Raw genomic sequence first — 72,089 nt, 5'->3', positions numbered from 1 at the left:
GTACCAAGTAGTTACCGAGTACTCGGTAAGTTTCTATTTCTGTCAAATCTTACTGTTAAACTAAAAAGTTTAAACATTGTTTTAAATTTGAAAAAGTTTTAAATCCACTTTACTGTATTAATGAAAAAAAAATATTATGAGCATGAATATGTTTAGTGTATGAAACTTATTATAATACTATATGCTCTTTCTTTTGATTTTAGTTGCAAAGTCTTAACGGGAGAAAATACTAAAAGAAGAAAGTAAAAACTATCTGAAGGAAAGATGAACTTGGTAAGTTTAATTCTTTGTCTTTATGTGGTGATAGTAGTATTTCACTGTAAAAAGACTAAATCTTAAGAAACCAAATGTTTTAGAATGCAGTTGTGATTACAACACTTTGAAAGGACACTTTTTGTGACAGAAATAATATTGTTACCAGTTCTGTGCAGCTTCAAACTTTCTTTAAATGACGACACAGTTCTTGGGAAAACACAGATTTATTTACAATTATGTACAAGAAATATCGTTAGCAACTGCTAAAATAGCAATTAGGCAAATATCAATTAACACCGTAAACTCAACGGTAAAATACATATTTACATCAAAATACGCAATAACACAGCGCAAAGCCCAACGAGAAACAAAACTCCACAGTTAGAAAGCAAACCAACTAACTCCCCCATTCACGAGACACCCAGCGTTTTATACCAAGCAAAGAAATGTCTAGAAAATCCTACAAAGTTCTACAAATTTATCATATATTCTTTTTATTCCATTCACAAATCTTATCATTCAGAAGTGGGGGACCGTATACTTCAGTCGAACATTAGGGGGTTGTGTGTACATCACAAGAAGCTATTTACAGGTTACGTTACCTAAGATAATTTTAGATAAAAAATAATGGAATAAATGCCTAATTTAGCCAGATTACAACAAATTAATACCAAAAAAAATTACTATTTACAGAATTTAACAATATTGGGGAACATGCTTTTAAATGAAAATTTCCATTCCTTCCAAATTGCTGCTTTTCATTTGACCAGTGCTCGGAGACATTATCCAGGCTAAAAAAAGTTCCTTACTCACAAAAAAGAAGAAAAAAAAAAAAACCTTAAAAATATCACTTACAATTTTTTACAATAAATTCGGATTAATGTTTGTAATTTTTTATGAATTATGACAATCATTACTTATCTTATTCCTGACATTGAAATATTTTTTAAAAACATTTCTTTGATACCAAGTTAATTTTTATATTTTACTTATTTATTCATTTATTGTTACTATTACTTCATAAAAAAAAGCAAAAGAAAATCCTCAGTTGTCATCAGAATTCTTTCCCAGCTTTTTAATAGCAGCCAAGTTGGAAGTGTTTTCTTTTCTTTACAACAAATAAAATAAATAAATAAATAAATTTAAAAAATAAAATAAAAAAACAATGTTTTAACAGTATGCAAACAAGATTTTTACAGGAAAGGATTTTTTTTCTAGGTATAACAGATGAGAATTTCTTTCTTTTTTGAAATGAGTGGGGAGGGGGGGGGGACAACTTTCCGGTGTGTGATTTTTTTTTCATTAGCTGACTTTGGTTCATGGGTCAGCTGAGAAACACTGATATAGAGGATGTTTGGACTTCTGCATACCAGGGTTTGAAAATTATCGTAATTTCGGGTAGATAAGCCGCGGCTTATACGTGTTTTGAAGTTGAAATTTAACATCTGCGGCGTATCTGCCAGGGCGGCGTATCTGAAGAAATTCCCCCCCCCCCCTCCACCCTTCTTTCTTAGTGCTTTTCATGTTCGCCCAATCGAGTGGCAATGTTAAAATTCATTAAAAAAACGCTAGTAGAACTCTCAAATTGCACCATGAAACAGGTTTTTCATTAAATTTAATTTCTCACACCCTTAAACCTGCGTTAGTTTGCGCCGATTTTACCGCTGTTCGCTGTTGTTGTTCTTTCCAGTGTTGCCAGATTCGTAATGATAACATACGTTTCACTAGGCTGAAAAATGGAGGAATCGCTAGCTTGTCTGAGTTAGAGTCCCTATAGTCTGAGTAATGTTTTAAAATGTCTCGATGATAAATTTTAAAAAAAAAAGAATCGATTGATAAAGGGTAAACAATTTTTTGATGAACTGCTAAGTATAACAATGATTTGAAAACTTTTCATCCAACCAATTGTAGATGTCATCTGGCAACACTTTTTTTTTGTGTAACCGTAGCATTTTCTGATTTTTTTTTTTACACGAAGTTTATTCCATTTTTATCTGTTAACAAATGCAGTTGCTTGTTACAGTTTTGTTCTAACTAAAATAAATGATCGCATCCGTACATATGTATATATAGAGGGGGTGGGGTGCCATGTTTTGATACGCTCTTCTGCGGCGTATACGATAGGGCGGCTTATCCGATGAACTTTTGTTTTTAGTTAGTAAATTATTGCATGTGCGGCGTATACGATAGGGCGGCTTATCTACCCGAAATTACGGTATGTTGCTCAACATGCCCAAGACACAAAAATTTCTGTTCGGGCATGAATCATTTACTCTTACACTGACTGGGCCTGTAATTTTTTCATCAAATGTTTCTTCCTAAAGTTTTATTATTTCTTATTTTGTTGAAAATTTACTGTATCTCTTCCGGAGCTCAAAGTTTATTTCAAGCACGCTAAATTCATATTTGCCTCACATATGCACCCTAAAATCATTGGAAATCCTTCGCAAAGTCAGCAAGCAATCTGCCTCAATTTGAATGTAAAAGAGAATGTTTTCGGGGATTAGTTACAGGGATTAGTATTAAATATAATATAATAGTATTAAATGTATCAAATGTCTGGTGTAAAAGTAATCTACTGCATTGCAATGCAAATAGAAAGCTTTGCATTAAGTGGGTTTTTTTTTTTTTTAAGTCTTTTTGTTTTAAAATAAAATCACTTTATGCAGTTTTATTTGAAAGTTTTATTTAAAATTTAGTCTGGTCGCTGATCTGGGACTACAAAAATATGAATTGAACCAGCAGAATATAAATTTTAGCAATCTGTTGAACCAGTGAAGTTTAGTTCATGTTTTCCTTTCAAAAATTGTTCGTATAATAATTTCTTGCATCTGTTGAAAGTTTACAATATGTAGGGGGTTTGTAAGAAAAGATATGTTAAGAAATTTCTACAGCATTATTACAAATAGTTTTTACTTATTGTTTTTTGTCCATTGAAAACTGCTAATTGACTCCATATTATGATGTTACTTAATTTTTTCTTTTTACCTTAATTTTTTCTTTTTTCCTTTACTCAAAAGCAATACTTGACCTTTTTCACTATTGAATGACATATCCTATGTTTATGCCTGATGAGATCTGATCAGAATCATTTGGAAATGGTTTTACTTGCTTCCCAATATCAACAACAATTTAATTTAATATGGAGTGGTGAAAAAAAACAGTGACTCAAAGCATTTTTATGTTATTAATAAAAGTAATGCATAAATAATGGCCCTAAAATAGAACTTTAACAAAACTATTTACAAAAAAATTTCCTCGGCTAACGAGAGACCCTTCAATTTATTTCATACGGAAATCATTTGATTTTTACGAGATCTATCTTTCTTTTCAGGCTGAAGAAGTCGAAGGTACTTTCTTACGGCCTGAACAAGAAATCGTAAGAATTTTTTATCTGCCATTTTTTTTCTTTGTAGGACTTGTGCTGCTTTGTGGGTTTTGTGTCCAGTTTGTATAAAGACCCTAAAATTGGCTTGTGTGGTGATTTCATTGGTAGAAAAGGTGGTATTTCTTATTGAAAACTTAACAAATGCATATAATGTGTGCATGCACGTGCATAGTCATTTGAAAATACACTACCCAAAACTTGCATAGAACATCCGTCCTCTGGTATTTTCTCTTCAGAATTTAAAAAATATCTTATAGCAGAACAAACAAATGTTCTACAGTGTCAGAAGTTTGGCGAGTTTCTGGCAGGGTCACTTCTAAAGTGATCTTTGGGCTATTAACAGCAGAGTTGTATGATTATTTTAAGTTTTAATTTGATTTTCAATGTTATTTGATGGATTTTTTTTAAATTTCTTTGGGGGATTATTTGAAATTTTACTAGAAAGTTTAAGTTTCTTCCTACTTAATTTTTGTTAATTAAGGTAAATGCACCAGTAACGGATATGCTTAAGATCGCTGTCAAGTTATCTCAATTTTCTGAGTCTTTTAATGTATCAAGAATTTTTAAACTATTTTTCTCTCGTGCAACTTCATCTCATCTAACATTTGGCTGCTTCTGGATTCTTTGAAATTAGTTAATTCTATTTTTACTAGAAAGCCGCCCGTCAAGCTACAACAGGTGAAAATTGCTTCTATTCTTCTACGTTTGAACGAAGCAATTGGCTGTTTGGTGATACAGTGAAACCTGTGTAAGTTGACCACTTGTAGTGCGCTACTTAAGTGGTCAACTTAAACAGGTGGTCAACTTATAGAGGGTGAATTATATGATATAGATCTAAGTCTGCCTGAAAATGGCGGTCAACTTAGACAGGTGGTCAACATACCAGGGTGGTCCACTTTACAGGTTTTACTATATTTTAAAAGTTGAAATTTTAACCCTAACACCAGTGGATTAACCCTAAACTCCAGTAGATAGCGTTAATTGTTTTCATTTCATTCCCTTGAAATGACACAGTCTTACCAGTAAAACTGTTACGCGGTCTTGCATAATATAGACGAACGCGCAAACGGCGTTCGCAGAAAATTTTTGGCTCTGCAGAATTTTTCTTTAAATCTGCTAATGTTAATTAATATATATATATATATATATATATATATATATATATATATATATATATATATATATATATATATATTTAAGGAATTTTTAAAAAAAAAATCCCAGTTTATTTCTGCCAATGCCTTTTGATGCACATGCTGTGCGAAAAAAATAATGGTTTTGGAAGTTTTGTGCTAACTGTATGTCATTGTAAAAAAAAATGATTTAAAGCACATTTCTTTTTTGTCCCTTCATATATTTGAATATAAATTTAATTCTTTATTCAAGGGTGAATAGGCAAAATAATTATTTGCAGAAAATTTTCCAGTTAGAATTTGTGTTCGCAGAAAGCTTTTCATTTTATCTAAGTCTGCTGTTACGTTACCGTATCAAGTTCAGCCTTGTCTCAATAAAGCCTTTCCCTGCATATTAAACAATACCAAAACATATTATCAAATGATCATGCCATGGTGCGAGTTTCATTGTTGAAACACGCGGTTTACTCTTTCATCGATAGAATTTCCATTTCCTCTTCAAAATGTGCAAAAGTTCTATATTTTTAGAGCTAAAGCCTTTTTTAATTCAAATGAACATGAAACACCGGCAAACCTTGTGGTGGCTGTTCATAACCATCCACCACTGCCTCCAGGGTTCGTACGCTCCTTCAAAACTCCTCCAATACTCCTTTATTTAGGAAAAATTTTTGAAGGGCCCTTCAAACTCCTTCATTTTGGTTTTAACTCCTTCAAAACTCCTTCTTTTTTTGATCAAGACTACGTAATCGTCCTCTGTGACAGTAATTTAAAATACTTCGATCGACAACTTAACTTCGTCACAGGGGCGAAGGTATAAGAGCGATTTTTATGTAGTAATTTGATTTTTTTTTTCATTAAGATGTGATTTACAAATTGGTTATAGAAGTCGTAAAAGTTGAATGTGAAAATATTATTAGATGGCTAAGACATTTCATAAGTGAATTAAATCATGCTTAAATGGTGCTTGGCTATTTTGTCAAGTATTGTGATTATTGCTTTTAACTCTGCTACACTCTCAGTAGCAAAAGTCAGTTTGTTTAATACTTAAGTATTAAAGAATATATATTAGTAGGTGTACTATATTAAGTGATTTTGTTAAAAAAGCAATTGTTTAGTAAATTGCAGTTTTGACATTGTAAAAAGAGTCATCCACAAGGGATGTCAAGCCTTGAGGGGAGAGGGGCTCATGAAATTGTGACAAGGGAAAGAGAGGGTGTGAAAAAGTGACATCACAGTTATTATAACAATACTAGCTGCGTCGCCCGGCTTTGCACGGTCTACCTCGAAAATAAAAGTTATGTCAAGTGACGCCTGTTCAACCCTCAGGCTTGAACAAAAAGAAAAGAAAAAAAAATCAGTAAAGTTTTGCGGCAGTTTGCGGGAAAACAACCAAAAAGTAAACATTTTAAATCTCACGAATACAGGAAAAGCCTTTAAAACAAAATCAAGAATGTTACTTCTTCATATTGGAGAAAGAAAATGGCAACAGATCTTTTATCTGAATGATTTTCTTCACGCTATACATTTTAATAAAAGCGTTCATCCGGAAAGTTGAGTTGAAGCACTGAATAATCATTTGAATGGAGGAAAGCCTTCGAAAAATATGGATTTTATTTTGAAATCTAAGAGTCATAATTAATAATTTTTAATTGATATCTCCGCTAATTATTATCGGAGAATTATGTTAAATAGCCAAACATGAAGACGGGAAGATGACGAATCCATCGATACCTGGTTCGATGGTCAGTTCACTGTCGTTCGGGAGAAGAAGCTTGGACATAGATAGATAGATACTCAGATTTTATATGTATAAGATGTTTATGAAAAATAAGACATGTGACAAGGAAAGGAGAAAGCTAAAGTGTGACGAAGGGGGAAGGGATTCAAATCTGTTGAAAAAAAAGTGACAAAATTTATAAGGATAGCTCAAAATTACTCCTTCAAAATCTCATTTTACTCCTCCAAAACTCCTTCATTTCATTTCTGAAATTGAGTACGAACCTTGGCCTCGTAAATACCAAACCAACTGACTCATAAAATTCACTCTGATAAGACTAGATGGTTGCTCCGTATTCATGGGCCACAGCAACATCAGTTTTACCCGCCTAAAGGGCTTATCATTTAAATCCAAACTTATGATTGGACCCTTGTCTGTTACTGGTGCCATTACTCTATTTGGTGGTTATATTTTGATGTAACTTTTAGGTTGGCTTCAAGATTTTTTGTAAACAGTTTCCCCAATATCGCCAAAAATCATGGTAAATGAAAGTCTCCACCATCCCTATTTCCAATATAGTATTCTATGATTTCACTCCAATTTTTGCATTAGCATTTCGATAGTTGAGATTCTGTGTTTACTTTCGGTTGCATCATCAAAGTCAACATGTAACGTGTTACCCTGCATTATCTAGCATGCCACGAAATTCGAGGGTCAACAGATTTTCAATAACACTTGCAGGTCCTTTCTGGCATGCTGGAAAAATCAAGGTTGGGGGAAAAAAATAACATTATATAAAAAAAAAAAAAAATATGTGTTCAGCTTTGAAATGAATATAAGTTCCATACATATCTTATTAGTATTATTAAACAGTTTAATTCTCTGTAAAAATATTTACTGACAATGTCATTTGTTATTTTAACAAGAAAGATATTGTTTAATAACAAATAATTTTATAAAAAATAAATTAAAATTAAGATCAATTAGTGATTATATATCAAGTAAAGATCATATTAAGATCAAGTAGTTAGTCAACCCTACATGGATCTAGGACTGCAGTTATTGTATAGAAGGACCAAACTGAAGAACATTGATATTAATATGGGTGTGCAACAGGGTGATGCACTCTCACCTCTATTATTTAATTTGATTTTGGAATATGTAGTGCGTCAGTTTGATTTAAATGGAACGATGTGTTATAAAACAGCACAGATTTGCGCCTTTGCAGATTACTTAGTAATATCAAAGATATTTCACACGCAAAGATGTCCCACTTCGGTAGAAACGTATGTAACATACGTTTCGACCCCAAACGGAATAGTGGTTCGACCAAAAAGCCGACATCCAGGAACAGGTTGGCGAAACAGGTTTGGAAAAAAGCGTGCTTGAATGATCGAAAAGGCACTAAATCGCCAATGCTGATGTTGCTGCATTTGCAATGCGAATCCGGAGGTGAAGATGTTTTCTCTATTCTCTCCCCTCTGCGAAAGGGAGGTAATTAAGCCTCATTTGTCCGATGGGTCATTGCTAAAGGGTAGTAAAAAAGTCATTGTAGAATCGTCAAGCGTAAGTTATTATGTTAGCGACACGTGATTTAAACGAAACAGGGGCAAAATTAGAATGGCGCAAAAGTATGAAACGAGTGAAAATTTTGAATCTAATAAGCAAGAGAATGCTCAAGACTAATAACCTCCAAATGCGATAACCTAATTAAATATATGACTAGAAATGCATGATTGAAAATAGCTGAAGACAACTTAAAATAAAAACCAAATTTATTTGGTAATTTAGTAAAGTTAGTTTAAGATTATTAAAAACATTTGAAAATAACGCGAACTAGAGCTGAGCTATATCAATCTATTAACTATCTATTAAAATTAAACCCGCATCGTTGCTTAAAAGCAAACGAGCACTCAAGTCACCTAGCCAGAGAGAAAAACGCCGAAGAAGTCAATTTCCTACACGAAACCTTTTCCTTATATCCTAAGTGAACTCATTAGCATGCGGACGCCAAATCCCCTTCTGATACACGCCAGCATAGCACCTGGCCAATGAGCATCTGGCATGTTCCGATCAATTACGATGCTTCGTCGATTACGTAAAGACCGTGACGTCATGGATCGGCGACTGCACGTGCGAGATACATCATCAGGCATCCGCATTAGAAGGTGGAAAAACATCGTTGAAAAATTTCTCCCGTACTAGGATTAGGCAGTTGATTGATACTCTCGTGAGATAAGTGGTGAGATAAACTAGTTAAAACTTGTTAATTATAATTTAAGGGGCGCTAAGCCAACAGAATCCTTAAAATGAATCAATTTTGCAGTAAAAAAAAAGCATGTGTTGTTTTTCACTTCGAGATTTTTTTTTCTTTTGTCCTTTTTTTAAATCACGATTTGCTTAACACCACGGCCTGTCATCAGTCAGTGGACCCTGGTATCAGATATTATAAAGAAACCACTTGTGGAACCCCCCCCCCCTTTCACTTATTAATTTTGACGCAACATTTTGACCTTTTACATATCCGGAACCGAATATTTCCCACTGTTACAGATCCCGCTTAATTGAATAATTTCCCCGGTTGATCGAATAATAATGATCAGCTTTCGCATATATTTTAGCTGAGAAAATTTTTGAACACATTAAAAATTAATTAAAAGCAATTATTGACGTAAAAATTAAAAATTGTATTTTTCGGCAAACAACCGGCGAGGGAAAAACATTCATAACCCATCAAAGCATACCACTATTCTATTTAGTTTCTTTTATCGTTGCCATTACCAGCAGACAGATAACCAGACAAATAACCATTTTTCTGCTAAAACCTATTTCCATTGTTACTCACCCTAAGACTACCTCTTTTTAAAATCAGATTTAAAATGTCTTAAACAACGGCTTAATGGAGTTTTTCTCATCAGTCCGGACAACTAGTTAAATTGTCTACTCTATTTTCAACAATTTAACTTTTAATCAATAACGGCCTTGTTACAAGAAAATGCTTTTGATCACTTCATTGAAAATTGGAGGAAACCAAATTCTGCATTCGCCACTGCTAGGATGCAAGAATTTTAAAAGTGCCGAAGTGTATGTTTAACATTATCAAGACTATGTTTTTTTTAATTGCTGCAATTATTGCAGAAATGAAAAAAAAAACGACAAAGCTTAAATAAAATATTTCAAGCCCCTTGAATTGTTATGTAAAATATGCGCAATGTCTGCGCATATGCATACACATACAGATGCTCTCACACACACGCATACAAATATATATATATATATATATGGAACACTTAGGGGGTTGCGGGTTTTTTAGTAAGTGAAAAAGGGATCGCGACATGAAAAAGGTTGGGAACCACTGCTTTAAATTGTAATATTTAACCGTTTTGATATCGAAATTCCCGAAATCTAAAAACCGCCAAAACCGGGGGGTGGGCAGGCTCTCTCCCAGAAATTGTTTTAAATTGAAGAACAAAAACGCAATGGTAGGCCATTTTGGTAAAGTTCAAGAAAAGGATTGGTTCAGGGACTCTTACATCAATCATTTCAAACAGATAGTCCCAAAATCACAATATTGGGCGACCTTAAAAAATATTAGAGAAAGAGGGGGGGGGGGGAGGTGCTCTGGGTTCTCCCCGAAATTGAAGCTTTAAAAACGAAACTCCATCTTTCACAACGTTTATATGCTTTTTGAATGCATTATCGAAGGGATGGAGTTCAGGAACCTTCCTTCTGCAATATTTCAAAACTGAAGTTCCAAAAACGCAATTTTAGAACATGTTGCATAATGTTAGGGGTAAAAGCTTTTGCAGCTCCCCGCCATTAGTTTTTTGCCGATCGCAAACTTTTTATTGCAGAAATAAAATTGCTTGGGACATAAGATTTTCACTTTTGCATCATAAATCAGTTCTGATCGGAAAGTCTACCGAAGGTAGCGACAACAAACCAGAAAAGAAGGAAAGGTAGGGGAAGGGTATGGGCGACTAATGATAATGAACTGGCACCATCGCCCCCCCCCCCACACAGTCTTCATTTGAAAAAGAATTTTTTTATAAGATAGCAGGTGGTGAAATTAACAATAAAAAAACGCTTCAGTGAAGAAGATATATTTTTTAACGAGGTACACTTTCCAAAATTCATTAATTAAAAAAAAGAAATAGGGGAACTGAATCCTTACTCCAGGCAGAGCCCCCGAATCACATCCCTCTTAAGGGACTCAAATATAGCCTAAAGTGGCGTTTTAAATATTTCAGCATCAAAAAATTTTTGGAAGAGAACTCCCGAACCCCTTCTTATGAGTTCACAACAAATGTCCTAAATTCGAATTTTTAGGGCTTCAGTTTCTAAATTTTTTTCTAGAATAGTACGCCCCTTACCTATAAACATGATTTATGACCGCCTAAAAGTTTTAATACTTTAATTGCGGAAACTTTTTGAAAGAAGCTTCCAGCATCCTTACCCCTTAAGTCATCCAAAGATAGCCCAAAACAAAGCTCTTAAAATTTCAGAAACAGAAATATTTTGGGCTGGGCAGCGGAATATCCCCCCCCCCTCATTGTGTTTACTAAAGGCAGTGTAAGTTTGTGTTTAAGATTTATTTTTTCTATTGAAAGAGCAACTCCCCTCCCCACATCACCAAAGACAACCCAAAGTTTTAATACTTCAATTTCGAAAATGTTTCAGAAAGACCCCTGAATTCCCTAACTCTTAACTCACTCAAAAATAGCCAAAACATCATTTTAATACTTCAGCATAGAGAAATTTTCGGGGGAGAGAGTAACCCCTCCCCCTCTTAGATTGTCCTAGATATAAAAGTTTTAAGACCTCAATATCGTGGATCAATTTGCGGACTTACTATCTTTGCAAAAGCAGCGTTTTTTCACAAACTTGTGCTGCCATTATTTTTCTCGTTTCCTTTCTCTCTCTCTCTCTCTCTCTCTCTCTCTCTCTCTCTCCCCCCCCCCCCCATATTTCCATTCTAGCAAGTGTTAGATTGAATGACATTGGAATTTAGTGATTCTCCCTGTCTTGTCAAAAATGCAGGAACGGTTGCCCATCGGTAGTTCAAACCTGCTTGAGATTTCCCCCCGATTCTTTCTAAAAAGTTCCCATTTTCATTAAAATTTTCAAAATCCTTGATAGTTCCGTTTTACCTGGTATGTGGTATGTGGACGCCCTTTGCTGTGGCGTAAACATTTCATCTCGTCAGCAATCATTCTCAATCAGTGATTTAGATTCAACTTAAAGACATATTAAGAGCGCACATAATTTTCATTTATGCGTGTCAAGTTTGCAAAAAAAAAAACGAAAGGATGATCGAAAATAGCAAGAGAAAAGGCTAAATTTTCAATAAGAGACTATTATTTCGAAAATTCAGGAAGAATAGCGAGCAACTCTGCAGTCTGCAATGCAGTGAGTTGGAAATCACAGAGCTATACCTAAAAAAAAGTCAAAAGGCACGAATCTAAAAGCCACTCCTCCAAAAGCACGTTGCAAGCAAAACAAGCCCATGGCGGAAAATCGAGTGAGTGTCGATGTAAATGCGTGGTTATGGAACGGTTTAGTAATATTAAAACATATTTTTCAAACACTCAATTTTTTTTAAAAGTAAAAACTGAAAGAAAGTCATCGAATTTCTCTCCGTCTCGGAAATTTTGTTCAAGACGGAAATCCGTCCTGAGATGGAAGGTCTTGCAACCATGGTTGGAATTTTTAAGAACGAAAAACATTTGATCCAAAGTAATGAAATTGTATAAAGAATGTTTTCGGTTAAAAATCCAATTTAAAACATTTTAAAAAAATTATCTGCTTGCTGTGCTACTACTTTATTTTCTTTCCTTGAGTTGATATCAGTATCATTTCATCCCATAACAATTCTTTTCGCAGCTTTAATTAGTTTATAATCAGTAGTTTTTTTTCTTTTATCTAAGGATTATTGTGTGATCATGAGTAAAGCAAGTGATATTTTTAATAGAAAAAAAGCTTTGATAAAGTGCCTCATCCGAGAAAATCACAATATATACTGCAAGAAATCACAAAGAAACTAAAAAATTTACAAGCATCTGCGTTTAGAATAAAAAAGATCTTTGGAATTCATATGAGAAAATAAAAATTCTTGAGTAGGAAAACACAGTAGGAAAAGTAAATTTACTGCAAGGACAGAAAGGAAATTAACTCAGATTACTAAAGTCAACAGACAAACACCTGATCATGAACTAAAAACATCCCTATAAGCGTATGGAGTAAATGTATGTGTTTTTTCTATCCCTAGAAAGCACATCTCAGTTGAACTCGGTGCTTGTTGCGATCGAAAATAGGGCGAACATCGCAATTTCTATGCAAAAGAGACTTGCTTGGGAAAAAATTGTGCATGAACAATTTGTAAGTAATTTGGAGCAACATGAGAAATATCAGTTTTCTTTTAATTATTCAGTTGAATTCAAGTTGCTCATTCCGTTTCCTGAAATCATGTTTATTGCATACTGACTAAAGATTCAGAACTTTACAAATGCGACTAAAATTTCCTTAGAAGAATATTTCTCAATAAATTACATGCATTAAGGTATTTTTTACCTTTTAGGTGTAGTTTTCTGATGAATCAGTGTATAAAATGTAAAAGAAAGCAGTCGGTATTTCAGGACCAACAAAGAATTTCCTCCGAATTGCATAGCACATACAGTTAAACATCCTACCCATGTTCTGCATTGGAGCGTAATTTCTGCTCATTGTGCTGGATGTTTATACATTATAGAAGGTAGTGTTGCCAGATGGTCATATCCAGATTTCCCCAATTCCCTTCCAACTTTGCTCCAAAAAGCAATGTTTTCTATCAAAATTTTCCAAATTCAAAAACTATTTTCCCACTAATATTTTCATGAAATGAATCGACTTCATCTGATATTTTTGTCTATTAAAATTTTTTTCCCCCCAATTAACCAAATTTTCTTATAAAATTCCCCAACTTTTTTTTCTTCCTATTCTCGCTTTTTTTTTGTCTTCTTTATCTTTACTAATAATAAAGCTGAAAGTCTCTGTCTGGATATCTCTCTGTCCGAATCTCTCTTTGTCTGTCAGGATCGCTTGAACGAACTGTTCCAGACAGCCAACTAATTTTTCTCCAATCGTCCCTATAGAGGTACTAGGCTCCGTTTTGCCCATCCATGCCCATCCATGTGGCGGAATGGAAACTCATTGAAATGGAGGAGTGCACTGGCATAGACCGTATTACCCTGCATGCGACCAAAAAAAAAAAAACTGTCAGGTTTAGTCAATGTTTTCAAGTCGCGCAAAGCCTTAGAAACACTCGTGCGCAGCAGACGCTGGACAGTAACCCAGACAACGTCACTCACCTGGCTGGGGTCCCTTCCACTCCACATCCGCCTTCTTAGGACCACATCAGCTGTCTCCGTATGTTGTTTTTTCAGTCTGCATTTGTCAGTAGTGATCTCAGTGCACTATTATTTAGATCGATCTAGCTGTTCCTAGCACCTGTCCCGATCCGGCATGCCGCAAAATTGGGGGGGGGGGGTTACCAGATTTTCAATAACACTTGCCTGGCCCTTTCCGGCATGCCGGAAAAATCGAGGTTAGGAAAAAAAATTAAAACTATAAAATATACATGTTTAGCTTAAAAAGTAATTTCAGTTCTGTTATCTATACATATCTTATTAATATCTTTACTAATAATAAAGCTGAAAGTCTGTCTGGAGGATGTCAGGATCTTTGTGACGCGCATAGCGCCTAGACTGCTTGGCCGATTTTCATGAAATATGGCAAATAATTAGTTTGTAGCATGGGGGTGTGCACCTTTAAGAAATGTTTCGAAAATTCGATTTTGTTCTTTTTCTATTCCAATTTTAAGAACATTTCACCGAGCAAAATAATCATAAGATGGACGACTAAATTACCAAGTTAAAGTTATCATAGCGTGGAACCGTACATGGGCAAGCCAATTGGCGAGAAATTCATCATGCATTATTTGTAAAGATACGGGGGAACCAAAAGACCTTCAAATTTGCTACTATGGGCAAAGCCATGTGGGTTCCACTTGTCATAAATACAAGCGCCTGATCAAAAGATAAGAAATAGCCAAATATTTTTTTCTACTCGCATTTACTACTCTGCTTCTGTATGTAAATTTAAACTATGATTTTTGTATATATTTATCCAAGAACATTCTTCATCACACTTATTTTTACCTGTTACATGTATAACTAGTTACTCACGCAGAACATTAATGCGAATTCCATAGCATAATATTCCACATAATGCAAATTCCATAAAGTTGAGCAAAGCCAAACCAACGCTGTTTGATACAAACAATGCAACAACCAGATGTCAAGACTCGAATTTAAATGCGAGATTTTTTTTCCCCGGGTTTTCCCCAAGGAAAAATTTTTTCCCCAAAGAAATCCCCTCAACCCATTTCCCCAAAATTATCCCGGAGAGCACCAGATTTCCCCAAAATGGGGAAATTTCCCCCAATCTGGCAACACTGATAGAAAGCATTCTGACCTAATATCAGCATGATAAAGTTCTTAAACACAGATTCCACAATTAAAAGATTTGTTTCCAAATGAAAACTTCATACCCATGGATGACGGAGCTCTGTCTTGAAGCTGTATCTGTACCAAAGTTTTGAATGAAAAAAATATATAAAAACACTTCTACGACATTTAAACAGTCCAGATATGATCCCAATGGAGAATACTTGAACCATTGTAAAGAAAAAAGTAAAGACATTGAACTTTACAAACAATAATTGTCTGACAGAAGCCTCATCCAAATTTGGCACCATGACGAGGAAATAGAAATATATTGCCAAAAACTTATAAAAAGTGTGACAAGAAGTTTCAAATCATTAATGAAAAAATAGGGGGATGCACTCTCAATATTAAATGTATCAATATTTTTAAAATAAAGTATTATTTCCTTAACTTAACAAGAACTGTAATTTTTACAAATATTCTAATAATTTTCACACCTCTGTATGTGTAATATGTATGTATTCATGTAAAAAAAAAAAGTTTCTCTTTTGTATTCTCTTTCTCAGACAACTCTTTATCCATCCCTATTCAGGCAGAGCTTCGAGAACAGTTGCGGACACTCTCCGAGAAGACATCCCAAGAGAAAGAGGAACTGAGAGTAGCTCTGGACAAGGTAACACTATTCTCTGTCTATGCCCAATCAGGGCCCAGTGCAGGTTGATTTTACTACCGCTTTTCGGTACTTTCACAAAAATCTTGTTTTAAAATCGGTACTTTCACAAAAATCAAGTTATAAAATCAGCAGCTTCACAAAACTAGCTTTGAAAATCGACACATTCTGGAAACAATATTAAAAAAGCGAAAGTTTCACAAAAACCTGTGTTTTAAAATAGAAAACATGTTTTTCTGTTTAAAACAAAGTTTGCTCATAAAATAAAATGCTAAGATTTATAGAAACAATCGCTTAGGTAACAACTTTTTCATAGTATTCACTCAAGTTTCACTGTTTCTCGCCAAATTGCTTTTAAGCAATCTTTTAGCATCAGTTTTAGCGGATGGTGATTTCCTGAATTGTACACAGTATAAAGCTTATTGAGCTGAGATATAATGATATTTTCCTTACCTCTCTTAGGTCCCCCCCCTCCCCCCCAAAAAAAAAAAAAACGTTCGAAATATTAGTTAATGACATTTGCACTTTGCAAACTAACGTTTAAATTGCTCTAATTTTCTGAGACAAAAATTAGAATGTGCCTTTAAAAGATCACAAAATCGATGCGGATAAAAAAAAACTTTCACAAAAATAGAATATTGATACAATACTTTCACAAAAATAGGTAGTGAGAAAAAAAATCCTGGATTTGCCCTGCCAATGACTAACACCTAATGAACATGTTTGTTATAGAACATGTTCTAAACTTCATTAAATGTTAAACTTAACCTTTCAAAGTAGGAACAAATTTTAGATGAAAAGAACTTAATAAGTAGGCTTTACTAAGTAGGGTTACGGCACCAGTAACATACAATTGTAAGTTTGGATTTAAATAATAAGAATTTTAGGCGGGTAAACTTGATGTTGCTGCGACCCATGAATATGGTGCAACCATCTAGTGTTTATCAGAGTGAATTTTATGAGCCAGTTGGTATTTATATACAAGGCAGTGGTGGAAAGTTATCAGCCACCACGAAGTCTGCCGGTGTTTCATGTTCATTTGAATTGAATAAGATTTTAGATCTAAAAATAAAGAACTTTTGCACATTTTGAAGAGAAAAGGGGAAATTTGTCCATTACTCATCCTTTCCTCATCCTATCTGTTGCTGGGTGTCATCAGAATCGTCGATGTCTGCTACTGGGGATCGGACCTGTTTTCAAAATTGAGCAAATAAAAATAGAATTAACTCATTCAAAGGATCCAGGAGCAGCCAAACGTTAGATGAGAAGCAGTTGCATGAGAGAAAAATAGTTTTAAAAGTCTAAGTACACTAAAAGACTCAGAAAATTGAGTTAACCTGACTACCAAACGGCACGAACTTGAGGGTCACGGATCTGGACGAAATTCTGGTTTTAGGTTAATTCCCACTAGATATGAACCCAGGTAAAGCGGTTTGATTGCATAGGCCCTAGTTTGGCTGCAGCGGGGATCCAAAGTTGTTATTTGAATCCAGAAAAGCAATGTTTTTTTCCTTTAAAATTTAAGTTATTTTTTTAACCATTTTTTTTGCATTTGCATTGCAGTATGAGCCAATTAAATGCATTCACAACACAGAATTAATCCCCCCCCCCCCCATCCTTTGTACTGACAAGAGTGACCGAATGTCTTGAATGAGTACATATTGTCACAAAGTTCCAAATTCAAATGAAAACACCATTACAATTCTCTGGAGCTCTGCAAATTAGTGTGGTTCAGATGGCAAAATCTTGAGAGTCACGAATCTGAATAAATTTTTTGGATTTAGGTCAATTCGTACTAGATATAAAGCTAGGTAAAATAGTTTGAGTGCATAGGCTCTAGTTCGGCACCAAGGAGGGTCTAAATTTGCTTGTTTGGCTCCGGAGCTGCAATAGCGTTTTCTTTGGGATTTGAAACTTTGGCACAATATTTGTTCTCCTAACAACTGTCGTGTCTCTTGTTAGTACAACGTAGGGGCGTTGGAATTTATTCTGTACGGTGACTGCATTTTCAGTTGAGCGATACTGCAATGCAATATCAAGAAAAGAGTGAAAAAAAAATTTATTTTAAAGGAAAACCATTGCTTTTCTGGAGCCAAACTAGAAACTTTGGACCCCCATTATGACTGAATTAGGGCCTATGCAGTCAAACCGCTTTACCTGGGATCATATCTAGTGGGAATTAACCTAAATTAAGAATTTCGTCCGGATCCCTGACCCTCAAGTTCGTGCCGTTTGGTAGTGAGAGTGACTTCTTAAGCATGTCTGTTACTGGTGCCGTTAGTAGTTTTTTGAGGATTTTTAATCATTTACGATTTTTTTTATGGAACGACTATGTTTCAAGAGGCAAAAATTTGCCTCTTGAACGACCTATGGTCGAAAAACTGGAAGAAAAAGTTACAAGCCGTTAAAAATAAAGTTCGAATAATCTTCTTCTCTATTAAAATTATTGATGTTTTATTTGGTGTTGCCATAGTTACGTCTTTTCGATTCACATGTTTCTTCTTTCCCTTATTCACAAACTATAAGGGTTTCGAATTTAACGGAAGATCTTAGGCTCAACTCAATTCAAGCCCTGAGCTAAAGAGCATAATATATTACTGAGACCATGAATATACAAAACTGCAGTTTTGCAATGCTCAGGAGCATCTTAGCCCTTACGGCTCTGCAAGTTGATACAAGTTACTTTGAAACCCGGGGAAGGAGTGCTTTTTGATCCAAAGGGTTCTTAAGGGGATCCATAATGCGTTTTTAATCTGTTTCTTTTTAACTGACGATTTAAATCTTTGCGAATCAAATAAGATTGCAAAGCAATCTTTGGGGAGGGGGGGGAGCAAGAGCGAGCAGGGGGCAGAGCCCCCTAGTGATTTAAAATATATATATATATATATATATATGAAAAATCATAACCGATTTTTAATGGCCATTTGTTGTATTATTCTTATGAAGTATGAATCTCATTTAGGTCAATGCAAGGTGCCAGGAGTTGGAGGCAGAAGTGAAAGAATTACGTTCTCGCTTCTCAGACACAGGACTCCCCATCGAAGAGCCTCGCAAGCAACTTCACCTCCAGGTGCTGATATTGATATATTAATCTCTTTTTGTGGTCCAGGTTCAATGTTGAACATGCTGCTATTTTGAAAGTATTTTTAATCTCTGACCAAATGATCTTCCTGTTAGCAATAGCTTGGCTTTGTGGTGTGTATCACACCTCTTTTATCTCATGTCCCTAAAACTATTTTTTTTAAACTCTAGTCCTTTTTTTCCCTTTTTCCTTCAACATTTCTGTTTCATTTTTATACCCCCCTGTAGCATATTTTATTCATTAATATTTTTTGTTCTAAAAATATATGAATGTGTTATTTCCCTATCAGACCCCTATTATGATAAATTGCATACTTTGAATCAAATTGGGGCATGACCGCTGGAGTTCAGAACTGTTGGTAGATGGCGTTGTATGGCGGCCATCTAGGGCGGCAGCTTTTAGGGACAGCAAATTTCGAAATTGAAGCTTTTTTTTAAAAAAAATAGTATGAATATCTGTTTCAGCACCATAAGATTCACTGCTTCAATTCTAAAAAAAATAATAATTTAGAGTGTGTACCAGTGCTGTGCGGGATATTCGAAACATAGTTCAGAGTTTAACTATACATTCAATTTAATTTTAGAGGTGGCAAATTGCATGATTTTGAAGTCTTTTGAAAATATTAATATCTGTTTCAGTGTCATAAGATGCACTACTTTAATATTGAAAAGACAATTTAAAGTGTGTACCAGTGCTTGGATATGCAAAACCCAGATATTTAACAAGAAACTCACTTTAATTTCAAGCGCTTTACTAAAATTTTTATTTTGTTAATTATTATTTTATATAATTATTATTATCCAATGAGGGCGGCACTTGTCAATATCGCCTAGGGCGGCAGAGTTATTAGAGCCGGTTCTGGTTACATTTGTTTTGCATAGTTCCTTGTTCAAGGTAAAAGTAATTGTAATTTTAAAAAAAAACAGCATCCAGCACACAACATCCAGCATCCAGACCCTGACATTCATTTGAATTTTAACGTCTTGTATTTAAATTATGTTTTTCGCTATCTCTGGATTACGATAGGACCTTACTCTTTATGTTTCTTTTTTCTATAAATAGCTCCTATCGTTGTGATAAACATAATTTGAATACACGAAGTCAAAATTCAAACTAATTCCAGGGGCTGGATGCTGTTTTTGTCTGATAAGAATTGTGCAAAGTTGAAAGGGTCGGGAATAAATAAAGTGGATTACGAGTTACATAGATTCCACCACCCAGGAGGATGGACATGCTTGCGGAGTCCCGTGGACCAGAGGAGTTAGCATTAAATAATCACAGAAGACTAAAATTAAAGAAACATCACAGGGATGAGATTTTTCCAGCTTTTGCCGGAATTCCGGCTTTTTCTGTCGACTTTTAGAACCTTTCCTTCTTTTCCTCCTTTTTTTTGCCTCTTTCAGGCCTTATTTTTCTCAAAAGTTGGGGGGGAAAATATGATTTTTTAAATTTTTTGGTCCCCGATTTCTTATTCTTTTCATTTTTTCCCCTCGAATCTTCATCCTCCGGGATATCTGCCAAAAACGTATGTTTTGGAATCGTGCCAACGACGTCAAACACCTGTTGCGCCGAAAGTTGCGTCCCTCGTTTGAGATTTCAATCTTTTTGCATCCTGCAAGTATTTCAATAATTTTTAATGTTGGGTGGTTTTCACTATATGTTACCTTATATCTGCTTATTTTATTCATCACTAGCCGCCTGCGGCGACCAGCTGGTTCGCCTTCTTATGCCATTCGCCTTTCTGTACAAGCAGACACCTACGGCGGATGTTTGGCTAACTTGTCATTTACCTTTTTACTTCAAGTTTGCCTCCTTCGGCGGCTGTTTAAATAAAATCGGTAGCAGTATTAATCAATCCATCTCTATCTTTTTTTTTTTTTTGTGCCATTCACATTTTTACGCCAAGATTGCCGCCTTCGGCGGCTATCTACCTTTACGAGCTATCTCTAAATTTTCTTATCCATCTCTATTTATTTTAACCTCCCCACCCATCTCCTAATAAAAACAAACATCACTCAAAAAACCGCTTTTTTTTTTGCTTAAGTAAAGCAAAAAAAAAAAAATGCTCAAATTTCCCGTAGTGTGCAAAAAGTAGCGTTTGACAAAAATGAAAAAATCTCGCTGTTTTTATTGAATTAAATGCGCACAACTATGAAATGTAACGTAATACAGAAACAGCAAAAGATCCAGCTTGGGGGGGGGGGGGGTTGGAAAAAGAAATAAATGCAATCCCTAAATAAAACACAAAAAAAAAAGGAAAGAAAAAAAGCAAGCGCTGCCGGAAAAACACGTGGTTATCACGTCATAAAATGTAGAAGTAAGCTTAATAGTAAAAAAAAAGATTAACTTCACTTGCGATTAAGATTCTATCGTAAATATCGAATCGAAATCCAAGTAGTGACGTCACAAGCATAAAAGATTGAAGAACGCTTTTTTCGACCGATGCGTGTAAAGACATGATGCGTTCATCATTTTAAAAAAATTGTAAAAAAAAAAACTATTGCGTATTTTTAAGAACTTTTTTTTCTGAAGAGGGCGAAGTGTTTTTACTATTACCAACTTAAATTTCAGAAATGAGGCTTTGGATTCTTCTCGCAGGATGATATTAGAAAAAAATAAAACCCAGAAAAAAATGCAAATTAAAGGTTTCTTCAAAAATTCATAAAAAATACAAAAATTGCTCAATCTTCAAATTTTTTTCATTTATCATATTTAAAATTAAATTTCCTACACTATAGTACAAAAAATATTTGTGTGTTGCGATTGGTTCAGGGTCTGTGAGGTAAAAAGTGCAAAAAAGCACATAGAACATTAAAAAACTTTTTTTCTAATTAAAATATCAAAAATCGAAGCCCGAGGTGCACATCTTTAGTAGAAACTGTACCTGTATACCAAATGTCATCTTTCTAGGCCTTACCGTTTTCCCGGGAAGTGCGCCACAAACACACACACAAACATCTTATTTTATTATATGTATAGATTCCAATAATATTTTTATTTTTTTAATTTATTTTAGAAAAAATGCAAAAGTCAATCAAAAACTGTGGCATAGCACCCACAGTCTCGCATTTTTAAAACTTGGCATGGTTACTGTTTTTGTGTATTTAAGAAAGTGTAAAAAATATGATGAATCTCAAACCGTTTAGGGTTTACAGCCTGTTAAAAGTTTTGAGATTTCATGATTAAATGAGACGGCTGCAAGTTCTTTTGATTCCGAAATCGTATTAGGAAGTTTTTAAAGACAAATTTTGGGTTCCAATGCAAGGAAAAAGATAACCAATCGTTTATATACATATACATTTATTTATTTTCAATATGTTCTACCACATAAAGAAATTTTAGCTTTTTCTCTCTGTTGTAAATTTTTACTTTACGAACAGACCTAATTTTAAAATTTATGTTCTCACTCGTTTAACACTATAAACTCAAATGTTTTTAATGAAAAAAATGAATTTTTCTCTAAAAAATATGAAAACTTGACACTATTGTGTGATGCAGCCAAGATTGACCTCTGACTCCCCCAATCCTTTGTTCAATAACTCAGGGATTAGAAATTGGTGCCTCTTTTTCAAAATTTAGATTTATTTATTAATAAACACTCTTGCAAGTAATGGTACAATGCAGCAAACTGTACAAAATTATTACTTATACTTAATTACGTATTGCTTTTAAAACTGGTAAATTAGCCATTTTTTATTGAACTTTTGAATATCATGGCTTTCAAGTTCTATTTTGATGAGGTTTTGGATATCATCCCTTTTACGAAATTTATTTCCTCCTTTTTGCTCTCTGACCACTCTCATCCCTGAATCAAGAACGGTCAAGTGAAAACAATAAGCAATCATGATTGCTCAAGAAAAAAAAAAAAAGGAAAAACCAGCCGATTAATGTACAAATATTGGCAGATTGTAAATAATGATCCAGTTACTGCTTATTGCTGATTAATCAGTACATTCCTAATTTTAATATGAAATGTTTCAAAGTCTGAAAATGAAAAACTTTTTTTTTTAAATTTAGGTTCATTTTCTCCCTTGGAGCAAACTAAAAATCTGTTTGTAGCCCTGATGTTCTCAGGTATAAATAGATCTTTGTCTTAATTTTTGTTACACTGTAAGGTTTTAAAAGCTCAAAAAACTACCTGGTACTTCAGTAGCACAACTGTAACAGGGCTTGTACGCTCCTTCAAAACTCCTCCAGTACTCCTTCATTTTAGTTTTAATTCCTTCAAAACTCCTTCTTTTTTAGTTCGAGACTACATAATCTTAATCTGTGACTGTAACTTAAAATCCTTCGATCGAAAACTTAACTTCCTCACAAGGGCAAAGGTATAAGGATGATTTTGATGTAGTTATTTCGTATATTTTATTTTTTCATAAAGGTGTGATTTACAAACTGAGCATAGAAGTGGTAAAAGTTGATGGTGAAAATATTATTAGATGACTAAGACATTTCATAAATGAAGTAAAACATGCTTACATTGTGCTTGACTGTTTTTTCAAGTTTTATGATTATTGATTTTCCCTCCACCACTCAGCAGCAAAAGTCAGGTTATCTAATTATTATTTAAAAATGCATAAGTAGATGCACTATACAGTTGTTTTGTAGGTTGCAGTTATGATATTGTAAAAAAGGGTCATCCACTAGTGATGTCATGCCTTGAGGGGGAGACAGGTTCATGAAATTGTGACAGGCGGAAGAGAGAGGGTGACAAAAAGTGACATCACGCAGTTATTGTAACAATACGTTTGTAAAAAGTATGACATGTGACAAGAGGAGGAGTAGGTGAAGTGTGACACTTTGTGACAAAGGATGAAGGGGGTTAAATATGTTGAAACAAACTGCAACATCATTTAAGGACAGCCCATTAGCACTCCTTCATTTTATTTCTGAAATTGAGTAAGAACCCTGTGTTAGGCCAGCTGTTGTATTATCTTACATTTAGCTGTACACAAAATGCCCCAACAAATCACTGATGGGGCTACTGCTCCTAGGGAGGGGGGGGATCAGAACCACTGGGGGTGGTATGAAGAAGTGCTCTACTGAACAATAATATCTTTTGCTCATGTCCAGGCTCCAATCCGGAGACATGATGTGGGAGGCTTTCGCTGCATTGTCACATAACTTTGACTTTTTTTTTTAATGTCCTTGTTTTTTTTATTTTAATGTATTGTTAATTGCTCGTGAGTTAATTCTATCAAGCTCATTTTAGTAAAAAGACAGGTTTTGAGAAAACTCTGAAGAGTATTTTTCTTGAATATTCGTAAAAATGGGGTCTCTCTGTCTTCTCCTACCCCAAGAGAGAGCTACTGCTTGATCTTTTTATTAGCAAAACTATTATAGAAAAAGGAGATATTCATTTTTGACTGCCTAGGGTTTATTCTATTAGTGAGCTACAATTACTGTGAAACCTGTCTACAACGATACTGTTGGGACCTAAACAAATATTGTTATACAGTTTGATTATTTATGCTGACATTTTGCTTGAGATCATGAAAAATATCGTTATAGACAGGTTTATTGTTATAGACACATACTTGCCAACTCTACTGTTTTTAACGGGAGACTCCCGTTTTTTTGCTTCCATCTCCCGATTTCCCGTTTTTTACGATTTTCTCCCGTTTTTGCAGTTTTTTCAGTCAATCCTCAAAAAGTTTCACTTTCTTCTCAATGGATGGCGCCCTTTTCTAGTCTACCAATGTCAGGAAATAAGAATTTTTCCAATTAATAACTCATTTAGTAAAAATTAATTCTTTAGAAACTTTCCACATTGCATGTTCGGCAAAGCACGTGCTTTGTTGCAGCAGATTTCAATCCTTTTGCATCTTGAAATTATTTCAGTTATTTTGAATGTTTGAAGTTATTTTAACATGTGCTACCCTATGCCTACTTATTTTATATCGTATTTTCATTAGATATTGGTTTCCTTTTTTTTTCAGAGTTTAGTAATTAAATTTTTGTAGCTACTTTTCTGGTAGAAACTGATGAATGTACAAAACTTTAAGCAAATTCACTCCTTATTATTTAGTTTTTCCTTTGCAGTATATTTTTCTTGCTACTACCAATTTGCTTACATCTGCAAAAAATCCCCATTTGACTTATTCAGTATTCATGTTATTTAGAAGCATAATTTAATAATTCTGTAGCAAGGATATGTCGATGGTGAATCAACTATATACCTCTAGTAAAATCTCCTGTTTTTTTTCCTTCGAAGGTTGGCAAGTATGTAGACAGTGATGTTATACACAGATTTCACTGTATAACTTACATACAAGAATGTAATATAGAAGCATCACAAGAAACACTTGTTTGAAATAGCTTTGTATATTCCAGGCAGCTTCCAGTGGAACAAACAGTGGAACATGCAAGCGTCCTTCTGAACGTTCCGAAGAAAAACCTGCCAAGTAAGATTTCTGTTGATGAATCATTTTGTCTGCATGGTATTGTGCATAAGGAAATGGCACTTCGCCCCAAACGCAAAGTTCGATTTAGCATGGGAGCAATCTGTGATCTCATTCCTGTGCTTGTAAATGAGGCAACTAACTTTGGCTCATATTTCATACCTGCCAACTCTTTCGGATTTCCCGGAAGTTTTACGGATTTTCATGTCTTTTTCCATTTTTCCGGTTATGAGCAAAATCTTGCGGATTTTTCATGTTTTGTAGGAAAAAACTGTATCTCGCCAATTTTGGCACTAACAATACTTTTGCGGAATGCAGTACCAGGTTTTAGGCCAAGTAGCCAAGGAGAGGTTGCCGTAAGAGAATCGCACGAGAAGACGAGAGGCAAGATTATGACGTCACTCAGTGATACAGTGCATGATTTCATTGGGATCCAATCGAAGCGAGCGTCGCAGCGGGCAACTAAGGGAATGATTTTGCGCCATTTATCATTTTCTCGTTCGCTCAGTTTATGTTGTTTTTGCTTCTTTCTTTCTTTTTTTTTAAATGAGTAAACTTTATTTCCAAACTTTTTAAGGAAGCAACACAAATAACTTTTACTAAACGAAAGTAAGTTCAATTGGTATGAAATTCATAATTAATTTCACATTGTTAAATGTAAGGAGGGTAGGTGTCCTGTTTTATTTTATTTTGAGTTTAAAATCTTCTGGATAAAAATAAAAAAATCTTCCGTATTTTTTTTCTCGGAGGTTGGCAGGTGTGTATTTAACAATGCTAAGAAGTCTTAGTGTTCTCTACCTTGGCGTTTCTCAACCTAGTTCGATCCGCAGAACGGCAAGAGCGTTTTAAAAAAGACTTGTTGGCCAATGAGGTTTATTATTATTATTATTTATTTATTTATTTATTTTTTTGCAAAAACAAAAATTCATTGGCCGACCGTTAAAAACCTGTGATGTTTTACAAATTGATGAGATTCTCTCCCCCTCTCCCCCCTTTTTTTTGCAGGAACAGTAAACTTTCGTCCTGGGTACCGTTAAATTCATGGAAAAATTCTGCGACCGGCTAAAGGGTGTTTCTTTTTCTTACAAAACAATAACAGAAAACTAAATATGCAAATAAAACTTGTTGTTAAAGAACTGTTGCAAAAAATATTTAAATGTTAAGATTAAGATAAATAGATAAATAATTAGCATAATATAGGTATATATAAGTAATAAGCATTGCTTGACCACTGGTTTAGAATCACTGCTCTATGTCACTTGCTTCACTTTCCTGATCTTACTTTTATTGTTCTTGAATTAGAATCGCTGCTTTTATTTCCAAATGCTATGATCATAAGCCTTCTTTGAAGACAGAAAAATAAAACTGTTGGATACAGAGATGCCAAATACTACAGTTTATCTGTGGTTTCTAGGGTAAAATTTAAAAAAAAAAGTGCGTTAACTCCAAGTTCCGGAAAAGGTGTGATTTTTTACGGAAAATAAAATAATTGAGACATTATTTTTAAACATATGGTGTGGTTATTAAAAAAAAAATCTTTGGCAAGTGACAAAACGCGATTACTGACGATCGTGGTAGTCTGAATCATCGGAGATTGGTAGATGGGTTTGAAATAAATCAGCAATTCATCAATTACAAAATTCTCTTACCTTCTTCTTTTTCTTTAGCCTTCTAATAATCAATGAGTCATTACCTTTAGATACCAAAATTTTAATTGCACACACAAACACTTGACTACACGGAAACAAAAAACGGAACTTCACATAAACACACAATAATAAAAAGAGCTCGTTACATTCAAAGTCTTTTCGCTCACATCTCAATCAGAACTGGATTCCTCTGATTCTACACAGAAGCGCCGCAACAAAGGTGTCGATAAAGACCAGTTCTAACCGGAAATTCTGCTCCCGTCCCCATATGGAGCTATTTTGAAGCACTCCTGAGCTGATCAAAGAACAAAGAGGTTTTGCAGTGCACATATTTGTGTTTGTTTCGTGTGGGCTGGCCAGTAAGAGCTGATTTGACAGACTTATGCTGACTTATTTTCGAGTTTTTGTTTTCACCTCTGTTTAAAAATTAATTTAATTTAAGCTCTTAAAAAATTGCATATTTGATGTGCTGTAGGTTTGTAGCAACAGATCAAATACTTGATAAATTGTGGGGTATTTTGGCTAATCCATCAATATTCAGATAGGGGTGCTCATATAAATGAAATTCTTTCCTCTTTGTAGGAGCCTATAGATTTTTTTATTTTGTTGTAAATGCGTATTTTAATTGAATTGTTTCTTCATTGTATGGAAAGGATACTTTTGTTTTGCTCCAGATGTAATGCATACTTGATTTAAATTCTTTCTTTTCCCGCGAGGGAGGGAGCAGGGTGCAATTTCTGTTTTGTTTTAAATGTGTAATGAGTATGTTACATAAATCCAATTATCTTTGGGGGCTGGGGATATAAAATATTCGGATTGTTCAAACTAATATGTGTATTTTACAGAGCGACAAGAAATATATACCTTGGAAACACATAACTTTAATGCTAATGTAAATACTATGATTGAACTTCAAAACCGGCATTGCATGTGTATGATGAGCAGCGCCCTCTGAACGACGGATCAAACCGAATATAAATAGACGGCTGTAGCAAGGAGTGTATGATTATCGGTGGTTATATGCTAGAGTAAACGTTAGCTGAACCTTTACTATGCCTCTTTGATGAAAGAAAGCGAAATTTAAGCAAATTTCGGAGTTTGAATGGGGCAGAATCGTCGCCGTTCGGGAAGCTGGATTGTCTTATCGTGCAGTAGCGCTTGTGTGCAGCGTAACAGCAGCACAATCATGCGTGTTTGGAAGCAGTGGAAGGACGAGGGTCCGACAGCTTGGAAATCCGGGAGTGGACTCCGAAATGTGACATCAGCTCGCTATGACAGCACAGTGGTCAACAGCTACAGGTGTTTCATTGTGTGCTTCATCAATTTGGAGATGTCTGCTGCAGCGTGGGCTGCGCGCAAAAATTCCTGTATGCAGGATTCCTCTCACGCAAAACCATTGCCGCCTGCAGCTACAATGGGCCAATGTGCATAGGAGTTGGCGTGCTGATTAGCAGCAAGTCGTCTTTTCTGACGAATCCCGCTTCAATTTGACTCCATGATGGCCGAATTCGTGTCAGGGGCGGTGCCAGGGAACAGCACATTCCGGAGTGCATTATCGAATGCCACAGACCTGATGAAAATAGTCTATAGAATTCTATACAAAAAATTCTATAGAAGTACCCATATAAAGTCGTACAGAATTATGGTTCACTCTTCTATAGGCTGTTTTCTATAGGGAAAAACTCTATAGGTTTCTATAAAATTAGTTCTATAAAATTCTATATACTTCTTATAGAATGCTATAGAGTTTTTTTTATAGAATTCTTTAGAAGTGTTCCATAGAAAATTGGGCCATAATTCTATAAAACTCTATGCAAGTATTTCTTATAGAGCCTCTATAGATCTTCTTATAGAGTCTCTACAGATCTTCCTATAGAGCCTCTGTAGATCTTAAGAGCCTCATAAAACACAATAGCAATGCTTTACATAATCAATGTATGTTTGAAAAAGAAAAAAATACGCCTAAAAATAGGTGGAGCAAGAACTTATTTGAGAGTGCTAATTAAATATTAGAACCCCTATCAATACAAAAAAAAAAAAGCATTTGGTTCTTGCGATTTACATATTCATTAATAATGCAAAAACTACTAGTAAATTAATGTCATTACTCAGTCATGAGTTTTATTTATTTACTGAAATCAAGTGCTATTTTCGATCCATATTAAAGTTCATTCTGGATTAAAAACTCAAATTTTGTTTTATAACTACCATTTATAAATATATTCATTCCCATTTGGTTCAATATAATCAAATCCAACAAAACAACACAAAATTAATACATACTTTCCAACGAATTCGGCGATATGGTCGGTCATTTTCAGCACAACGCTTTGTGACAAATGCACATGGAAAACGGACGATGGACGATTCCATATTGGGGGAAAAAGGGAAAAACGGATATGGCGCATGCGCAAAGAGATAAAATATTGCCGGCAAGCTCCCACAACAAAATACGGAGACTGGATCTTTTAATTTCAATGTTTAGAAGTTTTATTATTCCTATAAATGATTTAAACATTTTTAATAATAAATTGTTTATGCTTTTTTATTAATTAATTACTTTGACTTTTTTCTTTGAACTATGACAAAAAGCAACAGTATTATTATTAAAGACCATACTACAATCCATCCACCCTTGCAATAAAAAAATGACCTTAACAAATAATTAATTGTTACAATAATCATTCGTAAAATGAAATTAATTGATAACCTTTTTTTAACCTTTCCAAACTAGAAGTATTATATAAACACTAATGAAAGCTATAACTGAAAATAAAATGAACTAATTCTCATTTTTTTACAGAATTCTACAGCAAGAAAAACTTTACGATTAAATTCTATAGAATTTTATAGACTTAATAACTTATAAAAGTTTTATATGGTCAAATTCTATAACAGTTTCTATAGAATTTCATAGAATAAATTTTCTATAGAAACTTCATACCCAATTTCTATATGGATACCTATAGAATTATATAGCAATAATTTCTATAGAAACTTTCTGATAAACTTCTATATAACTTTCTATATAAGAACTCTATTAGGCTCTATCAACCATTTTCGTAAGGGAGTGGACGAACACCCAGAGTTATGGTTTGGGGGTGCCATAGCATATCATGGAGGATCACAACTGCTCCGAATTGTAGGCAATTTGAACCGTACCCGATACATAAACAAAGTTTTACAGTCCCAAGCTATTCCTTTCCTGCAAGGATTGCCAGGGGCTGTATTCCAGCAGGATAATGCCCGTCCACATGTCGCCAGGACTGTCAAATCCTACCTTGATTCGCAGCAGGTACAGCTTCTTCCTTGGCCTGCATATTCCCCGGATATGTCGCCAATTGAACATGTGTGGGATTTCGTCGGACGGGGTCTCACTCAAGATCCTCGTCTTGTTGCTTCGAGAGACGAAATTTGGTTGCGCATACAAACAATATGGAACACTCTTCCGCAGGCAAATATTCAAACTTTGTTTCACTCCATGCCGAGTTGTGTAGCAGCTCTTACTACGGCACATGGTGGCCTCACAAAATACTAATTTCTAACTCTTTTTATTGTTTGTTTGGTTTAAAAATGTAATCATTTATTTGTACCATTACCTCTCAACTGTGTATTAAATTTCATTCAACTATGATGCTTCCTTCATGGTGTTGCAATTTTCACAAACAGGAGTGTAAATATATTAGATGAAATAATGATATTCATATTTATTTTGAAGTTTTGTCATAATATTTTCATTAGTATTAAAGTTATAATGTGTCCAAGTTATTTCTTGTCACCCTGTAATTGAATTCATTTTCATTTGGGGGGAGGGGCATGGAGGTTATGTCGCAAGTTAAGCTACGATTGAGGGCAAGATGGCCGCCATGTTGCTACTTAAGCTAAGTTGGAGAGTAAGATGGTGGTCATATCGCTACTTAAGCTACGATCGAGGGCAAAATGGCGGCCATGTCGCTACTTACCGTAATTTCGGGTAGATAAGCCGCCCCATCGTATGCGCCGCACATGCAATAATTTACTAACTAAAAATTAAAGTTCATCGGATAAGCCGCCCCATGGTATACGCCGCAGAAGTGTATCAAAACATGGCATCCCACCCCCTCCATATATATCTCTTTATATATACATATGTATGGATGTGATCATTTATTATAGTTAGAACGAAACTGTAACAAGCAACTGCACTTGTTGATGGATAGAAATGGAATTAACTTCGTGTGACAAAAAAAAAGTCGGAAAATGCTACGGTTACGCAAAAAACAGATGACATCTGCATTTGGTTGGATGAGAAGTTTTCAAATCATTGTGTTATACTTAGCAGTTCATCAAAAAAAAATTTAACCTTTTATCGATTGATTCTTTTTTTTTTAAATTTATCATTATGGAGACATTTTAAAACATTATCAGACTGTAGGGACTCTAACTCAGACAAGCTAGCGATTCCTCCATTTTTCAGCCTCGTGAAACGTCTGTTACCATCACGAATCTGGCAACACTGGAAAGAACAACAGCGGTAAAATCGGTGCAAACTAACGCAGGTTTAAGGGTGTGAGAAATTAAATTTAATGAGAAACCTGTTTCATGGTGCAATTTGAGAGCTCTACTAGCGTTTATTAATGAATTTTAACATTGCCACTTGATTAGGCGGACATGAGAAACACTAAGAAGGGTGGGGGGAAAATTTCTTCAGATACGCCGCCCTGGAAGATATGCCGCAGATGCTAAATTTCAGCTTTAAAACACATATAAGCCGCGGCTTATCTACCCAAAATTACGGTAAGCTACGATCGAGGGCATTAAGTAGTTCTGGCTCTACAGTATCAGCTGTGCCAACCAAGGGCGCCCATATAGGGGGGCAAGGGGGCAGGGCCGGATTTGGTTGAGGGCAGGCGGGGCTACTGCCCCAGGGCCTGCACAACAAAGGAGACCCCACAATAAAACTTTTACAAAATATCCCAACTTTCTAGGGTCGAAAATATCGGATATATACATATACAGTAAAACCTGTAAAGTTGACCACCTTTGTAAGTTGACCACCTGTCTAAATTGACCGCTTTTGTCAGGAACGGAATTAGTCCTATCTTATATAATGAAGGAAAACCTCTGTAACTTGACCACCTCTCTATCTTGACCACCTGTCTATCTTGACCACTAATATACACCAGCTTTGGTTTGGAGTATTGTAAAAAACCCTTTGTAAGTTGACCACTTGACAAAAGCATTAGATTGTACTAAAAGTGTAATCAGTTATGCATCAAATAAGCAACCAAACATTTTTAAAAACACCAATGAATATTTATGTTTCTATCTAAAAACATTGGGTTTATGTTAAGTCCCAGAAAATGCGTCAAACTTCATTAAGAAGTTATTTTGTTGAAAAGTAGATTACTATTGTTACAAATGTACAAGAAAAAAAATCAAAGAATTTAAGTCACTTTTGACTTATTATGAATTTTTAGGAATTGTTCATGTCAAGTAAGTAGTTTTTCATAAGCAATGAGACATTTTTTTTCTTCGATCGATTTGCAGACATTTTGAATTTGTATGATAATTTACGCGTCATTCTGGTAAATAATCTCTAAAAATATTTAAAACCATTTTACTTATTGTCTTAAAGTAATGTTAAACAATGAAATGAAGTTTAAAGTATTCCAATTAGTTAAAAAATGAATGCATGGGGGAAGAAATGACAAAAAAAAAAAAAGTTTTTGTTACTACCGTCTATAAGTTGACCACCTGTTTAAGTTGACCACCAAAGTACTGCACCGCAAGTGATCAACTTACACAGGTTTCACTGTATACCGAAATATTCGATATATAACAAAGTATCTGATATTTTCAAAAATATGATGATCTTTTCGAACCCTGATTAGGGGCCTCCACTCTTTTGTTGCCCCGGGGCCTACACACTTCTAAATCCGGCCCTGTCATAATTACATAATGTAGATTTTAATTAAGTTCTTTTTTCTTTATGAGGGGGGAGAGTGATTCTCCTTTTTCTTTATTCCTTTATTTACAGTCGAGCTACGACTTATGCTAGGAAAGCGTTCCAAGACCCCTCGCATAGGTCGCAATTTTGCGTTGTGGAAAAGGGTGTGTATATAAATTTTTGTAAACATGCCTAGTTATTTTAGGCATGGGTAAACTCCTCTCAAGCTGTTTTAAACAATTTCTAACTATATATTTCCATTTCTTACATAAAGAAGTGAATTTTTACTGTTTTTTTATAAAACAATATTTTTTAACTTAAAATATTGTTATGATGCACAAAATCAGTGGTCAAGGGTAAAAAGAGACATAAAATATATACGTACTATCTGCAGTACTAATTAAATTCAGCACTACTGATAAACACTAAGTTCATCCTAAGCATATTATTTATCATGAGTATCTCATCATTTGAGCTGCTTAGAATGAAAGTGGTATATGTCTCCGTAACTATGTTTTGAGTTGTTAAAATTTTTGCAATTTGAAAATTGCAATTCACGATCTTTCACATCTGTTAGTTTAGCATGGTGCGGATGATATCCTGTATTCAACGGTAGATGGATTTAGCCTGGTAGACATTGTCAGTGCAGAGGAGATAGGTTTACTGCGACACACACAGACAGACGTCCACCAGTTTCAATAGAAAATATTACAGATAAACTTTATGTGAAATGTATTACAGTGGCTGTCGCTTATATGAATCACATTTGTTCTAAGCAATTTTGATTCCATAAAGGGGCTGATTCAATTTAGCTGGATTTTATTCTGTTTTTAATAATTATTTATGGAAGCAGCTATTTGAATTAACCACTGATTCAATTAACCTGCATCCACTGTATTAGGATACATGAATTCAAAGAATTAAATGCAAATTAGTTTAAGGTAGTCTGTAAGATCTAGTTATGGTTGACATGTTATACGAGACACTTTCACAACAGCAATGGGAGGGCTGCCACTGTTTTTTTTTTTTTTTTGACAACTTTTTCATTATTAGGATGTGACTGTGAAAAAGCACACCTTTGAGCACTTTAAAATGTCCAGCCTTGCTCGGTGTTGAGTGAATTAAAATTAATTTTTTGCTTCTCACTTATTTTTTTTATACGTTCATGATTTACACTTTCTCTGAAATTCTTCCTAGCCTACCCAACGGGTGTGCCCCTCAGGTGAAAGCCCCTGGTAGGTGATCGAGAGCAGTGGGGCGACAGCCCCTTGTATATAAATTTTATTTTTTACATTATAATGTTTGGACGTTATCTTGTTCCACACTCCTTATCCAGTATCTTTAGGCAATGTTGACAGATCTCGCCCATGATTTGCTGCTTGGTGAGAAAAATCTCAGAAAATGTTATCCCAATTCTTTTAATTCATCATCAGCTTTGTCTTTCCCATCATTCGGAAGGAATGAAAAACCTATTATAGTAGCGAACTTCAGTTGAATTTCTGTTTTTGATAACATAGAACTCCTTTGTTTTCCAGGAAACGTCTGCCAGTGCCCAGAACGGCGTCAGAAACAAATGAAGATGGACGGACTAAGTTGCACATAGCAGTGGAAAGAGAAGAATTCCTGACAGTGAGGACACTGCTGGCCAGTGGTTACGACACTCGTGCACAGGACAAAAAAGGAAATACGCCCCTTCACCTCGCTCTGGAGGGGTGGAGGAAGGACACGGCAGAGCTCCTGGTCGATGCTGACAGCAGCAACGATATTCGAAATGAGTGCGGACATACGCCTCTGCATCTCGCCGCAGCTAAGGGACGTGTGAATATAGTACAGAAGTTGGTTGCTGCTGGTGCGAATACTCGTGTCCAAGATTGGGTGGGAGAGACGCCGCTCCATAAAGCTCTCTTTTTTTGGAAGGAGGCCGCTGCAAAGCTCCTGGTGCATGCAGACAGTAGAAACAGCATCCAAGATACATATGGGTGCACCCCCCTGCATTATGCTGCAGAGAAGGGGTATGTGAAAATAGTAAAGAAGCTCGTTGTTTCAGGAGCAAGTATGTGTCTCCAAGATAAGTCTGGCTGTACCCCGCTTCACAATGCTCTGTATATGGAAAAGCGAGCTACAGCAGAGTTCTTGGTGGATTTGGGTGGCGGAAATAACATCCAAAATAACCGTGGGCATACTCCTCTGCATATTGCTGCGGAGAAAGGATGTGTGGGTGCAGTGAAAAAATTGTTAATGAGCGACGTGTGTCCACACGCCGTAAAGGATGATCAAGGACAATATCCGCTGCACGTCGCTTTGAAAGAAAGACAGGATGATGTTTTGAAAAGTATTCTTGCAATGTGTGCCTGTAAAGGCATCTATATCCACTGGACGGAGATGGAGCTTCCACAGGATCAGGTGTGGCGGTGCATCAGCCTACTCTCTGAATACTACAACGAGATTCGTCAAATGAAGAACACCAAAATAGGTGGATCAACTGTATCCTATCATGACCTTGCAAAATACCCTGAGTGCAAAGTAGCGCTGTACCTGGAGAACGAAGACATCCGGAAGGCTTTAGATCATGATCATGTGTTTCAGAACTTTCCGAACTATGTAGATATCATTGCTTTCAAAGTGAAGAATGCCCGGAAAAGGAAAGCCCTCACCGATCGGTGTAAGGGGTGCATTTCTGTCATGACCCGAAAATTGCCCCCACTGTTGCCGACGTGCTGGGAGATTGTATTACTCTATTTGAGTAGGCGAGACTTGAGAAACTTCATCAAGGCTGCCAAATTTAAGGATTGAAAATTGTGTTAAAATGACTTACAGTAAGAAAAGGCGCCACAGTTCAAATTTCTCGGTTAGTACTGCTATTTGTTGGGCTAAATGCCTTTATTTTTGGTTCTTGAAGGATTTCACCAATATTGTTTAAAAGAAAAATCATTTTGTGACTTACCTTTTGCCATTCCGAGAGAAAACCTTGCGCGGGGAATCCCATCCACCTGCCGCCAACACTCAAATGTCCGAGTTTGAATCGGAAGTGTTCGGAAAAACATGTGGCACGCTATGATTGGTTGCTGTCATTCGGCAGATGTCGGTAAATTTCCGAAAGAGCACGTGTCGATGACGTGATGAAATCATGTTGAGGTGTTAAGTGCTGAATGCCAAATTAAATAAGAATTGTGCAACCTGCAAGCTGTGTGATTACGGAGTAGTGTTGTTCTGGCAATATGCAAATCATGTAACGTCACATTGTTTCGGGAAAGGCCGAATCTGGCTATAAATACGCAGACCGGCCGTAGCTCGATCGCTTGGCTTCGTTACTTTTTCTACTCGTCTCCTCGTCTTGTGTTGTCTGTGTCTTGTGAACGTGTTCGTCAAATGTCATCATAAATTTTCGCTACTGGCCTCTTGGGCGAGGTCTGGTCATTCTTGAAAAAGCACTGCTGATGTCTTAAGTTTGGAAAGCGCGTGTTGTGATGACGTCTACCAAAGTGAAAAGTTATAGTTTTCCCTGATGTGGGTTATTTGTTCTCCGGTGAAAGAAGATCGTGTCCATCCTTGGTATGCCTTTTCCCTGATGTGGTGAACTGTTGCTCACACGGTATGAACTGACCTGCCTGCAATTCGTGGGAATTGCCATGCCGTCCAACGACCGGTGAGGCGTCACCATGGAACATCGATAGGACTTTTGATCCATGCATGGACTTATTGTAAGATCTCTTTTTTTAATTTTTCTTCGGGGAACAAATCATTGTGTTGTAATCATTTTTCAATATGTGTCAAATAAATGTTTTTCAGTGTAAAGAATGATTCATGTTTTATTTTCTTCGGGCAGACCACTACCTCAAATTTTTAGTTGGAAATGAGTTGCCTAATTTTCAGCTTAGCTGTAGGCCATTAACCTCAAATTATATCCAACACTATTCAACTATATCTTTATTTTCTCAAGTTCGTCCATCAGATTCTACACATCGATTCCTGCTGTTTCTACAAGTTTTTGCCTTTTGTGTGAACCTTTACCACCCATTCATTTCAGACATTGTTCCAATGACTGTACATATGGATTTCCCCTCAATTCTGTTGATCTTGAATTCCATCTTGCTCCGACAGAATCCAGATTTGGGCAGTGCAACGCGTCCTTATAGTCTGTATCTACCCTGCCTCTCATCCAAAAAGTACATAAAATTTGATGCCTCTCCTCAGCAGAGGGTTCGTCTAAACATGTTACCATTTTGGATTGGAGAGGTGGCAACTTCTTTTCAAAAATATGAGTTAAATTTTTGCTTGTGTTTTCGAAAAGTGTTTACTTCAAACATATAGAATGTTTCAAAAAGAATGACCCGATTTGAAATGTTTATATTATGAAAATTATTCAAAATAGACACTTCAGATTAATTTTATATTACATGGATAATAATAAAAATTTTTTGCATACAGAATTAAATGTGCTCAATATGTCCACCTCTGGATGCACGGCATATGTCTACACGGTAGCCAAATTTGTCCCAAACTTTTGCAAGCATGTCTGCATCGCCTACTTACACTGCTTACATAAACAACTTGTGTCTTTGAATTGTTTATACCTTATAGAAATAGTATATAAATTTTATTTTTTACATGATAATGTTTGGACGTTATCTTGTTCCACACTCCTTCCTTAGTATCTTTAAGCAATGTTGACAGATCTCGCCCATGATTTGCTGCTTGGTGAGAAAAATCTCAGAAAATGTTATCCCAATTCTTTTAATACTCTTTGGGGGCTAATGCTCTCTAACTTCTAATGCTCTTTGGGGCAGGAGGATCAACACCAGGGTATTCTTGACAAAAATCACACTGAACAGAGTTGTTGCGGACTGGCATTTCAGGAAGTGTAGAACACAATACGATTTTTGTCGTGAAGTCGCCATTTTCTATCACTCTAGTGTCAGGCAAAAAAAAGAGAGTTAGCGTTACCTGTCGGCAACTCTGAAACTCGAGATTTTCCCCATTCTAGCGATTAACGATACCTTTATTTAATAAAACGGATTAAAATCTGAATTGGCTATTATTTTTTGAAATCGAGTTATTCTTTTTGAAACACCCTGTACAATATCCTATGTGACTTTGTCTGCTGGATTTGAACACCTGGTGATATTCAAGTTTTATTGTTATTTTTTAAGTAATTCTCATGAAAGGGATAGATCACACATGTGTTGTCCATTAAATATATTTTTGTGTCATTTTGAAAATTCCATCTTTGTACAGGTAACAATATCTCAAACAAGTGCTCTGTAATAAAAAAAAATAACTTAAATATTGATTCTCTCTGCTTTTTTATACAACACTGGAATGAAAAAAAAATAAACTGCACTGAACGTACTAACATTCTTATGGTTTTGGACATTTATCATAGCTGTTTTGTACTTCATTTTTGTTAACTTTTTATTTTGCTTATTATTGTTTATGCAGTGCTTAAAATAAAATGCATTAACATTTTTACTAGCCCGTTTAACGATTTATTTTGCACATAAAATACAAGATTTGATTGATTCTTTCTTTTAACTGCAGTTTAAAAAGAAAATAGGTTTCAAATGACCTATATTTTTCCTTTTAGTTTTACACAGGTACCAAGTAGAATCTTAGGTTACTAATCAAAATTCTCAATCAAAATCTTAGGCAAAAACTAAAAATATAAAAAGGAATAATGCACATTTACTCGTATTCTACTTCACAAAGTCCAGATTTCATTTTGCAATCTGGTAGGCTAGATGGAAAAGTAAAAGATGAGTTTTAAACATCAATACTAGCTAATTCTGGTGGCTATTAAAAATATACAGTTGAGCCATTGAGAACAAAAGTGGTGTACATCGATTTTTTTATAATTTGTACACTGTCAGAAATTAGTGTTTGATGTATGTGTGTTCAATTTATGTGTTACGTTTAAACTAAAACATAGTACACCTTAAATTGAAATAATTTTTTAAATTTGCAATCATTTTACCGCTTTTTAGCTAGCAAACGAAATTGAATATATATATTTTTTCTCAAATGAATCGAATCGACTTGAATTAAATATGGGAATGAAAAGAATAGCCTTTTTAACATTACTAAGAATCTTCTTGAATTAAGAATAAGAATAAATTTTAAAGAGGTTTACATTTCTAATGATTTTATTTCCAGTTGTTGACTAAAAATACCTTTTTTGAAAACTTGATCTTTCCTAAGAATGGACTGACTAGAATCTGGTTGTGGCCCACCGCTAACCAGGGAATTGTCCTCTTGACTCAACCGACTGAACTTGACGAAAAAAAGTGGAATCAAATTGAATTTAACTCAAGTCATAACGTAACTCGCGCACTTTACAGACGGTTCGTATGTGACATCAACTCTTGCAATTTGCATTTGGGGTTGAAGACTCCAATTACTTTTAACCTCATTTTATTTCTTGCAAAAGTAAGTCCAAGTCCAACCATTTGACGACAGGAGAGGCAGTTTTCATGCATTTGAAAAATACATAAGCTGCTTGTACGGGGGGGGGGGGGGGGGGAATGCCTCTTCACTTTCAAAACTAAAAGGGTCTTTTCCCCGCACTATGCCGAGTTAAAAAGTTCCGAGCAGTTTAAGAATGATTTTTCAACCAGTCGATTTATTTCACCAAAATAAAAAATAAAAATTCCGAACAAATGGACTTTTCTCAAGTTTTTTCATAAAAATGGAACGGAGAATCTGTAGTCATTCATCCCGATTTTCCAGCAACATTCCTCATTTTCTCCGGGTCACTTAATCAGTAATGTGAAAATTCAATAATACATAGCAGTTTTATGAAAAAGGAGGGAAACTTGACTTTTGGGGGTAGCCTCTAACTCACACACTTCTTTTGACCCCCCACTTTTTTTTGAAGCACTAGATAAGCCACCTAAGATATAGATACCCTAGATACTTTTAGCCACCTAAGATTTTTATCCCACCGGATTCTAATAATTTATAGTTTTTTTTTTTTTTTTTTTTTTTGCATCAAATATCTTTTGCTGATAACCAGAAATAAAATTTTAAGATTTATTTATAAGTTAGACGATAATTCCCTGCTGGCCACACAAAATGCAATGCCGAAAATGACCAGATTTTGCAGATAACATGTTCTGAAGTGATCAAGCGATTAAAATTACTTACAGTCTGTTGTGTACATGATGACAAAATCGGGGGAAATATATTTGTTCCTGTATTTTACCATTTTACTAAAATTTGGCGATGTGCAAAAGATCTATCTGCTCCCGCTCTGACAGTTTAAAAAGCAAAACTAACTCTTCCATTCAGGGTCGTGGTAGCCCGATTGGTAGAGTGTCGGATTCGGGGCCGGAGGGTCCTGAGTTCGAACCTCGATGGTCGAAGATCCACCGTCGTCATTAAAGGGGACTGGGCGACGTTAAATATGCTCGTGGTCTCAATGTCCTCCAAGTGAAACGATACCTCTGGGGTTGCTAGCACCATGTAGCTATTAGCTCCTAGTCTAGTTCTAAATTCTCATTAAGTGTTCGATCCGGTGGTGGTGCTGCCATCTATCGGTGTAAAAAAATAATGGAGGCAAGGCACTTAGTATGCAGTCCTTGACATAAATACAGTTGTAGTCAGTTCGATTCCGAGCCACAACTGACTGCAACTGTATTTATGTCGAGGACTGCATACTAAGTGCCTTGCCTCCATAATTTTTTTATACCGATAGATGGCAGCACCATCACCGGATCGAACAGTTAATGAGAATTTAGAACTAGACCAGGAGTCAATAGCTACCTGGTGCTAGCACCCCCAGAGGTATCGTTTCACTTGGAGGACATTGAGACCACGAGCATATTTAACGTCGCTCAGTCCCCTTTAATGACGACGGTGGGTCTTCGACCATCGAGGTTCGAACTCAGGACCCTCCGGCCCCGAATCCAACACTCTACCGATCGGGCTACCACGGCCCCTTTGTAGTCAGTTGTGACTCGGAATCGGAACTCTCCCAATCAAATGATGCTTTGGAAAGTTCGACAAAATTCTACAGCTTTCTCATACTTTCTTTTTATTCCATTCATAAATCTTATCATTCAGAAATGAGGGACCGTATACTTCAGTCGAATGTTAGGGGGCTGTATGTACATTACAAGAAACTATTTACAGGTTGCGTTACTAAGACAATTTTAGATGAAAGATGAGGGAATAAACGCCGAATTTAGCCAGATTACAACAAATTAATCACAAAAATAATTACTATTTATAGAATTTGTAACAATACGTTATAGAACAGAAATATAAGCAGGAAAAGTGGTGATCGGTGTGACCAATCCCTGTGTCCGAACGTACGCCAAACTCTTGTAAGTCATATGCATTGAAAAGGAGAGACCGACACCGTAAATCTCTTAATCGCCTTTTCCCGTTCCATGCTCTTCCTAATGAATTTGAAAATTCCGCGTACGAAAAGTAATGTAATTTCCCTTTGTTCTTTCTGTGTCTCATTCCTGTTTTAACAAAGTTATGAATTTTGTTAATTTTTTTCCTAAAAGTGCAAAATTAGTTCAACCCTTATTCGTTTTAATTCTATATCTTTTAAATCATTAAGACTTTTATTCTCTAGAAAAGAATTGAATTCTATACGATGTAGCTATAAAACAGGGGTCAATTCAGGCGCAAATTGGGACCGCTTTTCGACCCCTTCACAAAATTGTGTATCGTAAACTTCCTACTTTACAAAATTTCATGCCACTAAATTAAGCTCAATCAATTCGTCTAAAAGCAAAATAGCAGCAATACAAGAGAGAAAAAAAAAAAAACAGTTTCAAAGTCTTTCCCTTTTAGGCCAAAGAGATTTTAGATTAGATTTGTGATAACTATTTTTCACTAAATGATGACCTATAGATAAAAACGTAGATTGAGCACTGCAAAATTATGACACACTAGCAATACTTATAACATTGATGCTTTAAAAAATCACTCATTATTTATTATTTACCCTGAAAGGTATTGAAATATAAAGAAATGCCAAACAGTAAATAAATTTTGAAATGCCTATCCTATATCCTTTCTGTTGCAGTGCGCAAATTTTGCTTTACTCATTCAGAAAGAATGTTATTTAGTGTATTGTTTGCAAGCCTGTCCATTTTAGAAAAGGTTTGAATTTGAACAAATTCAAATTAATGTTTTTTGGTGAGATTTTTAGATTTTCAAGCAAAATCAGTATTGTTTGAAAGTATTAAGAATCCGGTTAAAAGTGCTAAAAACCTAGTTAACCTGGAGTAGATACTAGGTTTGTAGTATGAGAGTTAATTTGCGTGGGAGTACACCAGTGTTGCCAGATTGGGGGAAATTTCCCCATTTTGGGGAAATCTGCTGCTCTTTGGGGAAATGGGTTTTGAGGGTAATTCTTTGGGGAAAAATTTTTTCCTTGGAGAAAACCTGGGGTAAGTAAAAACCTCGGGAAAAAAGATTATTTTTTTTGGATTTAAATTCGCGTCAAGAAGTGGTGGGAACATTGTTTGTATCAAACAGTGTTGGGTTAGCTTTGCTCAACTTTATGGAATTCGCATTTCGCATTAATGTTCTGCGTGAATAACTAGTTGATACGTGAAACAGGTAAAAATAAGTGTGACGAGGAGTGTTCTTGGATAAATATATACGAAAATCATAGTTAAAATGTACATACAAAATCAGAGTAGTAAATGCCAGTAGAAAAAATATATTTGGTTGCTTCTTACCTCTCTATTTCTTTTCAAAAAATCGCTTAAAGGTGCACACCCCCATGCTACAATCTAATTCTTTGCCAAATTTCATGAAAATCAGCCGAACGGTCTTGGCGCTATATGCGCGTTAGAGATCCTGACAGACAGAAAGAGATCCGGACAGAGTGATATCCAGACAGAGAGACTTTCAGCTTTATTATTAATAAAGATAAAGATAAAGAAGACAAAAAAAAAAAAAAAGCGAAAATGTGAAGAAAGAAAAAGTTGGGGAATTTTATAAGAAAATTTGGCTATTTGGGGAAAAAAAATTTTTCAAGAGACAAAAATATTAGAGGAAGTTGATTCATTTTATGAAAATATTAGTGGAAAAATAATTTTTGCATTTGTGGAATTTTGGTAGAAAACATCACTTTTTGGGGAAAAGTTGGAAGGGAAATGGGGAAATCTGGATTTGACCATCTGGCAACACTGGAGTACACAGAATGGCAGCTCCTGGGATTCCTTTGATTGCCAAATTCTGATTACTTTCTGAAATCCAAAGTAAAATCATTCAAGCTGCAGGGTGACTGTGGGAGAATTATTGTTGCATGGAACATGCCAAATATGCGATAATTTTAGTGTGTTGGAGTCCCTCCAAAACCCTCCTTTTGGGGTTTGGGAGGACTCGCTCTAAAAGAAAAAAAAACAAAAATTCAAACCAAATGGTTCGAAACCAATTTACATTATTACATTTGCATAACTTTTAGAATGAAAAACTAAATATTTCGGGGGACAGCACCCACCACAATCCCCCCCCCCTCCCAACAATTACTGCACTGAACGTGATACTTGTAAATATTCACTGTGTGTTTGTGTATTAACGTGGAGATACATAACTCTTTGTGGTTTATTCAGTTCTTTTAATCCCCCTTTGCTCTTTTAGGCCAAGCAGCTGCATACGAAAAAGATGACCCGTGAGAACCAAGAACTGAGATCAGCTTTGCATAAAGTAGGTGAACCTCTGCCAATATTAACTGCTCATTTACATGCTTTGGGGGGGGGGGGGGGCATATATGTGCCTGTGTTTTGAGAGAAATTTTCTCATTGATTATCATTCTACATTTATTATTTCAGGAAATTTACAATATATGTCTGATTAGGACTCTAGACTATAGATATTAAAGCCTGTTAGTCTCTAGTATTAGTTCAGATATTAGGGGAAAATTTTTATAACTTCATAGTTTTATCCTGATTAGGTTTACACTGAATTTTTTTTACAGATTTGCTTAAAATAAATAGAAAATATCGGCGTATATAACAGGGTTCGTACGCTACTTCAAAACTCCTCCAACACTCCTTCATTTATTAATTTTTTTTGAAGGGCCCTTCAAACTCCTTCATTTTGGTTTGAACTCCTTCAAAACTCCTTCATTTTTAGTTCAAGACTACATAATCTTCCTCTATGACAGTAACTTAAAATACTTTGATCGACAACTAACTTCGTCACAAAGGCGATTTTAATGTAGTCATTTCGTGCATTTATTTTTTTCGATTTACAAATTGATCATAGTTAATTTATAAAAGTTGAAGGTGAAAATTTTATTAGAAGACTAAGACATTTCATAAGTAAAGTAAAACATGCTAAAATGGTGCTTGGCTATTTTTTTCAAGTTTTATGATTATTAAATTTCCCTCCACCACTCTCAGCAGTAAAAGTCAGATTATCTAACTATTATTATTTAAAAATGCATAAGTAGATGTACTATATTAAGTGATTAGTAAAAAAACAATTGTTTAGTTAATCGCAGTTATGATATTGTAAAAAGTCATCCACAAGTGATGTCATGCCTTGAGGAGGAGACAGGCTTATAAAATTGTGACAAGGGGAAGAGAGAGAGTAAGAAAAAGTGACATCACACAGTTATTGTAGCAATATGTTTGTAAAAAATATGACATGTGACAAGAGGAGGAGTTAGGTGAAGCATGACACTTAGTGATAAAGGGTGCTGATGGTCAATTATATTTAAAAAAAAGTATGACATCATTTAATGACACTCCATTAGTACTCCTTCAAAATCTGATTTTACTCGTTCAAAACTCATTCATTTTATTTCTTGAATTGAGTACGAACCCTGTATAACTAGGGCTGCCAGGGCTTGGGCGAAAGATCTTACATAAAAGCTATGAAATATTTATTTAGATTCGAACTACACTATATACTGACAATCAATAGCCATTCCGTTACAAATATATTTAAAAAAAAAAAAAACTAATTTTATTATTTTTTGAAAAATTCAATTTTTAGCATAGTTTTTCAAACTTTCAGCCTTATGCTCAAACTGAAGACGTCAACTTATAATTTTTTTTATTGTTTTTCCCCAACTGAGGATACCAAACTTCAACTTTTGAAAGAGAACGCGATTCCGAAATAAAGAAATCAATTTTTTCGGCCCACCAAATAGACACAGGGTTCGTACGCTCCTTCAAAACTCTTCCAATACTCCTTCAATTAGGAAATTTTATTGAAAGGCCCTTCAAACTCCTTCATTTTGCTTTTAACTCCTTCAAAACTCCTTCTTTTTTAGTTCAAGACTACATAATCTTCCTATATGATACCAATTAAAAATACTTCGATCAATTCCTTTACTTCGTCACAAGGGCGATTGTATAAGAACGATTTTAATGTAACAGTAATTTTGTATATTTATTTTTTTCACGAATATGTGATTTACAAATTGATTACAGAAGTCATAAAAGTTAAAGGTGGAAATATTATTCTGTGTCTATGACATTTCATAAGTGAAGTAAATGTAGTTTTATGATTATTGCTGTTCCCTCCACTAATTATTATTTTAATATTTAAAAATACATAAGTAGATGTGATTATGTTAAAAGAACCATTGTTTAGCAGATTGCAGTTTTGACAATGTAAAAAGGGTCATCCACAAGTGATGACATGCCTTGAGGGGGAGAGGGGCTTATAAAATTATGACAAGGGGAAGTGAGAAGGTGATAAAAAGTGAAATCATGCAGTTATCATAACACTATATTTATGAAACATTTGACATGTGACAAGGGGTGGAGTAAGGTGAAGTGGGACATTTAGTGGCAAAAGATGAAGGCGCGGTCGAATATGTTGAAAAAAAGTGTGACATCATTTATATATATGTAAGGACAGCCCAAAAGTACTCCTTCGAAATCTCATTTTACTCCTTCAAAACTCCTTCATTTTATTTCTGAAATTTAGTACAAACCCTGAGACAGGTCTGAGCGGCTAGAAAGAGAAGGAAACAAACATTTTTATGTTCACAAATTCTGGTCGAAGAACGGAGTTCAGAAAATCAGGAGCAAACTTTCTCTCTACAGTTTCAAAACATGATAAGAAGGGATGTGTTGTTCATGAACTAACAGGTCTAATTGACCAACTCCTTAAATTAAACAACACTGCTGTCTCCTAAAAAATGAACAGCTGTTCTTTTGGACAATGATATGAATTTTATATAGTTCTCTCCGTGTCATTTAATTTCTTCATTATTACTATTTTTTGAAATGTCTTTTGGTATCTCTTTCATTTTGCACCTTCAAAATGTTTTTTGGATGGTATTTGGCTATTTTTATTGGTTTATTTATTTATTTTTTTAATGATCAATTTTGCTCATTTTTGACTTCAAGTGAATTTCATTTATTTTTATTGATCATTTAATTTTATACCATGCAGGAATTGAACCTATGTCTGTTCGTTTGAAAAGAATTACACGTGATTACCGAGATATATCTTACAAAAAAAAAGCTATAAGTTAAACACACTAGTTGTGGCCAGTGCTTCAGTAGCAGCTACTTCAAGGTTACTTATATACTTTGAAGAAAGAAGTGAGCAATAATAATGTGATTTTTTGCTGGTACTTAATGTAACTATCATATTAAATCAATTTTATTCATCAGTTATTTAAATTTAAAGTAAGTAATGTAAATACTTTGGATGGGAGAATGTCAGGTAGCCACTACTGAAATTTTCAGATTTTGGATTGGCCACTACTGGATAAAATTTTAAATTTAGGAAAAAAAATGGCTAATAAATTGAAATAATTGAAAATCTGGCATCTTTAGAAATTGGGAAGATTTAGAAAGCCTTGGGCTATAAAATGCTTATGAAACGCTATATAAAACGTCTTGGGCTATAAAACGAGTTTCAAGAGGGGCAATTAATATTGTTGACCCACTGTTCAAAAATATACATCATTGTGGCCACTGATAGTCAGGGCTGCAGAGTCGGAAGGAAAATGGCCGACCCCGACTCCGACTCCTGGATTTTGAAACGCCCGACTCCGACTCCTGATTTTTTTATTTAATTTTTTTAATTGTACTTTTTCAATTCCCTTTCTCCCTTCAGGGGAAGAGGGAAAACCTCTAAACAGAGATTGAAATATTAATTCTTTTTTATGAAAATTTCACGTTTTGTTTTTTATTGTAAACCCAAGATGCATACAACGTTAGAAATTCAATTTAAAAATCAAATTTTCCAATAGTTACAAGTTTAAAATTGAGATGACTTAAAAATCCCTTTAAAAAAAATTGAAAAGGGTTAGCTGTAATACCCCCCCCCCCCTTTAATGTTTAACAAATAGACGTTGATCAAATCGTCTGCTTTCAATTTTTAAAAGCTGTAACTTGGGAGAGAAAAAGCTTTTTTTCAAAGTCCAAGTTCTTGAGAGGGGGTGGTTTGGCCCGGGTGACACCCATCCGGTTGGTGACTTCCAAAGTTAATTTCAGAGTTTATAAAAAATATAAATACTTTAATTCTGAAAATTTTCCCGAATATATTTTAGACTGGCTTACTACCCGGCGTTGCCCGGGTGCTTTTTAATGCAACATATCTTTTGGATAATCAATTGAATGAATTGTATCCAAATGAGAGTAAAAAAATACATTCACAACGCTTTCTAGGCTCAAATCTTCAAAATACTTTAAATAACGCAGAAAATCAAGCATTTGCCGAAAAGGTAGCATCAACTTAAAGCAAAAAATGTATGAGGAACATTGTTTGGGCTCTGTAGTGTCCACTGGTACGTTGTCTGAAGTTAAATCAGACTGGCGGTACGTAAATTGTATTAATGCAAAGACAAATGATTGTGTTTTGCACATCTTGTGGGACAACCTTTTACGTGATGCTTCGAAAGAAAAGCGTTGTGCCGCCTTTGTAGGTTTTATTTTCCCTAATACATAAAAAAATGCAACAGTACTTTTCACATACATTTTATTCGGAAATAAATCATTGAATGTTTGCTTAGAAAGTGTCGTGAACTTACCAAAAAATAAAAGTCAATCCCTATTATCAGGCACAAATTTTTACAAAATAGTCTTCTTGGACACGGTTACAATATTTTCAGATTAATTTAAAATCATCCTCAATATCCAAAAGCTAAAAAAAAATAGTCCACCGTACAGAAAATAAAGAATTCAGTCAGTGTTGTTAACTGACGATAACACTCCGTTATACGGATTTTTTGAGAATGAAGGTATCAATTGATAGGTAATTTTGTATGTGTTCAGGCAAGCACATTTCGCAGAAAAAGTTTGCTTAGTATAAAAAAACTTTACCAAATGTGTCTGCTCGCTCTTGCCATTGTGATTTAGTGCCATGCCATAGAGTAAAATTGGATAAGTGCAACTTGCCTAAAAAGAGGCACGTCAGTTGCATTTTATATTCTTATATTGACTCTAAATTTCTATTTTCATAGATAGAAATGATAGTTAGACAGTAATATTAATGTCTTGTACGATTTGAAATTTGTCAAGATTTAAGTTCTAGTTCAAATTTTTGAAACCTAATACTTGCCGTAAATGTTATACATGATATCTCACACTGATGCAGGTAGAGAGAGCACGTATTTAAGTTTTGTTGCTTTAGACATAGTATTCCTTAGAAAGCATCAAAACTTTAATTTAGAGGGATACAATCGTCGTGAGAGGTGGGAATGGGTCCACTGATTGCATTACAGTCATTATTTTAAGGTATGTAAAACATTAAAAATGGAAGTAGGTGGACGTGAAGTTATTGAACGAACTATTTAAAAACCGTCAATTAAACTGCGTTATAGAGAAAAAAGTAGGCGTCTGCATTTTGGTCACTAATCTGTGTTAGATTTTGTTTTTTAATTATTTGCAGGCCGTGAATTTTTTTGAAAAATAAATATCTTGTTTGTACTTACAACTGTTTAACCCTTTCCGGCGCGGTGGTCACAAAAAGGGACACCAATTTTAAAAATTTCTTTAAAAAAAAGTTTTTTCTTTAAAACTCCAAAAATCGCTGCATTAGTTGCTTTTATTTCTCTTTAATGCACACAGATGGCAGCACTATTAAATATGACTCTTTTTGTTGTCTTAATTTCTTGTTCAAAATACCTCAATTTTCAAGTTCAAATACAATATTTTTTTCAAGATTTTAAAATTTACACCATAAACGAAATTAGTCAACCATTTTCCCTCGGGAATCCTAAGCTAATCAATCATAATTTTGTAAAAGATTCGAGTTCATTTTTGAATGCATAAACAAAGTTGCTTTCCAGGTGTCCCCAAATGTGGACACCGCCCGCCTAGAGCAGTGATCTCACTGTTGTGGGTGAAAGATGTAATTTGATACATTTCAGAAAAGGGGGACCAAAAGAATAGTCTACAATGGACTTTTGTTTATTTATTTTGGGTTCTTGACCCAGAAAAGGTGGATTTGAAGGTCCATGCCTGCACACATTTGAGATCTGCTTTTCCTACCAGACAGTTGTATACTTTTTTTATTATCAGCTTTGATATTATTTTTTCTGTAAATGGTATTATACAGTCCTATTTTTTCATTTAATATTTTATAGCACAAAAGGAAGGCACATAAAGCAAGAACAATGCCAAAAATATTTTTAACATTTTAAATTGCTTATTTAGATAATTTTATATAATCTATATGAACTTTCTTGAATTTTACTTCATCTTTATCTTGGAATTTTTACAGTAAAAATATTGACTTTTGTGTTCTAAATATTCTTAATGGCATAAATTATTGAAATAATTGGTAAAAATGCTTAAGAGCTTAAAATATTTGAAATTACTCCAATTGTCATACGTGGTAAGCATAACCACTTCAGAAAACAATTTCTGCTCTAGGCGGGCGGTGGTCACAAACGGGGACACCACCCCAAGATGGAGGGGGTGAATTTAAAAAAATTTTGACTGTAAAATCTATGTCCAGATAACCAATTTATCCCATCCATTGTGTTTTTTTATTATATTTCTAAAATTTTAATGACCCGCGCCTGTAAGGGATAATAGACAAATCTTTTGTTGACATTTTACAGAATCTTGTTGCATATTTTGTTCCTCTTATCCACAGCTTAAAAAAAACGAAATGTATATCACGTTTCGAAACTTAGTTTAAAAATTTAAAACTTAAATGATTCAAATTTTTCTAATCCATAAATTTAATTCAAAACTTTCTCCTAAATATTGTTCTTAATCCCCCTCCCAGCAGCAAGAATTACATTTGTGAGTGAAACCAACCTCGAGCAAGTAACATAAAACTATCTATATCTCACATAAATTTACAGCACTTAATCGTCCAATGTGGTTACACGTGAGATACAAAGCGTTTCACCTTATCCCTATACTGTTTAACAGAGTTTAAGCTATTATAGCAGGGCCGCCGTTTGGGGGGGGGACACCGGACCTATAGTACCGGGGCCCGGAGCTCTGGGGGGCCCGTAAAGTAATGAAACAGTTTTTCCAATAATAATGTTAATAATTTCTCGAAAAAAATTAAGCTTTTGTTCATGAAGCGCTAAGCTGAAATCAACCTGACCACTGGAATTTTGCAACGCAAACTTTTCTTCTCCCGCTACAAAAACTCGTTAAGTCAATTTTTCCGCGCGATCAGCGTTGCCTAGGAATCTACCTTGGCTAGCTGCACGCTGTTTGTCCACTCGGCACATGTTGATGCGACCAATGGTCGCGACATCGCGACGGGTAGGCGGATAGCGGCCTGGGAAACCACTGCTTCCAAGAACCACAAGACAATGCAAGCCAGCGTTTAGCAATGCGCTGTCGGTTACAATGCAATCCGCAAGGAGAGTCGGTTCGAAATCTCATTTTCTTGCGATTCGTGAAAGACGTAGTATTTCGAATGTGCTTTGATTTTGTTTTCACGGTAATCTACGATCTCGCTTGACGCGTGTTTTAATTTACGTGTTAGAGAAAGTTTTACTGCAGGTCTTGGTCAAAATGTCCTACAAACACAAATCAGGGGCTGAAAAGAAAAGGCTCCGAGCTGAAAAAGAAAAAAAAAGTGCTATTGGCAGGCAAGAGATTACTAATTTTTTTCAATCCTCTGCTTGTTTTTCTGTTCAACCGTTATTTTCTGGAACAACTGAACTGGAATCAAATCAACCAACTACTTCAGCGTTTGAAATAACTGAAGAAAATTCTCTGGGCTCCGAAATTAATGAAAGTAGAGGAGAAAATGTAAATCAGCTGGATTTAACTAATAATGCAAATCTGAACGATCCTGAAGTGCAACCAGTATTTTCTGAAACAACTGAACTGGAATCAAATGAACCAATTACATCAGCGATTGAAATAACTCAAGAAGATTCTCTAGGCTCCAAATTTGATGAAAATAGAAGTGAAAATATAAGTCAACTGGATTCAACTAGCAATGCAAATCTGAGTGATCCTGCAGAATGGCCGGACTTTATAAATGATACTCTTCGCTCAGAAATAATAAAAATTGGAGCTCCAAATTTTAATAAACTGTCTGCAGTTAAGTTTCCACGAGACCTAAACAAGCAACAGTTTCAAAAGAAGCTTCTATACAGCAAAAGCTCAAACCAAAGAGAAGAATTGCAGCGAGACTGGCTTGTATGGAGTTCTATGAATCAAGCTCTTTACTGTTTCCCCTGCTTTTTATTTAAAAACTCCATTTCTAGTAAAGGCAATAGCAGTCTTGCGAAGAAAAGTGGTTTTTCACCAGCTCAAGTGCCTTGGAAAAAATGTTATTCTCGATTTCCCTCACATGAAGAAAGTGCAGGACATAAGAATTGCTATGTTTCGTGGAAATCTTTGGAGCAGTCTCTGGCTGGGAAGGGTATTGACAGCAACATCCAAACTCTGATAATGTGCGAGACAGAAAGATGGAAAGCAATTCTTAAAAGAATAATTGATGTTACACTTCATCTCGCTTCTCGAGGTCTCCCCTTCAGAGGAGATAATTCCCACATAGGGCATGTGAGCAACGGAAACTTTTTAGGATGTTTAGAATTGATAAGCCATTATGATGAAATAACTAGAGATCATCTGAACAAAATTAAACTTGAACAGGAACGTGGGGAAAGCAAAAAACATACGCATTATCTGTCATGGCAGAGCCAAAATGAATTTATTTCCTTATGTGGTGATCAGGTTTTGAAATTAATTCTTGCAGAACGTGAAAAGGCAATTTATTATGCTATCATAGCTGATGCAACACCAGATGTAAGTCATCAAGAACAGAATGTATTGATATTAAGGTATCTTTCTTTCTCATCAGATAAGAATTTGTTTGAAATTCAGGAGAGATTTATTGAATTTCTGAATTTCTCAAAAAAAACGGGATTTGATATTGCTCAGGAATTGTTGAATTGCCTTAAAAAGCATGCGATTCCATTAGAGGATTGCAGGGGACAAGTATTCGACAATGGGTCGAATATGAAGGGCGCTGTGAAAGGAGTCAAGAGCCGAATTCTAAACGAAAACCCACTTGCTCTATTTTCACCTTGTGGGGCCCACTCGTTAAATTTAACTGGAGTAAATGCTGCAAAGATGTGTCCTCAAATAATGACATTCTTTGGTTCTGTGCAAGCATTATTTGTACTCTTTGCAGCCAGTCCTTCCAGATGGTCCATTCTTTTAGAAGAGATACCAATTTCTCTCATGGCATTATCAGAAACGCGCTGGAGTTCTCGCATTGACGCTGTTCGACCCATCTCCTTGCACCGTCCAGGATTATTGAAAGCTCTCGATCGTTTGTGTGATGAACTACAATTAACCGAGAAGGCCTTCAGTGAAGCTCGAGCATTAAGAAAATACTTTAGCTCTTTTGAGAGCATGCTTATGTCAGCTTTCTGGTTAAAAGTGCTGTCATGTATTGACGAACGAAACGTGATTATCCAAACACGTGGAATTTCCCTGGATGTGGAACTGAACCTTCTAAATGATATCCATAAAGATCTCCAAAAGTTAAGGGATGGTTGGCCTGCAATTTTTCAAGAAACAAAATTGGTTTCTGAAGCCATGGACTTGGAGATCGAATTTTCAAATTCAAAAAAAACGAACAAAAAAGAGAAAAGTATTTTTTGACGAAGGAGCAGAAGTTGAAGAAGAAGCAATGCATCAAAGTACTGAACTCTTACCCGGTGAATATAAATTTCGAACAGAAGTAATTTTTACAGTTTTGGACTTTATTATAATTGATATAAATACTCGTTTTGAAGAAATGAAAGAAATTTGTTCTCTATTTAAACCAATACTGAAATATATGTCCTTAGATGATGAAGAAGTGCAAAAGCTGTCTGCATGCTTGTCATCAAAGTATGCAATCGACTTAAATAGTCAACTTGGAAATGAGATTATTCACATTAGAAACATTCATTCGTCAGTGTTTAATGAAGTAACTGAACTTTCTCCCCTAGTGCTTTTGAATGAGATTTACAACAGAAAGCTTCAAACAATATTTCCTAACATATGTATTGCCCTTCGCATATTCTGCACTCTCCCCTTGACTGTCGCCCAAGCTGAAAGGGCATTTAGTAAATTAGGAAATCGAATTAAAACATGGACTAGATCAACAATTGGACAAGACAGACTAAATTCGCTAGCTATTCTTGGCATTGAGCACCAGTTGGCAGCACAAGTGGATTTTAATTCAGTCATACACGAGTTTGCGACAAAAAAAGTACGTAGGGTGAGAATATGTTAGTGAATGTTACTGACAAAAAAAAAAAAAAAACCCACTAAATGTCCATTCTGTAATCCAGACAGGTATATCTATATTCGTTAGAAGTTAAAGTTATGGAAACGTATGTAAGTTAATTTAAATATAAATTTAAAATCTCATGTTCGGAGAGATTATATGTATATGTTATTTTCGATTATTAATTTATATTTACTCTAGAAACTCAATACTTTCTCCTGACTGTGGATTATCTAAGTCAAATGTAATATGTATGTGTGGTAATAAATTCAGCATTTATTTCAATGATATTTCGACTTATAATATCATTACGGTACCATTGTTCCGGCTTTAATTTTTACGTCTAGAGCTTTTTATTTCGTAATTCGGATTTTTTTTTCCCTTCGTTCATCCGGCTTCGCCTTACTGAACATTCATAATTCACAATCATGTAACTTCACTTATCTCAAACATGACAAATTATCCAATTTTTACCGCATGAAGTTACTGTATTTGAAAACATATTTTATAAAAGATGATTAAATTTTAAATTAACATTAAAATTAAAAAAAAAAACTATCGGCAACTAAACAATTGAACATCACATATGAATGCAATTTTAAACTACTCATTTTGAAGTTAATAAGTGTGTGAGTGAAAGGAAATGAAGCGCGACAGTTAAAAAAAGGAATGGGGGTGCGGGGGTCATGGGGGGGGGCCCGGAATGAAAATTGGTACCGGGCCCCATTGCTGGTAGCGGCGGCCCTGTATTATAGTGATAATTTTCCATTCATATCTCACAGCACTTCTTCAATGACGGTTGAAATGCTTAATGGTAGCTACAAACTTTCAATATTTTTCGATTATTTACAATAGCAGTTATCGAACTTAGCTTTTTAATTGGGATTGCAGCTTTTTTCAACTTATTTCACGATGAAGAAAAAACTTCATATTGTGGAGTAATATTTCATAATGCCTTTAAATAGTAATCTCTGTGTGTCAAAAGTTGCATCATACCTGCTAACAGATATAAAATTATTGCTAGTCGGCGAAGATGCTTCATCAGATGTACTATTACTCGAGTGTTAAGGTAATATAAAATTTCAAATAAAAAAATTTGTTCATATAAAAAACGTAGCAATTTTTTGTAGTTTAAAACAGTTTAAATATAAATTAATATTTATTTGCATTTTATTCAAACTTAAAACTCCAACCCTCCAAAAGTGTATGAATTCCGCCAAATTATATTTCCGTGTGGTTTTGCGGGTAAAAAAGGTGCACAACCTTTAGTTTTAGCACATATTGGCAATCCTAGTATGGTAGCTTATGTGCATGTAAGAAACGTCATAACCATCCCCCTCTTCCTTGAAAAAGAAATTCCAGATACGCTACTGAGCACAAATATGATTATTTTGCAATTTATTTGTGAAATTAGTATTTTTTTACTCTTGTTCTTTGTTAACTTTCAGCGATTAAACTTAGTTGAACCGAATTAGGCAAAGATCCGACGTAAATCATGGAATAGTATAAAGAACATATGCAGATTGGTTTCTAAGGACCATCCAACATTAAATTGTCGAAGCTTGCACATGGATAATGAATGAATTATTGATACCGAGCTGGTTTTGATATTTTCTGGGCTGTCCATGTGGGAAATACTGATCTATAATTTCGTTCTACCTTTACTGCAACGGAAATACCAAAAGAAATCATACAAAGTAAGTGCAACCGTCGAAGACCGCAATGCATTCCTGCCTTGCAGGTTGCTATTCAAAAAACGCTTCACAGCAGCATTTTGATTTCGTTCTACCTTTACTGCAACGGAAATACCAAAAGAAATCATACAAAGTAAGTACAACCATCGAAGACCGCAATGCATTCCTGCCTTGCAGGTTGCTATTCAAAAAACGCTTCACAGCAGCATTTTGATTTCGTTCTACCTTTACTGCAACGGAAATACCAAAAGAAATCATACAAAGTAAGTACAACCATCGAAGACCGCAATGCATTCCTGCTTTGCAGGATGCTATTCAAAAAACGCTTCACAGCAGCATTTTGATTTCGTTCTACCTTTACTGCAACGGAAATACCAAAAGAAATCATACAAAGTAAGTGCAACCGTCGAAGACCGCAATGCATTCCTGCTTTGCAGGATGCTATTCAAAAAACGCTTCACAGCAGCATTTTGATTTCGTTCTACCTTTACTGCAACGGAAATACCAAAAGAAATCATACAAAGTAAGTGCAACCGTCGAAGACCGCAATGCATTCCTGCTTTGCAGGATGCTATTCAAAAAACGCTTCACAGCAGCATTTTGATTTCGTTCTACCTTTACTGCAACGGAAATACCAAAAGAAATCATACAAAGTAAGTACAACCATCGAAGACCGCAATGCATTCTTGCCTTGCAGGTTGCTATTCAAAAAACGCTTCACAGCAGCATTTTGATTTCGTTCTACCTTTACTGCAACGGAAATACCAAAAGAAATCATACAAAGTAAGTACAACCATCGAAGACCGCAATGCATTCCTGCTTTGCAGGATGCTATTCAAAAAACGCTTCACAGCAGCATTTTGATTTCGTTCTACCTTTACTGCAACGGGAAATACCAAAAGAAATCATACAAAGTAAGTACAACCATCGAAGACCGCAATGCATTCCTGCTTTGCAGGATGCTATTCAAAAAACGCTTCACAGCAGCATTTTGAATTTCGTTCTACCTTTACTGCAACGGAAATACCAAAAGAAATCATACAAAGTAAGTACAACCGTCGAAGACCGCAATGCATTCCTGCTTTGCAGGATGCTATTCAAAAAACGCTTCACAGCAGCATTTTGATTTCGTTCGATTTTTCTTGCCAAACATGCTTTACTGCAGTCGCGAATCGGCTTTGACGGCCAACTTTGAGAATACCTTTAGTTTTGATTGCATTTAAAATATTTCCTGGTGGTTATAAGTTGCAAATCACTTTTATTAACTTGGAAACAAAGTTCCTAAATTTAAGGATAGTAGTTAAGCTTTGAAGAAACTTCATCTAGGGCAGTTTTATTATGGGCTTTTTATTAAGACTAAATTAATAACTATACACAAATTCGTTCGTGTAGAAAAGAGCAGTTTTATGATTCAAAATATGAATTTAGACCATTTTGGGTCTTTTTTAAAATTTCCTGAGCAACAATTTACCTTTGTGCTGAATTTGGAAGAAATCCGATGAAAACTGGATTTGTAGAAGGAACATACACTCCCACACACCCACAAACATACCTGTTCTTTGATAGCCTGGAGCGACCTTTATTTAACCGAATTAGGTTATTGGTTATAGTTGAACTGAATTACTTAAAGATTCGACGTAAATCAAGGAATAGCATACAGAAAATTTACACATTGCAAATTGATTTGGTAAGGATCATATGAATGAAATAGATGTGGGTTTAATAAAAGTATTCTAATGCTGAAACAGTCGAAGATAGTACGTCAATCTGTAATGTAATATTAAAACCTTACTAATGTTTGTATTTTCTCTGCTATTAACGTGGAAAACCCTGAAAAATTTACATGCAACCCTTACTGTTGTTGATTTTTTTATATTAAACAATATTAAAAATTACAATTTAACGGTAACATTCAAATTAAGTAGATGCCTGGGGCTACGAAACGATGTACAGCATTACTTCGTATATCTACGGCTCTCTTACGAAACATGCGTTTCGCTTGTCGCTAATAGACATTAACGGCCGTTGTTTATGATACTTTTTGTGTTGATTGTGTTTAAAATCTTTCCTGGTGGTTATAAGTTGCAAATCATTTTTATTAGCTTGGAATAAAAGTTCCTAAATTTAACGATAGTAGTTAATCTTTGAAGAAACTTCATCTAAGGGAGTTTTTTACGGGCTTTTTATTTAGACTAAATTCATAACTATACAAAAATGTGTTTGTGTCAAAAAGAGCAATTTATGATTAAAAACATAAATTTGAACTTCTTCGGATCTTTTTTAAATTCCAAAAACCTGCCTATATGAATTCCTGAGTAACAATTTACCTCTGTGCCAAATTTGGAAGAAATCCGACGAAAACTGTGGATTTGTATAAGGAACATACACATATACCCACAAACATACATCCATTTTTATATATATAGATTATACTTCATCAATAAAATTTCAACAAAAATAGGGCACATGTATGTCAGGAGCTAATTTTACACAAAATGCGGCGGTATACAAATGTGTATGAATAGCTTTTCTATACCTATATTTCTTCTTCGGAAATTTTTTTAATTTAGATTCTATTGGCTGCTTTAGAATTAACCTTCATATGAAGATGTTAAGATTAACTGCAGTTATTGAGTGTTGTAACTAAGAAATCATTTACACTTATTTTGTTCCACACTTTTTAGTGAGAACCAAGCTTATAGAAAGTCTTAATAAAGAAAAAAAAAAAGATTTCATCGGATCTTTTGGATTTGTACTTTCGAGCCAGAACTTCTTTAAATTTGCCAAACACTCTCAAATGTTTCCACCTGAGCTACGGGCCTCGTCGTACTAAATTGTTATGTTCCTTTTACTATTTTATAACTGAGATTGAACAAAACACTATATTTTTATTTGAAAGTGATTACTTGAAAATGTTAGGCAACAAAACCGTCTGCTGACAGTTGCTATTAGTTAAGTTAAAAAGCAAGAAAACTAGGAGACGGCTACAGAAAGTTCGGCAAGCACTCAAGCTAGCTGATTGCCATAATGTCGGTTATTTTCTCATTAGTTGCTTTTTATACATGTAATCGAACCAATTGGTAGTCAGTTTTTAAAAAATGCAAGGTGAGTCAGTGAAAAGGAAAGAAAAAAAGAACCCCAGATTTGGCATGGCTATTTTCCAACATGCATTTCATCGAACATGTTGGAAAATAGCTCTTCTAACAACTTGGACTCCGACTCCTTTACCCAAAAATCAGTCAGACTCCAACTCCACAGCCCTGCTACTAGTGCATTTTAAACCTTGAAGGGGCCACTACTGAAGCAGTGGCTACTGCTGGCATTTTACCTTAATTACTTTATGCATCTAAGTTTAAATAAAATACATGTCGGTCACTCTGGCATCAGCTGCAACTTTTTAAATGAACAAGTTCAGTGTACGGGTCGTCAAAAAAATGAACGATCCTCCAATGAGCAAATCCTTTAAAAGAACGACATTGCCCATCTCCAATGATAAGATTTAAAACAAATAAAACTTCACTGGTCCCATGGACTGAGAAAATTTATATTCTGCTAGTCGTATGGATGTTTTTGCTGCCTGAGACCAGCAGCCCACTGTTCATTCTTTTGATAATATGTGCTAATTAAATTATATGTGGTGCCCAGTAAATATGAGGGTCAGTCATTGAATAACAAGTCAGAGGCTATAAAACAGATTTTATTCAACATTCTTCAAAAAATACCACCAAAATTGCTTAAACACTTATCACACTGGGAAATTAGTCCCATAATTCCCTGCTGATAAAAGTCCTTTGGGTGCTGCTGGAACCAATTGACGCATGCTCTCCTTAACTTTGCAGAACCTCTGAGCATTGACTGTAGCGTTATGCTCAAAGAAATCCATTCGATTTGTTCATGTTACAACACTCCTCTCAACTTTTCTGTGTGTGTGGGGGGGGGGGGAGAGACAGGTACTTAATACCAATCTCATAGCCCAGTTTTTAAATATGAATTATTTCCACAAATATTTAAAAGCTGACTGAAAATCTAACAAAGTTTAATTAACTTCATAACCAGCTTCTAAAAGAAGGTGGCTATCAGTTTATTAGCATATATGTATGTTTCTTTTTTTTTTTACTAGCTCATACTTTCTGACTTAGTGAACCAATTTTGCCAATTCTTTTCTTAATCGATAGGGAAATGGTCTAACATACAGTCGAGCCCTCTTATAGGAATATCGGTTAATAGAATACAGTGCTCGCCGCTTATTAAAATCACATTGGTTCAGAAGATATTTGATTTTATAAAGCGGCTGATTTTATAAAACGGCATACTCTAAATACTCTAAAAACGAAATGAATTACTTCATTTATTTTTGTTTCGAGTGTTTAAAAATAGTTATTTTGAGCATGAGGTACATTTTTTTAAAATTTGCACAAGGGTCTTAATCAAATAACAATACGCCAAAATTTTTCAGAGTTCCAGAGTAAAGAACAATATTGTTTGAAAGTTTACAAAATGTTTATAAGTTTTAACATTATACTTTCCTCTTGGCTCAAAAGTGCATCGTATAATATCAAGCACTTTACCGATATCTAATGAAGAGAGCAAATTCGGCTCTGATATTTCCTCATCTTCAGAGAGCGATTTCTTCCCTTCTTGGTGCATCTTTATCAATTTTTGGCGTATTATATCCAAAAGTTTGATTTTATAAAACGGCGATAGTGCTTTTATTAAAGGATGGTTTTAACATGTTCTGATATTGCGATGATTCTGTTCTTCCAAATTTGATTTTAAAAAGCGGCTGATTTTATAATCCAGTGATTTTATTAGTGGTGGGTACTGTATCCCATTTAATGTAATGAACTTTCAAAGCACCAAATCGCTTAAACTAGTCATTTTAATCCCGGTTAGTAGAATATCCCGCTTATTAGAATATATTTTCATGGCAAGTTGACTATTCCATTAAGCGGGTTCGACTGTACATCCCATGCCATACCTGCCAAGCCTTCGGGATTTCCCGGAAGTTTTACGGATTTTTATGTCTTTTTCCGTTTTTCCGGTTATGAGCAAAATCTTCCGGATTTTTCACGTTTTGTAGGAAAAAAATTGTATCTCGCCAATTTTGGCGCTAACGATTCTTTTGTGGAACGTTTTAGGCCAAGTAGCCAAGGAAAGGTTGCCGTAGGAGAATGGCACGAGAAGAAGTGAGGCAAGATTATGACGTTACGGAGTGATACAGCGCATGACTTCATCGGGATCCAATCAAAGCAAGCGTCGCGCCTGGCAACTAGGGGCACAATTTCGGCGCCGATTATCTTCTCGTTCTCTCAGTTCGAGCTGTTTGTGCTTTGTTCTGTTTTTAAAATGAGTACCAAATGTTATTTCCAAACTTTTAAAGAAAGCAATAAAAGTAATATTTACTAAACGAAAGTAACTTCAATTGATATGAAATTCATAACTAATATATTGTTAAATGTAAAGAGGATAGGGGTCCTGTTTGACTTTATTTTGCGTTAAAATCTTGTGGATAAAAATAAAAAAATCTTCCGGATTTTTTTTCTTGGAGGTTGGCAGGTATGCCATGCGTTTGTTTGATAGTGCCATTTCATTTTAATAATTTACCTTTAATTTCCTTGCATCCCTTGTGTGACTCAGTATTAGTCTTCTAATTGATGTTTACAGCCATGGGCATCCAGGATAAAAGTGCCCTGAATGCTTCGCTTTCTCATTATTTCATTCTAATTGTAAGCAAATCTCTTTCAGGCCAACCTTGAGCTTGCTATTGCCAAAGCAAAGTGCAGGGGGTTGAAGACTGAAGTGAAGGAGCTACGATCCCTCATTTCGGACTCATCTGTTCAAAACGAGGAAACAAGCAAACAAATAGGCGTCCAGGTACAAATATTAGTTTTATTTTATTTTTTGTTGATTGAGATCCAATAGGGGTGCCCCTCTAACAGCAAAGGTGCCCCCCCCCCAAAATATGACAATGACCCCCTCAAAGCAAGAGGCCCCCCCCCCCCCAAAAAAAATGAAAAATGTCCCTAAACTCCCCCTAAAAGTTTCAATGGCATAGTCTGCACCATGACCCCCCTCCCTATGTGGGCATCCCTGGATGCAATTTCAAATTCATAGCCTGTGCTTTGGAGTTATGAGATAATTTCAAAATTCTCCTTTGTCCTAGTTGTCATCCTGGCCTGAATTTCCTTACAGTCTTTTATTTTCTTTCTTTTTTTTTTTTTTTTGCATTTTTCTCCCCCTACCTCCACCATTTTTTGGTCCATGTATGCAGACCCCACAGTGTTCTTTAGCTCATTTCTTTCTTTTACCTTTTTTTTGTATTGGTTTATATTTTTCCTTCATTTTGTATGGTGCTTGAAATTTTTCTTTGGTGGCTGCTTTTTTATTAGTATTTATTTTATTTTTTCCACATTAAAATTTTTTGCTTTGTTCCATCTCAAAAAGGAAATACAGTTGAACCTCGTTATCACGACACCTTTGGGACTGTCAACAAAGTGTCGTCATAACCAAAGCGACGTCATAACCAGAATGGTTTAAAAATTTGTAATTAAGCATTAGTTAACAACAAAATTAGATTTAATGAAGAAACTAATAGCTTTTATATGCTTTTAATTAGATTAAACTAATGCAAATTTGAATTATTGGTAGATTTAACAAAAATTATTTAAAAAAAAAAAAAAAAACCTTCACTTTTTTTCCCCCAATTCTAAAATTCTTCCGATAAGTGTTTGCTAAACCTTTGAATAACATTTTCAACGCTCCTCCTTTCCACGAAATTATCAGCAAGAAAGAAACCAATTGAAGACTCTTCACTTTTGTTGGCAATTTGATTAGATTTTGACGGAAAGGTGAAAAAACCCTTTGTAATTCTTTTATCCACTTTAGAGTTGTGTGTCCTTTTTGAATCTAATGAGGAGGTCTTATGTCTTTTTCTTTCATGGGAGAAGCTTGTTGTGACCACCTACAGCTTCACGTAGCTATGGTCTTTCTCTTCTTAGACAATGTAGTTGCACCAAAAAGCTGTCGTAAAATCCGGAAACTGTTAACATTAAAATTATGTGGCATAAGTTCGGGAATTTGAAAAAGTTGATGTGACATCCGGAGTGTCATGAAATCTGTTTGTCGCGATAATGAGGTTTGACTGTACAGTTGAACTCAGTTAGTATGAAACATCAAAAATCTAAGAATTATTTCGTATTAACTTGTTTGTAAGAACCATGAATGAGCAAAACTGTGAATAAGTAAAGAAAAACTTACCTCTATTTAAAAATAATTATCATCAGTTATTATTGCTAATAACTGCATTGTAATCTAATTATTTGTACATACAGAAACATTTAACTTATTGTTTAAAGTTCAGTGTTTGTGGAAAAAATTGAAAAGAAAGAGGATAGTCATCAATTGTGGGACAGGTTTCTTTTAAAAGAGAATTACAATGTTCAATTACGAATATTTTCATAGAAGAGTTTAGAAATTTTGTTTGTCTTAGCCAAACATTCATTTTAATGCACGTATTATACATGAAAATTTTAATGTAATTTGATAGCTAACTAAACTTAATGAACAAAATGTACTACGAGGAATGAACAAATGCTCGTTTTAGCCTTGGATTTCGTATTAAACAAGTTCGTTTAAAGGAGGTTCAACTGTATATAAAACCCAAATAAAATTCTATCTTTCTTAGATATAAATAAAATTAGAGAGTCCAAATAAAATTCTATCTTATGTTGCACTATCGTAGTAAACTTCTGTGTTATGGAAGAAAATATTACTTATTGTGTGACCTGTTACTGACCTTTCAATATCTTCAACACTCCATTTTGATTTTGAATCTTTGAAGCAATTTGAGATGACCTTTGGGGATGTTAAGAGCAGAAGTCTGGAGGCCTTCCCTCAGGCATTTTGCAAAATTTAGGTCTTAAAGATGCAATTGTAGACATCTCTGGTAGAGTTTGGGAACAGAACGGGTTTAACAGCTTTCTTCCGGTAATCCCTAATTTAGTTTCGAAAGGGCCGTTCCAAAAAAGCAGTTTTCTACAACCTTCGATGATGTTAGGGGGAGACATTACAAACTGGATTATTACAAAATTGAAGTTCTAAAGCTTAATTTTAGAATACCTCCTTCAACGGAAAGGGAAAGAAATAGATTCCAAGACTTCCTTAGAAAAATCTCTATATTTCAGTTGTTTTAGAACTTAGATAAAAACGATTAACCCCCTCCCCCAAAAGCATGTGTAAATCAGATACAGTCGAACCTCCATATATCGAACTTCCACATATCGAAACTTTCTATATATCGAAATACCAGCAAATTTCTATGTTCATTACATAGAAAAATTGTTTCTATATATCGAGAAAATCTCTATATATTGAAATTTTTTTAGAGACATTAGTAGATTTTTTTTTTTTACTTTAGACTGTTTGTTTCAAAAAATGAAGGTTAGAGGGGAAAATTACGTTCACTAAAGTTTGCTAGGGAACTCATAAGGAATCTGGGGTTGAAGGGTGTGTAGTTAAATCGTTGTTCCGTTCTGAAGTTCTTAAATTCCCTCAAGTTTATTTCAAATCTTAGTTGTAACCCGTAACACTGTAAAATCAATTTCAAATTATCCCTTTTGTCTGTTGATTATCATTCCTAGTCTTTTTAGCTTCAGTAAAAATCATTCAAGATAAGTAGATTGATTTTTTACTTTTTCCTCGATCACATTGCTAAAACGAAAATCCCCCAAATGTTGCGATCAAGTTGAATTGCTGAAGAATATGAAGATGTATGTATGTTGGCATAAAAATGTACTTTCTGTTAATTTTTCAATCATTAACTTTCATTTAATCCGATGCTCGTATAAATTATAAATTGATTTTCATACACGAAAATTGGCTTTTAGGATATTTTTATGATAAAATAAGATAGTTTCCATATATCGAAATTTCTATATATCGAATTTTTTTCCGGCAATTTGCTGCTTCGATATATAGAGGTCCGACTGTACATACTCGAACGTAAGCCAAAAAAAATCAACCAACCCCTCCTTGCAAAATTTCTGGGTCAACCCTTGTGCACAGGCCTGGTGACATTAATATAAATCAATTGCTAATCAAACACTTGCATTGCTTGAAAATTTCTTCTTTATAATACTTTAACCATTTTTATTCTGCTTTTTTTTTTTTTTTTTTGAACAAGTGTTGTTTTGCTCTAAAATGCAAATGAACATCAACAAAATTGTATACTTTTGCAAAAGAAAAAGAAGCACTTTCTGACAGTCACATGATTTGTTCTATTATTAATATGCCTAATAGTCAAAGGTGTGCACAAAGAGGGGGGAGGGGGCAGGGACACCTAATAGCCCAAGCCTGAAGGAAGCCGGAGATTTTCAAAAAGAGGGGTGAAATCTATGTAGGACGTAAGCTTTAAAACGATATGCAGGGGGGCCCGTAACATCATTTGTGACAGGCCCCAAAACTTCTGTGCATGCCCCTGCTAACAGTAGCAGCCGTTTTCCTACATGAAAACTGCTTCTGTTTTTTAGCATTTTCTCCAATATTGATATAAATTCTATGTTCCAGCTGACCAAGTCTCTTCTAATACGTAAAATACACCACCAGCTCAGTTTTTCCATCCGAGGACTGCAGTTTCGTGCTTTTCAGCACTCATCAGCCCGGAATAGGAACCAGAGGTGTAGCTAGACCCGACTTTCGGGGGGGGGGGGGGGGGAGTTACTTCTTTTATATATATATATATATATACAGTAAACTCCCGATTATCGGCGGTCGGTTTATCCGCGGCTCGGATTATCCGCGGGTCTTTTCACTATTTTTTCAACGGTCATTAAACTTTTTTTAAACTTATGATTGTGTTATTGTTCGTTTTTAGCGTTTACATATGTATATTTTTTACATCCAGTGTTAGTAAATGGAATGTAGCAATGTTTTTAGCAACAATTTAAAGGTGTTTGTGAGTGTTATTCATATTTTTTAGCTATGCTATACAGCAGTATTGTTTTTTTAACTATTATTCGGATTATCCGCGGTTTTCGCTAATCCGCTGTTACCATGCCACCCTATTCCGCGGATAATCGGGAGTTTACTGTATATATATATATTGCTAACCAAAAAAAAATCAGGGACGAAAAAGCAATAAAAGACTTTTTCTTGAAAAAGATACGCTTAAAGTTTCTTTTACTGTCAAAATGATTCCTTAAACTCGCAATAAAGCACTTAATAATGTAATAATAGAATAAATACCTAACAAAACTAATAAAGAGGAATTTTAATCAAGAGCCCATATTGTCTTTATTATCGATTTCAAATTTTCACCATCATATTTCAAATTTCTATAAAAAGTTTCTTAAAGCCCCCGTATCTCAAAACCTCTTTATTTCGATTTTTTTCTTTAATGTGAAATTCGAAATATACAGATTCGACTGTATGTAATGAAATATGACAGTATTCCCACTGCGCGGCTCATAAAATTAAACATATTTAACAATTTGCAGAATCTTTGACAAAGAAAGACTGCATATACGTGGATTTAACAAATCAATCTCATTTCTAAAGCAAAGTGTCAAATTTCACTCAATTATCAAAAAATTGTCGCAGCAGAGGGAGGCGTCTTTATGCTTGAGGAGCAGATTTTCAATGGCATTGAGGGGGGGGGGGGGAGCAAAGTGAATTTTTGACCTTTGTTACTCAGAAAAAAGTCGTTTTGATTTTTTTTTCTTTCTCTTCTCTCTTCTTTTTCTCTTTTTTTTTTTGAGACTAACGTTTCGGGGGGGGGGGGGGGGTTGTCCCCAAACCCCCTCCCCCTTTAGCTACACCCCTGATAGGAACTACCTGAGCTGGAGGCGAAAAACCTCTTAAGGGAGCCAAGGGGCGGTAACTAACTACAAAATACCATTTTTTGCCATCAATCTTTGAGTTGAACCGCACCATTGCTGCGGTCACTCATCTGGTGTGCTAATTCTACATTAGCTACCAGTCAGGTAATAAATACCGTTTTGACTTGAAATGGAAAATAAAACAAAAAAAAAAAAAAAAAAAAAAAAAATTTTATAATGTTGTCATTAAATTCAACTCCCTTGTGTTGCAAATATTATTATGTCCATCAAAAATAATTTTACTATTGTTGAGCTGCCTCTAAATATTATTTGATCCTGTTAAAATTTTGCCTGATTTTTTTTTTTTTTTTAGAAAAAGGAAACAAATTAGGGCGTGAGAAGATCATATATTCGTACTTCAAAAATACGCTCCACCCTAATAAGAAAACATTACATTGAAGGATTATAATATGCTGTTTTATCAATTGAATAATATTTTTTTAGGTCTATATAAACACTAAGAAATATTTAAGCCCTCTGTTTTTTACTTCCTTTTACAAAGTAAAGAAAGTATTGTATTCTAAAAAAAAAAAAAATTCACCCAAAAATCGACCTTAATTTCCATTTTGCTCGCCCCCAAATGAATGTTGAGTTTTTTTTCAACCAGACCACTCGTAGATATATGCCTAAGAATCAGGGCTCCCAAATGGTCCGCTTTTCCCGCCAAAGTCCGTTTTTTAGGGTTAAGTCTGCTTTAGACTGCTTTTTAACATTTTGGTCCGATTAGTCCGCTTTTATATTGTTTTTACTTAAAAATCAGATTTTAAAAAATTTCCATTACGTTAAAAGATTCTGTACACCCAAACACGCGGCCGCGGCGCCTTAACCTGACTTTCCCGTATTATTTCGCTTCAAATTGACGTCATTACTCCTCCTTCAACCGCTGCAGCATGGAAATCCATAAAAAAGAAGTTTGAGGAAAGAGTTATGACATCGAATCGCTGGAGCAGGGTGCTTATTTCTCGGAATTTCAGCCTCACGTTTGCTATAACGAATGAACTTTCGGATCTCGATAACTCGAATATTCCTTTATCTCAAAGTTTTCATTGGATCCCAAGCTCTTGAAACTGTTGTGGAAACTTCCCATAATTTGGAACGTTTTAGCCGGTCCCCTGGGACTTAGAGTTGTCGCACGTTGATTGTAATAGTAACGCTGCTATGAACCACCCCTTTTGCAAATGAATTCGGAAGTAATCTCGTGGCGCATATGTTCGTAAATTTTACGCCCTTGAAAAGCTCCTGAAAAAAAACAAAAAAAAAGTTATTTTCCAAGTACAGTAAAACCTGTAAAGTTGACCACCTTTGTAAGTTGACCACCTGTCTATGTTGACCGCTTTTGTCCGGATCGGAATTAGTCCTATCTTATATAATGAAGGAAAACCTCTGTAACTTGACCACCTCTCTATCTTGACCACCTGTCTATCTTGACCACTAATGAACACCAAATTTGGTTTGGAGTATTGTAAAAAACCCTTTGTAAGTTGACCACTTGGTTTATTATTTTAAATTTTATTTAGCCAATTATTTTTATTACTTTTTATAGCTTTCTAAGAATATTTTTGATGCCAGACCAGCATTTTACCTACTAAATGAAACAGCAGCATAACTAAATCTCCTTTTGAGTTTAACCACATGGGAAAACTACTAAGAACCCTTTTATTCTCCAAACTTGTTTTTCTTTTGTTGTTAAGCGAAAAATTTGTAATTTTTGATAAGTTATAAATTTTTAGGAACTATTATTATAAAATGAGTAACTTTTCATAAACAATAAGACTTTTTTTTTTGATCAATTTACAGAAATTTTTAATTTGCATGACACATTATACGTTATTCTGGGAAAATAATCTCTTAAAATATTTGAAAAACATCCTAAATTATTGTTTCAAAGTAATGTTAAACAATGAAAGTGAGTTGAATAGAAAGAGTAGGTGTCAATTAGTCAAAAAATGAATACATGGTGCAAGAATTACAAAAAAAAAAAAAAAAAAAATCATTACCACCTTTATAAGTTGACCACCTGTCTAAGTTGACCACCAAAGTACTGCACCGCAAGTGGTCAACTTACAGAGGTTTCACTGTACTTGAAAGCCTTGAAAAAGTATGAAAAGTTTCTTTATTGCTTGAATTCCTTCAAAAATCATTACAAGCAATCTAAAGCATACTTTAGATTGCTTGTAATTCTTTAAAAAAAATTCATGTGTGCAATTTTCTGAACATAGGTTTGATATGCAGTATCGCGAGAAATTGCTTTCGTGTTTGAGGTTTCAATCCTTTTGTATCTTGTAAATATTTTGATCTTTTTGACAGTAGGAAGTTATTTTTACATATGCTACTTTAGATTAGCTTATTTTTCGTTTAATTTCAATAATTAACGAAGGAATTAGTTTGGAAACCATGACAACATTGAATTTACTCGGACTTCGCGGTAAACTGTTTCTCGCATTTGAAATTTCAATCCTTTTGCATCTTGTAAACATTTTGATGTTTTTGACAGCAGGAAGTTATTTTGACATATACTACTTTAGATTAGCTTATTTTTCGTTTAATTTCAATAATTAGCGAAGTAAATATTTTGGAAACCATGGCAACATTTAACTTACTCGGACTTCGCGGAAAATGAGTTTTAGTGTTTGAAGTTTCAATCTTTTTGCATCAAGAAAATATTAAAATATTTTGCTCAATTGAATATTATTTTCCTAAATGTTACCTTAGATTAGCATGTTTTATGTTTAATTTAGTAGAAAATAAATAATTTTGTTTTATGGGAAATATGCCAAAATTGAACTTGGTTCGTGAAAATTTGCTTATCTGAGCTTTTAATCGTTTTGCATCTTTATATTTTTAGAAATTTGAAGTTGTTTTGACATGCTACATTGGATTAACTCGTTTTAATTTTTATTTAAATAACTAATAAATTAATATATTTTTTTTAAATTCAAATTTTTATGAAGTTGAATTTATGTACATTTCATTGTTATGATGCCTGCTAAAGAGGGCCCATAAAAGTTCAATGCACTCATGGCCTTGCAATCATGGAGGTTTATTTTTTTTTAATCTAAGGTTTATTATTCTTGAAAATATACTTTGAATATGAAAGTTGCAAAACAAACCTCATGTGATCTGCTTTTCTTTGTGATTAATCATTTCAGACATTTTTAGGAAAACTTTCAATACAGTAAATCTTGTATCAAAGTGTCTCTTGTAGGAAAAAAAGTTTTTTTCCTATACTTTTTATATTACTTTCTTTTATTTATATGTTAGCATTAAATGAAATAAAAATATTTTTTTACTTTTGAAAAGTACTTGAATTTTTTTCTCCCTAAAGGGTATGAACCCGGTGAAAAGAGATTAAATTTAAAATTCAAATATAAAACTTTTTTATAAATTCAGTTGTAGCTTTGTTGAAAATCAAAACAATATTTTTTAGGTTTCAGTGTGAGTCATGAGAGAATGCAAATTTCTCAGCAAATAGTTAAATGAAACTGATGAAGATGGGAACAAAATTAGACTGGGGAAAACAACAAGAGAATAACGTGATATGAAAACGCTATATTAAGAAGCATTAAAAGACAGAAAAACATAAAAAATAATTTTAAACTAAGTAAAGATGAAGCGCAGCTTCATCTATCCGTCAGGGAGACTACCAGCATCCCTGGTTCAAGTCAAAATGTATCATTATGCCTATTTAGTTCTAAAGAGGCTGCCTTAAGTGCTGAAGTCCCCCCCCCCCTTCCAAATATTTGTGTAAATAATATTATTCAATGGATAAAAAGATCAGTTTCACAGGTGATAAAAGAATTGTATCTCATTGTTATGGTTAATTAACAAATTATCTTCACGAATTTAGCTGCTGACAACTAATTTGCTTTTTGGTGCTTCCGTGGGTTTAACTATGAGTGGTCCTCCCAAGGTCCTCTTTTTGATCCTAAGTGGTCCTCTTTGGTCCCCTTTTTGATTGAAAATGGTCCTCTTTTACCCTTTTCTGAAGCTAAAATGTGTTGGGAACCCTGAAGAATGTATAGACACCTGAAATATCTCTTTTGATGATCCTTGAATTAATTACAACGAGCTTTCTTGTGACATCCATATTTGTGTATGTGAGTATCTATCTTGCATAACTCAAAAGTGGTATGTCCTTGAAAGTTGAAATTTGGTACGTCCTAGTGGGGTCTACTTGTGCACCTCCCCTTTTGGCTGCATTCAGATATTCCAAAGGGGGTCTTTTACACCTTTTTGGGGGGAAATCATTGTTAGTTTCAATGTAAACTCAGGTGGTGTTATAATTTGGCAAAAGCTCATATCGCCAAGCTTTTGGTCGCCAAGTTTCTTCGCCAACTTAGCGACAAATATAGCTTTTTCAAAAAAAAAAAAAAAAAAATCTAGTTTTGTTTTGGCCTCTATTGGCGATATTTAGAGTGTTGACCATTGAGTCACATTAAAATGTCCAATACTGGGAATATTAATTTATACAAAATGTTTTTTTTGCTTCAGTTTGCAACAAACTTGGGGTAAAAATATTTAAAGCATGGTTGCCACACTTCCGTCCAAGGGACGGAATTCCGTCTTTTCAAAAATTTCGGCCATCGGATTTCTTTTTCCATGTTCAAAATGATTTTTATAGATGAAACAAATCTTTACTTTTGAATCTCTCACTCTCAAAAGAGGTCTTATTCTTCTGAGGACAAAAAAACTGGCCCATCTGCTAAAGTTAAAAAGATAAGCTGTTTTTTCCCCCCCAAAAAAATTAAATAAGTCACTCAATCTGTTGATTTCAACCATTCTTATCTTAATCTGGAAAATTTTATTAAAGTTTTTATCACAATGCATCTTATAGCCAAGAATCTCATACCTGAATTTTTTTTAATTACTATTTTTTTTGTATGAAATATGAACTATTTATGTAACATGAGCTATAAAATCTGAAGCTTTTTTTCTGCCGTAGCAAATAGTAAGTTTTTTTATTGTATTTTATTATTAAGTTCTTTTTCTGCTTTTACCTCCTAAAAATCTTGGACAATGATATGTTATTTTTTTATTTAGGTTTTAATTTTTACTTAATCTTACATTTTGGTTTTACTATATAGTTACAGCATCAAGAATTAGCATTATTAGTAACTAGTGGCACCCGCACGGCTTCGCCCGTAATAGAAAAATTAAAGGTCTTTTGGTTCGCTTGTATATTAACAAATAATGTATGGTGAATTTTCTCGCCAATTGGCTTGTACCGACGTTACGGTTCCACGCTATGATCATTTCGTATCTCGCCAATTGGCTTGTGCCCATGTTACGGTTCCACGTTATGATGATTTCGTAATTTATGATAGTTTTTTTCTTAAAATTGGAATAGAAAAAGAACCACATCGAATTTTCGAAAAATCGCTTCGAGGTGCACACCCCCATGCTACATACAAACTTTGTGCCAAATTTCATGAAAATCGGCCGAACGGTTTAGGCGCTATGCGCGTCACAGACATCCTACAGATATCCTTCAGACATCCAGACATCCTCCGGACAGAGAGACTTTCAGCTTTATTATTAGTAAAGAAGCCACTGCTAAACCTGAATCCCCTTTGATTCATTTCAATTTGAAATCACTCGATGTTGACAAGTTTTTGTCTTCTTTTTTCAGACCAAAGTAGAAGATGCTGTTTTGCAGCTCAAACAGGAAAATGTGAGTGTGGAACTTTTATCCGTTAATTTTTTTCCCTTGCTGAACATGTGTTAACATTTGTGGTTTGTTTAAAATCCTAAAAATTGACTTGTGTATATCATTGGTGATTTAATGGTGTAGGAAGCAAAGGCAATTTTTAATCATGGGTTTAATCAATGGGGCTCTGCCCCCCTGCTCACTGCCATTCATTAGCCTCTTAAGGATTGTTTTGGAATCTTTTTGGTTTCGCTGACATTCAAATCCTCAGCTAGGAAGAAACTGATCAAAATACATATTCAGGGCCGGATTTGAAAGTGTGGAGGCCCCAGGGCAGCGAAGGAGTGGAGGCCCCTAATCAGGGTTCAAAAAGATCGTCATATTTCCGAAAATATCCGATACTTTGATATATATCCGATATAGATATGTATATATCCGATATTTTTGACCCGTGAATCCTTCACGGGTCGAAAGGGATGGATTGTAATTGATAGGATATTTTGTAAAATTTTAGTGTGGGG

General features: G+C 34.8%; 1 protein-coding gene and 2 long non-coding RNA genes across 3 annotated transcripts in view; all 3 read left to right on the top strand.

Moving 5' to 3' along the window:
* Window positions 1-15,568: 15,568 nt before the first annotated feature.
* Window positions 15,569-34,436, top strand: LOC129232377 (uncharacterized). The gene is made up of 4 exons (XR_008581344.1): window positions 15,569-15,649; window positions 18,609-18,716; window positions 25,059-25,129; window positions 34,240-34,436. It is a non-coding gene; the product is annotated as an uncharacterized LOC129232377 (long non-coding RNA).
* Window positions 34,437-34,441: 5 nt separating this feature from the next.
* On the top strand, window positions 34,442-35,557 carry LOC129232438 (ankyrin repeat and protein kinase domain-containing protein 1-like; the record flags this gene model as incomplete). Its single annotated transcript, XM_054866584.1, has 1 exon — window positions 34,442-35,557. A coding segment is annotated over one exon (1,056 nt), but the record flags the coding sequence as incomplete, so codon positions are not given.
* A 25,259-nt stretch (window positions 35,558-60,816) lies between these two features.
* The window catches only part of LOC129232382 (uncharacterized), a 26,216-nt gene continuing 14,943 nt past the window's right edge, over window positions 60,817-72,089 (top strand). The window contains exons 1-2 of the long non-coding RNA XR_008581345.1: window positions 60,817-60,921; window positions 71,551-71,592. This is a non-coding gene — a long non-coding RNA (uncharacterized LOC129232382). The remainder of the gene's footprint in view (window positions 60,922-71,550; window positions 71,593-72,089) is intronic.

This window comes from Uloborus diversus, unplaced genomic scaffold (assembly GCF_026930045.1).
Source record: "Uloborus diversus isolate 005 unplaced genomic scaffold, Udiv.v.3.1 scaffold_12, whole genome shotgun sequence".
In the NCBI taxonomy this organism is placed as follows: Eukaryota; Metazoa; Arthropoda; class Arachnida; order Araneae; family Uloboridae; genus Uloborus; species Uloborus diversus.
This window is presented reverse-complemented; position numbering and strand designations above follow the sequence as displayed.